This window comes from Pseudopipra pipra, chromosome 25 (genome assembly GCF_036250125.1).
Source record: "Pseudopipra pipra isolate bDixPip1 chromosome 25, bDixPip1.hap1, whole genome shotgun sequence".
Classification (NCBI taxonomy): Eukaryota; Metazoa; Chordata; class Aves; order Passeriformes; family Pipridae; genus Pseudopipra; species Pseudopipra pipra.
In genome coordinates, this window is record NC_087573.1 from 2,897,350 (window position 1) to 2,969,195 (window position 71,846).

At 47.2% G+C, this 71,846-nt stretch overlaps 1 long non-coding RNA gene across 1 annotated transcript; it reads right to left on the bottom strand.

Moving 5' to 3' along the window:
- Positions 1 to 25,152: 25,152 nt before the first annotated feature.
- On the bottom strand, positions 25,153 to 46,305 carry LOC135402579 (uncharacterized). Its single transcript, XR_010425169.1, has 5 exons — positions 45,776 to 46,305; positions 43,005 to 43,098; positions 25,884 to 25,981; positions 25,369 to 25,459; positions 25,153 to 25,284 (listed from the first exon to the last, which is right to left on the bottom strand). It is a non-coding gene; the product is annotated as an uncharacterized LOC135402579 (long non-coding RNA).
- Positions 46,306 to 71,846: the final 25,541 nt, after the last annotated feature.

The following is a 71,846-nucleotide window of genomic DNA, read 5'->3' on the forward strand; positions in this document are numbered from 1 at the left end:
TTACATTATCCTGCTATTCGGAGATCTAGCTTGCAATGCTGTTCAAATCCTTTAATCCATAAATAGGATTCCAGCCAGAGCTGGGCTGCCTTCCAAAACTGTAATCTCCAGTATATGAATTATTACAAAAAGATTAGGGTGTTTCAAGTAATAACATTTCAAATAAATCAGCTTTCATGAAGGAACAACAAACTAATATCGGAAATAACAATATAAAGACATTTATATAGCCACTTGCTGGAATAACTTCACTAACCAGAGGGATTCTTTTCTCATTTGCATCTATTTTTTTTCCCTCTTGAGGAACAGACCTTTGCCTTTGTCCCCTCACTGCAGAGCAGTCAAGGTGCTGCTGTCTCACAGCTCAGCCCTTGGAGCCACCAGCTCTGTTTTTTGGGGGTGGAGAGGTGTGTTGGTGCTCCTGCTCTCTCCAAGCCTTCAGCTTTCCATAATGCCACCATGGGCATGGTCAGATAATCCTGAAGGCCAGAAACGTTCCCTCAACTCCATTTTAATGATGATGAGCTGGGAGTTTAATTATTATTCCGAGTGCATTTGCAAAAGCCCTCCCCTTCCCCACACCCCCCCGTGCAGGGAGGGCTTAATAATTCTGCCTTCTTGATTATTTCCTGCTTCTTTTGGCAATAGTTACACCACAAATTTGTTGTGCTTTGCTTCCCTACGTTGGCACAGAAAGGAACCAAGTGCACAGAGCTCAGAGTAGGGAGAGGAGGAGAAATGAGGAGGCACAAGGGGAGGGCAGGAAAGGAGAGGTGGAAAGGAGCAGAGCTAAAAGGCCACTGTCCCTCGAGCTCCTGGGGACTGGGAAGAGGCTCAGGGGCAGCCAGGAAAGGCCAAGTGTCCTTTGGTCTGAAGGCAGAGGCCTGGGGACAAAGGGCTGGATGAGCTCAGCACCATCCCTGGGATGCTCCAGGTTGCTTAGTGACAGACCTGGAGCCCGAGGTGCCCGTGGATTTATGGAATTCCTCCCCTTCTTCCGAGCTCTGGGAATAAATGACACATCTCAGTTCCTTATTTATCCTTTTGTGACGCTTAATGGGCAGTTGTAGAGCAGAGTTTTGAGCCTTACACAGGGCAGGGCAGGCTGGTTTCCTAATTTACACATCAACAAACAGTGGAACATGGACTCTGCTCTTCTTATTTAGCTTTTTAAAGAAAACTTATCCAAAAAAACCCCACTGCAAAACTAGGCATCCTAAATATAAACCAAACCTGGGGCCAATTAGGAGCCTCTGGTTTGAATTCAGACCTCATCACAGCATTGAAAAGGTGAAAAAGCTCCTGCCAGGTGCAGTCCCAGCCTGCAGGGATCTGTCCTGGGACCACCAAACACCCAGACAAACAGCCCCAAAATGTCATCTTGGCATCCTGTTTCCATCAATTGTTCTTATTCTTATAAACTCAATCCCCCCCAAGACTTTCAAAATCCAATCCCACCTAAAACTCCTGAAATTAGATCTTTAATAAAAGATACCCAGTGTATTATCAGAAACAGCTCTCTTGACATTTTATATTAAAAAAAAAATAAAAAAATTTGATGGTCCCCATAATTTTTGGTGAGTTTCTTCAGACATTCAGCTGTGATTTACAAGGAACATTTTGCCCCTTATCTGATAAATTACACCAGGACACAATGGGGAGTGAATAGGAGGTGAATTGGTGCATCTGATTTTCAAAGGCTTTATGACAAGGAAAATTAGGGACAGAATTTTTATTTTTTTTAAAAAAAGCTATTGATGCAGGGGAAACATCCAACCACACCTGTGATTTTCAAAGCAGCACTCCTATGATATCACAGCTCTAAACTCTCCTGGTGCTCAACTTCCCCCTCCCCGAGTGGCAACACCATCATTAAAAACTACAATCTTAGCAAGTATATCTCAGTTACTCCAGATTGAAATGCTCTCAGTTGAAGCCTAAAAAACCAACAAAAAAACCACAATGCTGCTTCTCCTTTTCACCTTCTAATGGCCAGTAACACAAACAAGTCATAATCACATGAAATATGGCTTTTTTTTTTGCCAGGCTATAATTTTTTTTCCTGCTCTGCATTAAGGTGAAGAGCAACACCTTGGTTAGAGACTGGCAGCACACACAGACAACATTCTTTTTCCCCTGGAATTCATCTTCCAACCATTTCAAATGGAGCTGAAACTTTGACATGCACACTGTCAATGCAGAGAAGAATTATTATTATTCCCAGAAAATTTAAATAAATCAGGTCAAACTTTACAAGCAGCTTTCCCACCCAGTGTGCAGAAAGCTCCCAGTTCCTTCTCTCCCCTGCTCTGCTGCTCCTCAACACCTTCCACGTTAAACAAGCACAAAACTGCCCCAGGAGCATTTCAGGGAGAAAAGAGGAATTCCAGCTCTCGGGAAGTCAATGAAAAAAACCGACCAAAACTCCACCAAAACACAGAAATAAAGAAACACAAGCATTTAGAGGTACAAGAGGTCGAGCTTCCAGCACACACCATTTACTGGCAACCAGCCACCTCAATCCTATTTGCTCCCTGAGCCAGCAGCAGCCAGAGCCCTTTATTCAGACAAGTCACATCTCAACTTCCCAGGTTATCCAAAAGATCAGATTTAACCAACTCACAGCAATGATTTCTTGCACTTTTTTTTTTTTTCCTCTCATGCAATGAACTCCTGTGCCCACCCCGTGGCTCACACCATAAACCTTTGGGGTTTTTTTCTCTAGACTCTTATTTCTCGTACCTTTTTTGTTGAACGGACCTCCAGCAAACCTCTAGTTCTGCTTTCAGAAACATCCTCTCAGGCAGAGCTCCCACACCTCCTCTGACCTTCCAAGCAGGGTCTTTGCCATCCCCCAGGGACCTGCTGGGCCTCCTGGGGGATTTGGTAATTCTTCTCAGCTGGGCTTTGCCCTACTGGGGACAACAGCAATGGGGCAATGGCCAACACAGCTGAGGAGCTGTAATTATGTCCTTAAGAGCTGTTGGAACTAGATGGTCTTTAAGGACCTTCCAACCCATCCTCATCATTCTTTGGCTTATCAACTCTTTCTTTGCAAAGTTTAGGGCATTCCCTGCTTTGTGTTGTTACTGGGATCTGGGATTCCACAGATAACACACAGTGTGCCCTGTCCAAAGCATTCTGCCACCCCCCTGTGCACAGAAACCAGCCAGAGCCCTTAATGAACATGAATAAAGTTGTTTCCCTGGATTCACTGGCATTTTTAATGCCTGTCATTAGGTCCTGATTGAACAAGATTAAATAAAAACCACCTTGCTCGCTCTCTCCTCACTCCTCGCAGCCTGTTTCCACCTGACTTGGGCTGCTCAAGGAGTCAATGAGGCTTTTGTGCATATATTACACTCAGATATGGCATTCAGATAAAATAATAACAACATCTGACAAAGTTTATTGTATTAAATAGGAGGTTGAGAATTCTTTTAACCTGCCGTGCGTGCGGGAGTTTGGCTGCACAGAAACAACAGAAAATAGCACAGATCACTGTGGAATAATTTGCTATTCATTTAGCTGTCAGGTGCACTTTTGAACAGAAGTTCTAGCACAATTCAGCTCTAATAAATAGATGCTTAAAATACACTTTGTTCTATGTAACAGTCTCCTTGCATTAAACTTAAAAACTCAATCAATAACCCAGAAAAATTCAACCCAACAGTGGCTGTTTTCCTGTTATTGGACCTTTTTGTCCCATAACCTGGACAAGCAGATTAAGTGCAAAGCATGTGCAGTGTAATAATTCCCTGCTCTGAATATTGCATTGCTGGGATCCATTAGCATTTCAGACAGGCTGTAATTAGGCACGATGGAACCATGTGGATTTTGGAGTTCAGGCTCATATCCAAAAATCCCAGGGTGAATTTTTTAACTAGTTCCAGAATTTTGGTGTTAAATGGCAACGGGACTTGCACAAAGTCTGTTCTCCCCACAGGTGAGCCCAGCTCTGCTCCCAGCCCTGGGACAGCCGTGCTGGGAGGAGCATCCCAAAATCCTCAGCAGATGGTGTGTCCCGGGGAGAAGAGCTGGAGGTGAAAGACAGGGCTGTGCTTGAACCTGCAGAATAATTAAGGGACAGGCTACAGCCTAAAAACCACCCATGGAATTGCTGCCAGGTCATTATTAAATCCCTGCCAGGGATCAGTGCCCAACCTGGTTCTCAGTCCGAGGAAAAGGTGGTTGCAAAACTTTCAGACACAGTTCCAGGAAAGTTTGGGGGTTTCTGAAACATTTTCTTTCCAAACATTAAAACTTGGGTTTGAGCTGAGTGCTGAAAGCTGGGAAGGACTGGAAGAGCACCTGGGATCTGCTTGGACACAGAGCCCTCCCTCCCCAAGAATTCCTCTGACCCCAAGGAAAAGCAGCCCCGTGCCCACCACTCCAACTCTTGGCAGCCACGTGGCTGTTTTGAAATCTCTTTCAGCTTTTTGCTGCTGGGATTAAGATCTTGATTGCTTTTTGAGCCCTTTTTTTTCCCTCCCTCTCCCTCTCTGATCTAATCTCTCACTGAATGTTGGTGCTGCAGCTCAGCACCAGCCACTGGGATTTATGTCTCTGTACCCACATGAGACATCAAGGTGAGATCAGCTCTTCTGTGAATTTTTCATGGCAAATTGTAGCCTTGCTCAAGCTGGCAGGGCTGTTTTCTTCTCCTAATGACTGGGGAAGCAGCACAGAGTCTAGAGAGAGAGATAAAAGTACTTCATGATGATTTGGTTGTCCACTTTTTTGACAGGGACAATATTCCAAGGACACAGCTTTCAAAATATTGTCCTGCTTGCCACTGAGCCTCCTGACTGATGTGTCATACATTACCCAGTGTTGCAAAACCCCAGCCAAGTGGATGAGCTGAAGTTATCATTAGAGAATTTCTGGTGACCCCAAGTCAGCATTGAAAATGTCTCCCTTTGTATCATCTAAATCCTCTTTTTATATTCTTCCAGGTTTTGCAGTGCAGATCAATCACTAAGACACGTCATAGCTCTGCTGTGCCCCTCTTGGGCCCTGTTTTCAGGTAACACCAGGGCAAGGTGAAGTGCCAGTGAGCCCATGATCTATGGCTCTGCTCTCAATCCACCCCCAGGAGCTGCTTGCCGTGGTGTGCTTTGAATCTGAGGACTGAAAACACCACCCCAAACTTCATATTTTAGTGCTGCCTGATAACCTTGTAGGAGGATGTGGTGTTTTTAGGGATATACTCTGAATGCCCTGGAGGAAATCAATGGGCAGCCCCAAAACGAGCTTGGAAGGTCCAGACAGATGAGAAATCACAGAAGGGTTTGGGTTGGAAGGGACCTTAAAAATCCTGTTGTTCCAACCCCTTTCCATGGGCAGGGATGCCACCCACTAGACCAGGCTGTTCAACCCCCCATCCAACCTGTCCTTGAGCACTTCCAGGGATGGGGCATCCATGGATTCTCTGTGCAATCTGTGCCAGGGCCTCATCAACCACATTCCTTCTTAATATCTAAATCTCTCCTCCTTAATTTCAAAACCATTTCCTCTTGTCCTATCACTGTTTGCCATGTAAAAAGTCACTCTCTATCTTTTTTATAAGCCCCCTTCAAGTACTGAAAGGCTAAAGCAGAGATGAACTATCTCCTGTAACAATAAACCCAGCTCAGCAGCCCTTCTTGCTTCACATGACTTCTGGCTGGGGTGGTGGAGAAAAACCCCCTGAACTTTGATGTCAAGCTTGCAAAAAAAAACCAAACAAACTGTGTTCATGTTTATCCTTCCCCTGCCTTGATGGCACCTCGTTAGTGCTGGGTGTGCTGGAATTGATCTCCCCCTGAAATCACAGAATCCCAGACTGGTTTGGGTTGGGAGGGACCTTAAAGCTCACCCAGTGCCACCCCCTGCCATGGCCAGGGACACCTTCCACCAGCCCAGGTTGCTCCAAGCCCCATCCAACCTGGCCTTGGGCACTTCCAGGAGATTTGGTGCATCTGATCCAGCTTATGAGTTGCTTTGGGCCAGTGTGGGGATAAAGGTCAGTGATCCCTTTTATTTTAACAGGTGAGCCTGAGCCTTTCCAATTTCCTAGCAACCTCAAACCTGACTGCAGCAGCCTGTCACCCTCCAACCTGCTCCCTGAACACTCACTGTTTTTTTCAGCTGTTATCTCACGAACATCTGAAGTCCTTTTTGCCACTTTCATACATTTTTTTTTCAGTAACTTTTTTTTTTTTTTTTACATTACTTAGTCTTTTTTAACACAGAGTTCCTTTTCTTTGATCCTCACAATTTTTTCCTCCCAGTTCCTCTGATAATTTTTTAAAAGGAACCACGGTAACTTTGAAAGGCCTTTCCCCACGTCCAGGCTCCTCAGCGTGGCTGAGATTCCTTCCAAACCTTTAAGAATTGTAAATGTGACCTTGCTCAGAAAATGCAGAAAGTGTCACCTCTTATAACATATAAGACAGAAAAAGACTGTAATTTATAGGGCTAAGTACAAAGGGCTGTTTTTCTTTGAGCTAATTAACTGGAAGAAGAGGATAACTAATTAACTGGAGAGACACCGAAGGAAATATGAGGTTGTAGCAAAACCCTGTGACTTTAGATGCTTCTTTTCATCTTTTGGATGGATTGTTGAGGACCAAGCTGAGCCAGGGGCTGGTGTGTGGCCCTTCCCTCTCCTCTGCTCCTCCTTGGCCTGATATTTTGGTTCCCAAACCCCCCAGACTGGAGTGCTGCCCTCACCCTCCCCAGGGAACCGTGTGTGAAACCCACTGAGTCAGCCAAGTCCCATCCCAAGGGAGAGTTGTGCTTCCCAGGATGAGATTGTAGTTAATTCCTGTTCACACCCCCAAAGAAATCCAGTGATTCCTTGATCCCTCCAAAACTCAAGCTGCTGTCCCTGCAGGATTTCATGGCTGCAGGCTCTGGGGCATCACCTCTGGTGACACTAATTTGGGAAGTTTCTGAAGGGAAACTGAGGAATCTCCAGTGGGGCAGTGCCTTCCCCTCCTTCCCTCCCTCCCTGGAAATCCATTAAAAGGCACGTTTAGGGGAATAGGCTTCAAAAATAAGTAACCAGTGTGCATGCACTTGATAAGACCCACAAAATTAATCACAATAAATGACACTGTTTAATGGAGAAAATGGTACCTGCCATGGCTGTTACCCAGAAAGGAAGCAGTTCAATTAAAAGCTACCAGGCTACTTTAGGAATTTTCTAGGCAGATACAGTTTCTTGCTGGATTCTTCAATCTGGCCAGAGCTGATAAAAGGGCAGCAGAAAAATCTGTGCAGGAAAAGCCCCTTGTCCTAAAGAAGGAATGCTTTTCTGTGCTGCTGACAGCAGGTATTTGCTTGGTGTTACTACAGCCTAATCCAGCACTCCCTTGTCTCCTAACCCTGTTTTGGGGTGAATCTGAGGAGTCCCAAAGTGGGTCTACCAGGCTTTTCCTAGAAAAATTCCCAATATCACCAAACCCTGTGAACTCCAGTGTCTTTTCAGTGCCATTTAAGTCCCTGTCTCTCAGAACCCTGGTGTGACCCAGGTCCCTCCAAGAGGATTTCGCTTCCCAATTCCAAGCTCAGCTCAACTCCAATTGGAATTTCTCCCTCTCAGTACACAGCAAATGACTCTTCCAATAATGTTGTGCTGTCCAGCACACACACTGCACGTCAGGTGCCATAAAAGTAAGGCAAAACAATATGCAGCACAAACCTCTCTCATTATTTTACTCTCGCCGCTGCAATTATTTTTTTCCTGTATCACGGGCGAGGAGTTCCATAAATTACAGAGTTATCACCCAGCTGATCTGCTTCTGAGTGTGCTCTGGACCTGCTTCCAGCACCAAACTGTCAGACAGCAGCCTGCTGGAATTTAATGTCTGCAGACACATCCTGAGATGCCTGGGAGCAAAGCTGAGGCAGAAAGGTTGCTTGTTTAGGGACTTGCTCTGTAGTTCCTCCGAGGATGCAGCTCCATGAATATCTTTACCCTGACTGGGAGGGGACTTAATTTCATTAAATTCAATAAATTGCACGATTCCATTTGCTGTTGAAGCATTTCTTTCAAGGGAGCCCCAGCCCAAGCTGTCCCTGGGGCAGCAAGGACTGCAGTGATACCCCAGGACTGGTGTTTTTTGGTGATGTCTCTCTGTGAGATGTCCCAGGGAAATCCCTGGGGAGGGATAGAACACACGAACCTGGGCTGAGAGATGATGTTCCCATTTCTTGTCTAGAAGGGAAAGCAGCCTGGAATCTCCCCAGGGAGGAGCAAAAGGGAGTTTTTCCTGGTCTCTCCCACCTCCAGGGAGGCCGGACAGCGCCGTGCTCTGATCTCTCAGCTGCCCTCCTGCAGCAACAACGACCTCCTTTCATCTCCTCTGACATTTTCCTTTCCATTAGGATCCAGGGCTAGAAACAATTTGTCCAGGTGCTTTGCCTTTTCCTTTTTTTTTATTCCCACAGCAAAGTGAATCATGAAAAAATCTCTGAAATTAGAGCAGGGAAAAGACCTTTTAGGCCGTTCCAGTCTCCCCTCAGGGTAAGTGCCGACAGGATTTCCACAGTATGTTTTCTAGTGCTTTAATCAGTTCAATTTTCATACTGTGGGTCACAGAGGATTAGACAAGAGGAAGGTCTAGGGAAGCAGCTCTTCTTTTGTTTTTCTCAGCAAAATTCTGTTCTGGGCTAAACCAGCGGGAAACCAAGAGTATTTTGCTGAATGCTGGATAATTCAGAGTTCATGAGCCAGGGAGATAACAAAGAGGTGTCCTGAATCTGAAACACTTGTTTGAGGCTGATATTATGGCTACTACTAACAGGGAGTGATCATTACCCGTGTTTCCTTCAAGGTTTGATGTGACTGTCATCACATGGTCCCCCTGCTATGCTGGCAGCTGTCCCTGTCCCAGAAAAGTCATTAAAATCACTCCAAGATGGACTGCAGGTAACTTTGCAAAAGATAACTAAAGGATTTAGAGCTTAATTCCCTCTGTCTGTCAAAAGCATGGAATACCTGTCACTGGTGAGCACAGGATCCATCCCCTGGACGTGCTCTGTGTTGACATTCTTACCAGGACTGGGTCAAAAATCCCACTGGGTCAAAAATCCCCAAAAATCCCACTGATGAGTGGGAGCAGGTTTGGGGCCAGGCTGGAGCACATCCCCAGCAGCACCAGCAGCTCCAGGGCTTTTCAAAGCTGCCCAGGATGCTCAGCCCTGGAGCCATATGAGTTATATCAGGTTGTAAAAACACTCTTTATAAGCTCAGCCTAATCTGTGTATTAAAGAAAACGTGTTATTGGAAATGCCTGGTTAAGGAAAAGGAAAGAAGGATGGACACACCAGGGAAAAAAGGGCTGGATGGAGAGCTCATGAAGACCTTGAGGCTTCATCTCCTGAGTTCAATAAACCTCTGTTTGACTCCTAAACTCCAGGACTGGGTGTATATTGGTAGCAGGGGCTGTGGAGCTGCACAAGGCAGAGGAGGACCAGTCCCACCCCCCAAAATGCTGCGAGAGGTGAAGGTGGCAGAGGGGACGAGCTGGGCACAGGCAGGGACCTGGATCAGCAAGGATGGGCTTGGATCTGACAACTATCAACACACACTAACAAGGGTTTATGAGTCCAGATGATAAACAATAATGAGAACAGCTGCATCCCCAATGAATCCTTCTTTGGAGAGAGAATATAGGAGATTTCAGCTTATTCAAGTAACATTAGCTTGGGGCAGGGATAGATTGTTCTGCATTTTGACCTGATTTTGTAATTATCACTCCTTCATAGAAAGATGTGTTGTTTAAATATCCTCTAATTTGCTTTCAGAGATCATAAACCCTCTTTGTTATCTGCTGAGATGTATCACAGGCAGATAATGCCTGACTTTTGCCTTCCTTGCTTGGAAAAGTGCATTTCATTCGGTGAAATAATGGAGGCATTTGTTCACCTTTAATACTATTTTCTGTGCTTCATTCCCTCTTACCTAATAAAGCAGCCTCCTTTGGAGGTCCACTCCTGTGATTACTCCTGACATGGATCCTGTAAACAGCTGAGGGCACTGATGGGGGAGAGATTCATCAAAAACCTGGGGCAAAACTGCTGCCAGAGGATCACCCAGGAACGGCTGCTCCCAGGTTTCATCTGTTCCATTTCATTTAAAGATTTTTTTTTTCCCCAAATTACTTGTAATTAAGGGTGTTTTGCCATGACAGAATGAGGGTGTCTTAGGCCAGCCCCAGGATGGGTGACAGCCAGGAGCTCTCTCTGATCAGAAGCAAAACCATTCCCCATCCCAGCAAAACCAGCTCAAGTGCTTAAAACCCAGGGATCACTCAAATTCTCCACATTTACACCAGAACCCTCCATCTGTGGGTTTGTTACACACACAGCCACAGTTCTTCCCATGAAAAAAGGGCTTCCTTGCATCACTCTGAGCAGATTTGAGCTCTGGTTTTATGCCTGCACAGCACTTTTTTTTTTTTCCTGGATATTTGCAAGGCTTTTAAAAATATGAAATAGTTACTGCTCGTGCTTTCTCGAATGTATCAATTATTTTTAATTTCTCAAAACTGCTACTGTGGCATACAAATAGAGCAGAAATGAGAAGGGCTTTTTTTTTTCCCCTCAAGAGGAGGGTTTAAGCATCCCCAGACAAATTCAGAGGGGGAGGAGAACTGCAACAGTAGCTCATTCCCTACATATTTTTATCTGCTTTTAAGGCAGTTGCTGTTTATATATTCTATTATATGGCTAATTATTCATTCTCTCTCAGGCACTGTGATTTGCATTGTGTATTTTATTATTATTTGTATTGTAGGGTGTTTGTTTAATCATTCTACAGACACCCAGCAAGAGCCAGATTTGTCATCTTCACAGAGTTATGGAATGGTTTGGGTTGGAAGGGACCTGAAAGTTCATCTCATTCCACCCCCTGCCATGGGCAGGGACACCTTCCACCAGCCCAGGTGGCTCCAACCTGGCCTTGGACACTCCCAGGGATGGGGCAGCCCCAGCTTCTCTGGGCAACCTGTGCCAGGGCCTCCCCACCCTCCCAGGGAACAATTCCTTCCCAATATCCCACCTAAAGTTCCTCTCTTTCAGTTCCAGCCTTGCCAAGCTCTGGGCAGCCATGGCTTTGGACTTGGAGCTGCTCCAAAGGGAATTTTCACATGCAAACTTTTACTTTTGGTAAAGCCAAGTTAAGGGAGGAGGGGAGGGAAAGAGGATTAAGGTCCCTCACATTTAATGGTGGAATAATCAGGTTTCCCAGAGAAGCTGTGGCTGCCCCATCCCTGGAAGTGTCCAAGGCCAGGTTGGAGCAACCTGGGCTGGTGGAAGATGTCCCTGCCTGTGGCAGGGGGTGGAATGAGTTTAACTTTCAGGTCTCTTCCAACCCAAACTATTCCATGATTCCTGTGCCCATGGGAGCCAGGACTCTCCCTGTCTGCAACCTTTTTATTTTTTTCCCATCACACAGACCCACAGACACAACCTCTGAGCTGCAGGGATGGGCAGGGGGAAGGGGAAATCACCCTGTGGGGGATTTTAAGACAGATAATTCCCTAAAGAAACAATTCCCAGCACTCCTGGCTGAGTGACCCAGCGCCACAGCTCAGCACAGGGATAATATGTGACGTCCAGACACAGGGCTGGCATTTCCCATAACTGCCCAGAAATATGGGACACTTTCCCTCATTTTACTGCATGGAATTGATATGAGGCCAGGAGCTGCTGGCAGATTAAATTTTACAACCCGTGACACACCAAGGCCTTGACTCAAAAATTACTTGCACTCCACTCTAATTAATTCACGTTCTACCCGTTCAGACGTTGGGGATATTTGCTGTTTCTTCTGAGGGGAAAAATTTGGAAGCCCAAAGCAGGACTTAAACCCAACCAGGAATGTGGGAAGGTGAGAAGGAGCAAGGAAAGGAGAAACCAGTGCTTGACATGGAGAGAATAATCAGGGCAACACAGCCTGCACCCCAGGCTGTCACCTCTGCTCTCGGAGGGGAAGCCCAGGAACAATTTTAACACAGCAAAGCAATTACTGAGAGAGAATAAAATCTGTTCATGATGAAGGGGCTTTTGGTGCTTGCAGAGCGTTCCTCAGGAGTGAGCAGAGAGGGCTGAGCAAAGATCAATCACGCCAGAACACCCATATGCTCCAAGGCTCCCCAGACAGGCACCCCCTGGAATTCCGAACGGATGCGCGGGAATGCTGACTCAGCAGAACACGGTTTTTCCACACACACAAAATCATTCCAAAAGCAACCCAGGGCTTTGCCAGGTTCCCTCCCCGGGAATCCTGTCAGACTTATGTTTTAAACCCCACCACAGCCCACGTTGGGAATAATTCCCAGCACAGCTGGGCTCCTCCTGGAGCGAAAACACAGGATGGATGGAGCTGGCTTTCCTCTAAAGGACATTTTTTTTTTTTTAAGAAAAAGAAGCTATAATTATGCCAGGAGAACATTCATTTGCTTGTTAAAAATTTGAAGGGGAAACTTTAATGATGGTAGGAAGAAAAATCAGATCTTCTTGTTAAAGTACATTCCAAGAGAACTCGTGTGCTGGGCAGCACATTAAGCATCAAAGACTCATCAGTGATTCATAGAGGACTTTTTTTCTTGGTGACATGAATTATTTTCATGGGAAAAGATATGAAGATGTCTTAGACGAAGAAAAGGAGGGAAGATATTTTCATTCCCTGTCCTTGGGAAATAAATAGTGTATAAATAAACCTTAAGCTTTAAAGGCCGTTAGAGAAAACGACCCACAACGTTATATTTATTTTTCGTTATGTTAACACAGCAAAATGGGTTCTAATCCCTCAAATTCGACTTGGAATTGCAAATGGCTTGTTCTGTTTGCAACTAAGCTATGGGAAAATGAATATATAGTGCAGGTTGGTTTATATTTTTCCTTGCTAACTCCTTGCTTAGGGGATGGAGCACATTTCTCCTGGGTTGGGTGGGATCTGCTGCCAGCACCCGGGTGCTGCCCTTGGGTGCTGCTAATCACTTCTGGAATTATAGGTACTAATCACCTATTGATACGAGTTCAGCTCAAATCAACAGTGCTGGAAGAATAATATTATTGCTGCTAATAATCCTCTTTCTGAGGAAGGATCTCGAAATGTTAATTAGGCATGACAGTCATAAATTAAGCCCTGCCTTCACACCAGCATTGGAGCATTTTGCTTAAGGTTGGATCACAAACAGGAACACTGAGGCAAGGAGAGCTAATCTGCTTTCATTTACACAGCCCTAATTCCAGAATAATTCCTTTGCAGTTGCTAATATGCTTTGGAAGAGCACCCAGCGAGCACACACCGGATTTGGAAACTGTTAAACCCGATTTGAAGGTAGGTGAACACAAGCAAAATGCATTTTCATGGGATTTGCCACGTAAGGAAGGCACAGATCTGCCTGTGGATGCTGGGGTTCAAGTCTTGCCTTTTCCTTTCCCCCACCAGCTCTTCCCAGGGGCTTCTCCCAGTCCATTGTTGTCACCTCCCACCTTGTCTCTCAGCTGGGATGCTCCTGAGCTGCTCTGCTCTCAGAGGTGGGTACTAACAATTACTATAATGCAAATAATAACTCTGGGATGTTAATGAAGGACACAATTAAAGTCAGCCAAGCATTTATTCCTGGAAACAGGCTCATAAATCCCATCACTCAGCTCAGATGAGCAAAGGACCATCCAGGCCATACCCTGGGTCCAGCTCTGCCCTGGTGGGTGCTCAGGATGGCAGGAGGAGCCCTCCCAACACCAAATATCCACATTTAATTCAGGAACTGACATTTAGAGGAAAATATAGCAGGAACATGACAGGCAAGTGTCAAATACAAAGGCATTTAAGGTTATCATATGTCAGAGGTGCCATTAATTGTGGTTGTGCCGCTCTCAGTCAATCACCAAATGCCCCCCTCTCCCTTTCTCCACCATCCATCACCCGAGCTCTCCAGCTGTATATCCATCACCTCACACTCCTTGGGAGTGTCCATCACGCTGCTATCTGAGGGCTGAACCAGGTGGGAGGTGTGAACTCCTGACTGTCTCCTCCCCTCCTCCTTTTTTAGGCAGGGGTTCCTCACAGGGCGATTCCTCTCTCCCGTCTCTTCTCCCCTTCCCCAGCCCGGCCCTCCTCCCACCCAGGAGTTATTAGATGACATAACATTCGCTTTGCTGAAACATATTATTCGAGCAGAGCGGCTTAAAATTGAAATGCTCACACGGTCGTGACCCCTGGCTGCAGTTAAAAATAAATCCCTTTATCCATGCAGCATCCTCAGGTCTGCATTTTCCACCAAAAGTCCTTTAAAAGACTCCGGACTCGGAGCCGGAACAAGATCAAATGTGACTTTTTAAAAATAGGATGCCTGGTCCTCTCCCTTTTTCCTCCTTGGGTCGACAATGGGAGATAAATTTGCTCCACGGGAACCTTTTGTGGGCCGTGCTGCTGAGGCAATTTGCAGTTTGCTGTGGAAAAGGCATCTCACGCTACATTTATCACCCCCCGCCGCTGGCTACAATTCAGCCCACTCGGAGCCACTGAGCAGAGGTGCCAGGCAGAGCCCCTGCATTATTATTCCACATAATAATGGGTGTTCAGGGAAGCAGGAGACAAATATAGAGTATATTCCAGAAAAGGCTCAGCTGGGGAATGGAGGTAAAAGAGCCAGGGGGTGGGCTGCAGGGCGGGAAGGCAGACAGGAGGAAGGTTAGTGATAAAAAAGAAATGAATAAATGTGCTCATCAGACAAGGTCTTTCCCTTGCAGGGTTGGAGAGATGCTGCTGCCTCAGCTCGTGACACTGGATATCACTGTCTTACAGCCAGTGCTGGAGCTGCCAACAGGGACAGGAGCATCCTCGGGTGTGGAATCATGGGCTGTAGGCAGAGGTGTTCCCTGTGTTCTTCCCAGGGGACCAGGGATATCCATTTGGCCAATTCCAACCCTGAAGTATTCCCTGTACTCTTCCTTTAAGGCAATTCCCATCTCCTGCAGGGGAGAAGAGGTGACGTTGCTCAGCCAGGTGTCCCCTGAGTGGCTTAAAATAAGGACTGGAAGAGGAGACAACAAAACTCCTTGGGCACATCAGAGCTCAAGGCACTGAGAAGTTCATTCCCAGCCCACAGGCACATGATGAGTCACTAAGGAATCCAAAATTCTGTGTTTGAACCCTCGAGATTTGCCTTTCATCTGTCATGTACACGTGGATCCACTTCCTCTCCCATAGAACTAAAAGCCAGCTAATGGATGGAGGCAGCAGAAAAAGCTATGTGGAATATTATAAGCAGATTTAGATGATCAGAAGACAGTTCTGTACTTTTATATGGTTATTTTTTAAGGTTCCAAATCAAAAGAGAGATAACTTTTTTACTAAATAGAGCTTACAGGCAGATCTGCCTTTATCTTGCCATCCTACACTCCCAACCCAGAGCTTTGTTGAAAAATCTTTGGCGAGTATTTTGGGTAGCAAATGTCTGCTCAGGAGACGTTCTGAGCATGTCAATTGTAGGAATTTTTCTCACATGCCTTAAAAAAAAAAACCAAAAAAAAAATGACATCCCTCTCATGTTTCAGAATCTCACATCTGCGAGGGGGTTTATTTTTTGAATGCAAGAATGAGACAGAACCTCCTGTGTGAAGATGTGGGGTTTGATCCTTGGATTGCTTCCTCTTTTGGTCCTTCTCAGTGTCCCTGCCTGACACTTGTCATTCCCATTCCTCTCCATCCCCCCCCTTCTCCCCACCACTGGCAGCTTTTACAGTCGTGTCAATACTAATTTTCCTTTTCCAGAGTAAGTTGGTTAATCAGACCTTTGAAAAGCAAACTTTCAGCTGGATATTTGTATGCAGCCCCTCGACAGAAATGCAGATTTAAGGAGACAGCCATATGCAGGCATGAAGGGAGCAGATGTTGTACAATCAAGGGTAATTTAAAAGAGAGAGGGAAGGTGATAGAAGGACAACATGAATCCAAAGTCAAGATTTTTTTTTTTGTTGTCGCTGATGCAAACACAAAAATGATGTTTTACTTTGCACCTTCAAGTCCCCTGGTGAAAACACTGCTTTGCCTTCTGGGTCACTGCCACCAAATGCCACCTCTGTCTTTCCAGATGTTGTCATTTCAGAGCTGTGCTCTTGTTTCTTGCACTGAGCAGACAATTCATCCTGCACGTTTTTTTCATCTTCCAGCCCTTTTGGAGGGTGGAGAATTGGCTGCTTTTGAGCCCTGAAGTCTCCCAGCAAATGAGAAGCGAAGGGATCACGTCCCCACGTGCAGCAGAGGGAGCAAACAGGAGCCACCCGTGCTGTCACCTTTCACCCAGCCCATTTAACTGCTCTGTTTGTTTTCTCCTCCCTCTAGAAAGTCTGAGCACCATCAGTCGTGTCCTGTGAAAGAGAGGATCCCACGGGGGTGCTGAAGTGCTCCAGGACTCTCTGCATGGAGCAGCCTCCTGCAACAGCACCCACTAAACCCTGCTCTCCTCCAGTGCTGGATGTGGTTAAACCCCAAACATCCCTGCCCCCGTGTCAGGGCACAGGAAAATCATGGAATCACTGTTTGGGTGGGAAGGGACCTTAAAGATCATCTCATTCCAACCCCCTGCCATGGGCAGGGATTCACTCTCCAGAGCAGGTTGCTCAAAAAGTCAGAACTCACTGGGAATTGTTGTGTTTTAGTTGCCCTGGACAGAAAAACAGATAGGACTGGTTCCTGTGGAACCTCTTGGTCAGCAGGGCAGGATGAGGTGAGGGGCAGAGCTTTGGGTTGGCTCCACACCCAAAAAGTCAAGGCAGCAGGCAGGACTTTCTCTCTCCTCTGCTTTTAGAGTTGTCAGCCTTTCACGCCCGCAGAGATCGAATTTTGCCTTCGCTCCGCGTAGAAAAGGAGCGAGAAAGGAAAATAAAAAGTAATTTTTTTGTAATTCAGTGCCACACTAATCAATTGTGACAGGACCTGGAGAATATTTTCACGGTGCCAATTACTTAAAGGGCAAAGATGCCACAGTGCCATTAAAGTAACAGCGCCGGCAGCTCTCAAGGACGGCGTGGAACAAGGTACTAAACGTTGTTCAAGTCGTTCAATGAAATAAAGTGTTGGGTCATTAACCTTACCAATGTCAACGTGTTGTCACTATCAAATTCAACTAAATGAGTGTCCAAGGCAATAGTTAGGAGAGCACTTCCCACTGTGGAATGCATTAATACAGTCCTGGCTGCTAATAAAGGGAAACTGTGTGAGGAACTCTGAGAAGAGCTTCAAATGTGGGTTAAAGGGAGAGGGTGGGACAGGCAGGAACCCAGAGGGGTGGGTGGGTGCCCACAAACAGATTTATGCACTCACAGGCACGTTTACAAGCCGTGAAATGGCTAAATAGAAAATTTATGAGAGCAAACTCCAGAGCTGTAAAGACGCATTAGGGGAGCAAATGTTTGCAAACTTCCTTCGGAACAGGGTTTTGTGTCTGCCCATAAATATCTCTGACAAGCTGCTTGTGAAACTTCTCAGGAAGAGTCACTTTTTTTTTGTCTTTTTTCAAGCTCTCTTAAAGATAAAAGTGCATCTGCAGTGCTAAGGGGGGAGCAGGAGGATGACTCCAACATCCCCGGGAGGTGGATGCTCCGAGAGCTGGGACAGCACAGGGCAAAGAAATCCATTCAGGGGTCACTGCAGCTCCAGAACCTCTTGCAGGGACACGTGGGAAGAGGCAAAAAAACACTGCTGAGGAAAATGAATATTGTTCCAAAGAAAAACATTGGCACTAAGGAAAAAAAAATAGAAGATGGAACCACTTGGCCACTGCAAGGTTTCAATGTGAACTGGATTTTCAGGTAAAAGGAGAGAAAAAGGGAATTTTGCTTCCTGATCAGTCATGGGAGCAGGGATAGCGGTGTGAGTATAACAGAATCACAGGATGGTTTGGGTTAGGAGATACCTTAAAGATCATCTTGTTCCACCCCCTGCCATGGGCAGGGACACCTCCCACTATCCCAGGTTGCTCCAAGGCCCATCCAACCTGACCTTGAACACTTCCAGGGATTTAGCCAGTGTTTACCACAGCAGATGTCCTTCAATACTTGTAATCCTATTTCAATTTTCTAATGAAATGGAAGACAGAAAATGCAAAGATTTAAGATATGCAGAGGTGGAAAAAACCCACCAGGATACCGGGCACCACTGCCATTATTTCTGGGCCAATCTCTATTTCATAATTAATAACTTAAATGGAGTAATTTAAAATTGTTAATTCTTTTCACAGAGTCTGCACGAGCTCAGGTGATGTCAGACACGCTGTCACCAGGAAGGTTAAATACTCTTGGTAGTTGCTAATTACCTAATCACCATTACTATCTCATATTAATTCTACCCGAAGAACAGATTTCATTATGACTAACCCGAGTTATTAAAGGAGGAGCTGTAAAGAAACCCCCTGTTGTTTGCACTCATTTAAAGGAGAGAAAAAAAGCCCCTAATCTGGGCATTTCTGCCCATCATCAGAGAAATCCTGAAGAGCAGTGAGAGGATTTACAGGAGCAGGGAGTGACAGGACAAGGGGGAGTGGATTCAAAGTGAAGGAGAGCAGGGTGAGGTGGGATATTGGGAAGGAATTGTTCCCTGGGAGGGTGGGGAGGCCCTGGCACAGGTTGCCCAGAGAAGCTGTGGCTGCCCCATCTCTGGAAGTGTCCAAGGTCAGGTTGGACAGGGCTTGGAGCAACCTGGGCTATGGAAGGTGTCCCTGCCCAGGGTAGGGGGTGGAATTACATCATCTTTAAAGGTCCCTTCCAGCCCAAACCATTCCATGGTTCTGTGACCCCATTCCTGGTGGAGTGTGGGATCTCTGCCCCAGAATCCACTCAGGGCACACACACAAACACCTTCTGTGCCCTCCCAGCACAAACACAGAGGGGTTTAGCCTTGATTGGGTGTCACTTCAGTCTTCTAAATGCATATTTTATTGATTAGTTTGAGAATACCCTTGAAGATAATCCCTTGAATCCCTGGCCAGTGTGGGAAGGGGACTGAGTGCATCTCGTTTGCCTCATTAGGCTCCTGTTCTTCCCTGCCCATGGAGAATTCCCACTGTTCCAACTGCCTCTTAATTATCCCCCTGACAAATCAGAGCTGGCAGCTAAAATCCACAGTGCTGACTTTGCTCTGCTCTCTACGTGGCCAAATCAGACACTGGCCCCAACTTTGGTGGCCTCAGAGTTGCAGAAATAGGATCATAAAGGTTGGAAAAGACCTTTAAGGAGATCATCAAGTCCAACTGCCAGCCCAGCACCACGTTCACCACTAAACCATGTCCCCAAGTGCCACCTCCACACATTTTTTGGACCCTTCCAGGGCTGGTGACCCCCCCCTCTGCCCTGGGCAGCCCATTCCAATGCTTGACAACCCTTTCCAGGAAGAATTTTTTCCTAATGGAGCAACTTGAGACCAAAAATGATGAGCCTTGAAGGGGGGGAGAGACAATTGCTCTCCAAGACAGAGCCACTGTTTCACCACCTGCAAGCACCCAAAGAAGTCTTGTGATGGGCAGGTTCTTGGTGCCAGCAGGTTTGTGTCTCACTGCACATATCTGGGGTGGAAATCAGCTCCAGGCAGTGAGTTTGGAGTGTCCCCTTCCTCTCACCCCGTGCTGAGGAGTGGCAGATGTGTCACAGACACACAACTCCAGATTTTCATCTATCACAGAGCTGGCAGGGAGATTTTTATGGCTGTTTTTAGTGCTGTGCTATTAATCTTTACATTTGATTCAAACTGTGTATTAGGGGATGGCAGCTACACAGTTGCAACCTTTTGAAATGCTAATTGTCAAACCAAAGTTTAGAAAGACTCTTTCAAAGCAAAGTTGCCATTATTTGGAGGCTGTGCTCTAAATGCAAGAGCTCAATTATCTGGAGTGTCAAACTTCTGACACCTTTGCTGATCCATAAAAACAAGGAAGATTAAAGAGTTTTCTGGAGTAGAATCTCATTTTTATGCTCAAGGTTATTTGCTGAATTATACATTGTGGCCAATCCAAAGCCAGTTTAATGATCAGGAATATCTATTTGTAAATACATCTATATATTTGTGGTTACCTACAACACCTCAATGGAGGGGTAGCATGAAGTTTGTAGGAACATTTCCATTGTTTTCATGGATTTTTCTGAGCCAAAATCTTGTTTTTTAAGACGAAGGAACAGGAGCATTGGTGACTCTTTCAGATTTTTGACTGTCTTTTTAGAGAAAGCAAATGATTTCCTTTATTGTTGCCTTGATTTTCTCTGCTCTTAGTGCCTGGAAGAGTTTCTTAGAGGGGTAGACACTGAAAGTTATGTAAAAGATGAAAGATAAAGCACGAAAATGCACTTTGGGGAGGAATTTGCATTTGCAGCTTAACATTCTGAGAAGCTGTGCCTGCTGTATCTCCCCAGAGCAGAGGAAGATATCATCACTTCCAGAGGGGAAGGAGTTTTCCTGGTCCTGCACTAGGAATTGCTGCTCTTTGTGCACAACCAGCTCCAGCCACAGCTCTCCTCAGCTTTCAGTGCTTCCTCTGGACAAGTGATGCCACGGCAGTTTGAACAGAAATACTTGTCAGGGAATGAGAAGAGGAAAAGGGATACCTAAAAAAATTAAAAAAATGCAGCCCAGGGCCTGAGTGCTGCTTAAATCCCACTTGTATCGAGTGGGTGATATCAAATATTAACTGACAGCATCCTCATCTCTTAGTAAAACTTACTCATGAGTAACCTCACTGCTTCTGGTGCCATCAGCTCTGAGATGCTGATGAGAGACTCAGCCTGGTGCTGAGCTGCACCTCAGTGCTGGCAGACTCTTTGCAGACTTTTGACTCTCACCCCAGAATTGCAGCTGAGTGGCAGCCAGGTGAGTCATAACTTCATTTTACTTATTTCAAACAGGAGCACAGTGTGTTGTCCTGAGGCAAAGGAACAGGGCAGGCAAGAGCTGGAGCGTTTGCAAGGTGAAAAACTACATTTTGGTCACGTTCAGGGAGCCACGTTGCACTCCAGAGCATCTAAAAATTCAGAAGCAATTAAAAGTCATGAGCCACATCAGTGATCACTTTGCTCATGCTTCAGTTCCCCCAGAATTTATGGCTTGTATTTTTACTGGGTGGTGCAAAGGGCATAATTTTTCAGAATGGGCTGTTTCATTTTTTTTTGTGTCCCTTTAGTGATGAGAGAGTTCCACTTGTGGCCGTGACCCCTTCTGAACACGGGGCCTTCTGCCCTTCCCCTGGCAGGGTTTTCTCTGGCTGGCAGAGCCCCTTCCCCTGTCACCCTCAGAGCATCACAGAGCACTGAGAACAGGGAGAGTCCTTCAGTGTGCCAGACCACAGACCTGGGGACTGGGGCAGCTCTCTGAGAGCACCTGGGGGAGCCAGTGGGGGTGTAACCACGGTTGGTACCTGTGGGAGTCAGACAACAGACCCTGAGGAAGAACCACCGAATAAAACTGACTTTCAGGAAATTGCTGAAGGAGGTGAACCCCCCAAAAAAGCTCATCTGCCATCCCAAAAATCAGCACTGCCCAGGCACCACTTCCACTGAAGTACCACCTACATGTCCTGGTGCTCCATCAATGTCAGCAGAAGCTCAGTGGGTTAAGAGCAGAGTAGTTAAGCACCAAGATTATTAATTAAGGGGTTAATGTGCCTGGCTGAACTTTTGTCTCCATTACTAAGAGGGTTGGAGGTGCCAGGACTGATGATTAAATGATTAAATGGACATGCTGGGGTGCAGTCAGAGGACTCCCTCCCAGCTGGGTTATCCCTGTTCCAAGAGACCTTCTCCCTCTCCCAGGGCAGTAACATGGGACTCGGCTCTGCAGCCAAACCCGACACAAATCCAGCCCTTGCACATGAAACAGAAAAGTTCAAACACAAACCCAACTTTGTTGCTTCTCAGTAGCTCTCCAGCTGAATAAAGACCCAGCTACATCTTTATTGCCCTTTATCATCAATAGCTCTTCCCTTAATGGTGTCTTTAAGGCGGTTTTATCCCACTTGAAAAACGACCGAAGGTGTTTCTCTCTCCAGCTCTTTTCTGAATCCCTGCTCTGAAGCTCCCAAACAAGGCCAAATGTCAGAATCAGCTTTCAGCTCTAACTAACTCTGTGCTGCAGCCTGTTCCCTTTGCTTCCCCCGTTCCTGACACCCCGACATCCACACCGGGGAGCCCCAGGGGGGAGCTGGGGGCGATTTCATCCCACGGGGAGGAAAAAGCTGCCTTTGCACATCCCAGCCAGCCCTGCTCAAAGTCACCTCCGCTGAAGCGAGGAGGAAGGAGAGCCAGGTGCAAGGTGCACTCGGAATTTAAAGCTCCTCAGGTTTCAAAAGGAATCATAATAATTTCATGGGGAGCTCGGGAGCTCCGAGCACAGCACGATTTCCAAGGAAAGCTCAAAGTTTTCGGCAGGCTGCACGGAGGATTAGCAGACTGTCTCCCTCTCTGTTTTAAAATGCATAAACAGAGCTGAGAGGTAACACTGAACAGCTTCGAGATTGCCAAGTAATGCTATAAATCAGTTCTGTGCAAGTTAAGGACTTGAGCCCCTGGCATATATAATTTTATATATTAAAAAAAATAAAATAAAATACGCTAATGCTCTTCTGGAGCCAAGGCAGCAGAAGGACGTCAAATGAGGATGTACAGGAGGGCTTGGAGTGCCAAGCTGAACTCATCTAAAACAAATCACCTGCTCCAAAGACCCAATCAAGGCTCAGGATGCCCCTTGGAAGCTTCCAGATCCAATCCAGGCTCCGAATGCCCCTTGGAAGCCCCACTGAGATGCTCCTCGTGCAGGGAAAGGTGATCCAAACCCAGCAGGGGCAGAGCAAGAGAAGGCTGAGGTCTCCTTGTGGTTTGGAGTCTTTCCAGGTTGGATACCTCTAACAAGGAGCATTAGTTTCAAATTAAAGCAGGGCCTGGACTGAACCACTCCCACCCTCTGGGCTCGACCCCCACGATGGAGCTGCACTTCCAGCTCTTGGCACCCGTCACCTCCACGAGTTCAGGCCAGGATACAGCTGCAGCCTGCAGTTCCTGCTGTGTTCCAGCACATTTAACACCTCCTAAACGTGGATAAATGCAAACCCAGGTGCTCTGCTGCACTTTGCAGGCAAAGTGCTCTCTCGTGTTTCTTTTTTAAACCGCGGTAAATAAACTGTGTCCGAAAGAAAAGCGATCTGTGCGAGACCACTCTGGATGTCCACGTGTTCCCATAGCCCTGGTAATGCATTCCCTGGCATCTAACCTGCCCAGGAGCAGGGATAAACTGCAGCTGTGTCTCTTGGATGAGATTATTTGGGATGCTGTGATAACGTGACCTTTGGCTGGTGAAAGAACATCTAAAAAAAAAAAAAACAACTCAATTTGGGGGGGGAAAATGAGCCATTTGAGCACAGTTTGAGATCTTTGTTCCAAACCATCATCTCTCTGCTGGCAATCCCAATGTGAAACATGACTGGGCAGCTGAGCAACTGCTGCTGTCCAGAGCTACAAAACTCAGTGTCACTCTTTTGTAACTTAAAGCTCATTGCCTGGGGATGCACAGCAGGTGCTCAGGGAAAATCCAGGAGTGAAACTTTCTTTTCCAGCTCTGGGCTCTGGTCACCATGAAAACCCAAGGCAGGACCACAGGACGTGGCTCTGACCTCCTGGCCCAGCACCAGCTTCGTGAGAGGGCACTGGCAAACTTCAAATCCCAGAATGGTTGGGGCTGGAAGGGGCCTTAAAGATCATCCAGTCCCACCTCCTGCCATGGGCAGGGACACCTTCCACTAGCCCAGGTTGCTCCAAGCCCCATCCAGCCTGGCTTTGGACACTTCCAGGGATGGGGCAGCCACAGCTTCTCTGGGCAACCTGTGCCAGGGCCTCCCCAGCCTCACAGGGAACAATTCCTTCCTAATATCCAATTTAAACCTACTCTCTGGCACTTTGAATCCATTCCCCTTGTCCTGTCACTGCAGGCTCTTGCAAACACTCTCTCTCCATTTTTCAGGTACTGAAAGGCCACCATTAAGTCATCCCAAAGCTTCTCCTCTCCAGGCTGAACAATCCCAGTTCTCCAGCCTTTCCTCCCAGCAGAGCTGCTCCAGCCCTCGGCCCCTCTTGGTGCCTCCTCTGGACCTGCTCCAGCAGCTCCATGTCCTTGCTGTGCTGCTGGACCCCAAAGCTGGAGCCAGCTCTGCAGGGAGGTCTCACCTGAAGGGGCAGAGGGGCAGAATCCCCCCCTGCCCTCTGTGGGATCAGCCCAGGGGGTTTCTGGGCTGTGTCACCTCCAGCCTGTCCCCCACCAGCCCCCCAAGTCCTTCTCCCAGCAAACACCACTGGAGAGCCCGGGGGGCTGGCTCAGGAATCCCACACACATCCCTGCCCTGGCCTCGGGGAGTTCTCTGACACCTCAGCACCTCCTCTGCAAAGTGCTCTTCAAGAGCCTCACACTTAATACAGCAATAGATGAAAAGCTATAACAAAAGTGATAATAAAACAGCCCATGGAAAAATCAGGGGACAAAGGAACAAAACATTTTGAAATGAAGCTCGTGGCAGAAAGGAGCCTAAGGAGCTGTTCTGACGCTTTAAGATCTAATCCATCACCTTTTCTGCTTGCTGGCCTCTTAAATTTTTCATTCATTTATTTATTTATTTAATATTTTTTTTACGGGGCAGTTTCATAAAAATAGATTTGGCGCCTTGACGTCGCTTTAAGTGCCGTGGGGAAAAGCAGATAAAAGGCAATAATACAACTAATGGAAATAAACTCCACAGCATTAGCTGGTCAGGAGCACAGAAGAAACCACCAACTGGCTGGTAAACGATGTAATCTTTTTTATTTTTTAGCTGGTTTGTTGGTTTTTTTGGTTTTTTTTCTTTTTTAATCTCTGGTGTATTGCATCAATGCATAAAACTCAGAGGTGAGGACACAGGTTTCCAGGGAAGAGATAAAGTCAAAATGAGTCATTTCAGAACAGCAAGATGATAGCAAAGATGTATGCAGCAACCCTCCTGATTTACTTCTCCTGCTAAAGGAAGTGCCAGGTGCTGCTCCTGTTTCGATTGGTATCTGGAGCTCTGGAGAGATTGTGCCCATCACAAGACACCCAGACCCAGAGAACAAAATCAACTCCTTCAATAAGGAGGAAAAACCAAAAGGGAAAATCCCACTTTGGATTTATTGGGTCACATTTCTGGATTTATAGGGGTCATTTTTATCGACTCTGGTGCATTTTCACCCACGAGCTCGAGAGGGGATTTTCTCTCTGTGCTTTGCAGCAGCAGCAAGAACCTGTTCAGCAGAGGGAGAGCAGAGAGGTTAATCTGAGGGAGCCCAAAAGGAAGAGAAAAGAGGAAGCCTGGGGGGTTCAGCCACCTGAGGTCACTTCATGAGGCAGAGATATGTGTTCCCTGTCCCTTCCCCTTAGCACAGCCATCCTTTTCCTGCCTCTGTTGGCAAACACACACTGGGAAATAAAATATACATTAATTATCGATAGTTCAAACAGAGTTACTGTTAATTAGCAGATGTGTAGAGCTTTGGCTATCAAAGTGCTTTCTAATATGAAATGATTAAACCTTGCAGTGCTTTCCTTGTGATGAAGGAGCAGGTTGTTACCCTGCAGAGGGGCTGAGGCAGATGAAAGGTGGGATTTCCACACTCCTGACTTTCACTGGGAAACAAACCCCCCTAATGCTGTGCTGTAACAGGGCTGAGGGCTGGCATGACCTCATCATCTGTGTGTCTGTCCATCTGCCTGTCCTCCCTTCTGTCCTCTCCTCCCAGCAGTGATTCCAACATCCAACCAGGAAAGGAATTCAGAGAGTGGGAGGAAAGGAAAATCATCCCCTCTCTCAGTGATAGATTTGATATCAAACTCCTCAACTCACTCTGTTCCAGCAGGGCTGTCAGCAGTGGACAGGGAACTCAACCAAGGAAAAGCAGGGAAATGCCTTCTTTTGCCTCACATCTCACAATGAACAATAACCTGACAGGAGAAACAAGCCCTGATTAAGACAGGATTTTTTTTTGGGACAGGCCAGTAATGAAGTATGAAGGGAATCGAAGACTTGCTGCTCACAGTTATTAGCACAACTCCAGATGCCTTGAAATTGTTTTTTTCAACCACAATAGGTAATTTTTTGAATGATGTGCCTAACAGGGACAAATCCTGCAAGCCAGAGGAAGCCTTCTATTAAATTAACAAGTATATTTTCAATTCCTTCAAAACAGAACACACTTTAATCTGATCTTCAAAGCCAGAACAGAAATGTTAAATGTCTTTCAGAAATGATCCCTGCAGAGGGGATCTTGGCAAAGGAGATCTGACACGAGCATGTGTTGCAGCTCAGCACCTCTGCCACGAGCTGGAGAGCAGGTTCTGACATTCCCTTGTGTCCTCAACTACTCCAACAAGCTGCAAAGACTAAACCCAGCCCTGGGCAGAGGTACAAGCAGGAGGCTGGCGCAGCAGAGATGTCCCAGAGAACTTAAAGGAGCTCATCCCTGAGCACGTGCCTTCCCCAGGGGTGCTCAGATTTAGGCACAGCTGCCCCTCCTTTCCCTGCAAGCTCTGTCCTGAAGGTCCTACTTGCTCTTTTCTTGCAGTCTGGCAGAACAGCTTTGAGTTGATGCCCAGCTCCCACCACACCAAGTCCTTTTGCCCTGCATTGCTGACCCCGGGCTGGGTGAAGCCACGGGCAGGGCACCTCTGTCTTCACACGGTGCCACCACACTCCTGCACACCAGGGACATGCTCAGCCTGGGCTCTGCCTGCTCAGTCTGGCAGCTGCTGACACGGGCAGCCCTCATGGCCAAGAGTATCATGGATTTTTTGCCAGGACAGGTCCCAGATGACAAGTGGGGTTCTCACTGTGTCCCCCATCCCCCAGGGATGTCACCAGGAACATGGCTGGTATTTTGGCATGAGGACTAACCTGGACAGGAGGGTGTTTCTTTGGCCTGTTGAATCCACCCTATAATTTCCCCTATAAGATATTTGTTATTTGCCCCCTCACAGAGCTGTCCCCCCTCCCAGGTAAATGATGCTGCTGGAGTGGAAACGAGCTCAACCAGCACCAAGTTCTTCACAGGGGAGTGGTGAAAATGGTTGGGTATTTTTCCCAGTGTAGGATAGTTTGCAGCAAAGGGGCCTGGGGCTGTCTGAGGGACCATCTGCCTGCCTCAGGCCACGGGCTGGGCTGCTGGAGGGCACCCGGGGACACGCACACGTGTAGGACACGTGCACAGGGAGCAGAGACACAGCACAGGGAGCCAAGGAAAGTGAGGCCCAGGGGTTCATCCTGCCAAAGTCCATCAGTGGGACCTCCTCTGCAGGTGGGACAGGCTCCACAGGGCCAGCTCAGAGCCCCACTGGCATCACTGAGCCCTGTTGTGCCTCGTGTGGCATCACGTCACAGTCAGTCAGCACAAGTAATTATTCAAGGGTGCCCCAGGCTATAACAATGGATTTAAATACAGAACAGCAAGCAGGGTTAGAGTCTGTGCAACTTAGTTTGTCACTTCCTTCAGCTCTTCTCTTTAAAAATGGGTCTCTGAGCTCACAGGGGTTCCCAGGCTGCCTGTGCAGGAGGTGACGCTTGGCTACACTCAGATTGAGGTCACCAAAGGCTTCCCTTCCCCAGCCAGACCCTTTGGGAGTCCAAAGGGCAATCTCACCATGCTGGGAGGGATGGGAAATCCCTTCCCAAGTTGCTGTGGGGTTATATCCAGCAGCATTCCCAGCCCCAGCATGCACAGAGCACACTGTGGCACTGCTGGAGCCCACAACACACAGGGATCCCCAGCTCCAGACCTGCTGGACTCGAGCTCAGCAGAGCCAAACCCAGCTCTTTGCTCTCTCCTTCCCTCCCAAAAGCTGCCTGTGGGACAGAGGATGAGAAAGCCTTGGAGGCACTAAAAGCTCTGCATTGCTTCCCTGCCCTGGTGGCAGCTCCCCCTGCCCAGCCCATCCTCACCCAGAGGGAGGGCAGGCAGAGCTCTGGGCTGCACGATTGCATAAAACTGTTTGAAATGGAAGAATTCCATAAGAAATCACTTCCTGATTGCCAGGATGATCGTGTCACTCTGCATCTAATTCCTTGGCTTTGCAAGAGGCTGGCCTGGAGTCCCTTTCCAGGAAAAACAGCAACAGCACCACAGAACCCTCCCCAGTGACTGAACTTGTCCCTCCTCCCTCATGTCCCCCCCTCCTCTGTGGTCCCCTGACTACAACTTCAGTCATTAGCTATCCCATTAGTCCTGGATTCAATCTGCAGCAATGCTTATTTAGGCCTGCAGGCAATTCCCTCACCTTTTAAATGCTACTGGGGAGTGCTTAGAATTCTTCTTTTTTTATTATTTTTTTTTAAATAAAACCAATTTCGGTTAATTTAATTATAGCTGGAATTTAATGTTTAAAAGCCATCAGCTTAATAAGTACCAGGGATCTGTATCATTGTTATCAGCATCTTTGAAAACTGCTGAACAATGTCTGTGCCACTTAGAGGATGCAGAGATGGAGTTGGGAGATAACTCTGTGCAGCTCCCTCTCCTCCCGCTCCCAGAGGCACTTCCAGCCTCTCCAGTTCCCATTTTTCCATCTCTCAGGCTGGTTCCTACATCCCAGAGGCAGCTCTGCCCTGTGGAGCACAGACATTTGCTCCCACCTGCTCCCACGTGCCTGTTCAACGCTCAGACCAACATCACAGCTCTAAAGGTCAGCCAAAGTCAGTGACATTTTCATTTATTTCCAGTCAAAGGTGTCTTGGACTATCATGTCTGAGCTTAGTCTTGCAGCTGGGAGCAAAGGGAGGGTGTTCCCAGTGAGGAAACTCTGTGTGCCCACAGCAGTTGGCACCAGGCTGTGCCAAAATCCCTCCAAATCCTTTTCCTGACTCCCAGACTCGTGTGGGATGTGTTGTCCTTCACATTTGTGGGTCAGTGCCACCTCTCTGACCCAGTGGCTCAGGGCACCCAGTTCTCCCATCCCTGCTTGCCTTGCTGAGCCATTTTTCCTTGGGAGAAGCAGGGTTGATCCTCATGAGCACTGAAGTTGGGAATGCACAACTCCTGAGTGGCCAAAGCTGTTTGGGAACAGCCAATTCCAGTGGATAAACAGCTCTTCCCAGCCCTCTGCACTTGGAAAAGGGCTGGGGAATCAAGGAGGCCAGAACTAGGATAATTCTAGTGGAAAACCAACTCTTCCCAGCCTCCCAGCCCTTCCAGGGACAGGTTTGAGCTTTGCTAAAGCTGAATTCCCTCCCCCTGAACACACACACACACAAATCCTCCCACTCCCTGCTTGGAGGGTTTTCCTCCTGCTTTGCCAAGGTGTAAATCACTGCACAAGGTGCAAGGCAGAGCCCAGCTCAGCTCTGGAGTCTGGGAAGAGCCCCAGTGCACAAATGGCTCTGCTGAGAATAACAAATTATCATCTTATCTCCACTGATGCTGCATTTTATTGCTTCTTAATATTTTTCCTGGGCTGTCCATGGCCTTTTATCATCTCTCCTGCACTTGATCACAGCTTTATGGCCTGCTGTTCCCTCCCCAGTTTTTTTTACCCCCTGTCTTATTGGTCTCTATTTCTCTCTTCCACACAAAGGCTTTTTGCAGCCACCTCATCCAGCCTGGCTGCAGATATTCCTCAAGGTTCAGTTGTTTTCTGCATTGTTATTTGCAATTTATCTGATTCCAAAACCTGACATTATTCTTGGCTGTGATATACAGTTGCCTGGCTATTGCTAACCGTGTGCAAGCACATTATTCTGCATTGACAAATTTTATTTATTTATTTAGCTGCCTCCCAGGTTTGGAGCAGCATTCACTGAATTACGGATTTTGATGCCTGCAAATCATAACCCCATCACACAGATAAGACAGAATTCATTACTGCAAGCCCTGCCATCACATGGAAGAATTTAGGTCAAACTGCTTTGTCCTTGGACAGCATCCCTGGAGCTCCAATTCAGTGCCTCTCCCCTTAGCACACGTTCTGTCTGGCCCCAGAGGGAGCAGTGACATCACTGATTTTAACTGGAAACCTCGAGACCCAGAGCTTGGTTCAGCAGGAGCAAAACTTTGGGCTGCACTGGACGTGAAAGCAGAGCAAGTTCAGCCACAAGCACATCCCCTGGAGGTGATATCAGAGCTCCCATCCCCTGGAGGTGATATCAGAGCTCCCATCCCCTGGAGGTGATATCAGAGCTCCCATCCCCTGATGTGCAGGCAGGAGAGCAGCCCAGAGGTGGGCAGAGAATCCAGGTCACAGATACTGTCACTGAGGACACGCTGGCACAACGTTATCAGAGCACAGAAAGGCTGCAGCTTCACTTCCCTGGGCCTTCATTCCCTGCCAGCAAGATCCTGGACTCACAAAAGGATTCAAAAGAGTATTTGAGGGTTTGGAGTGATTCTGCCTCACTTCTGGCACTTAAATGGGATTCCAAGTTCAAACCCAGTGGCTGATAGCAGTCATCAGAAAGGCACCTCTGGAAGCTCTTTGGCTGCAGATGGGCTGAATTCCCTTCTGGAATTGTTCCCCTATTTCTCTTATGGAAAACTCTGCTCCCAGCTCAGCTGCCTCTGACAAAGCAGGAAAATCCCATGGCAGGATGCCTGAGGGGGACCCACCCCAGAGCTTCATATCCTGTGAGTTCCCATGAGAGGAACAGTCTCGAGGTAACACACACTCAGCCCTGAGCTGCTCCCAGGGGTCTGGGACCACGGGCCACCCTCTTAACCCATCCCCTCCAACATCCTTCCCACAGGACACAAACCACAACCTTCTCCTGCCACCTGTGTCCCAGGGGATGTCACTTGCTCTGTGCCAGCACAACGAGGTGGGACATGTCCCTCATGTCCCTGTCCACCAGAGCTCCTTTTCCCTAATCACACTGACTCGATGGATAGCTGAAGAGAACTCCAAGGATTCCTTTTTATGCAGAGCTCTCAGATCCAAATCAGCAACAACAGAGACAGAAGAGACACAGAGGAATATCCATAAGTTACCTCCTGAGAGGTGGCAAAGCAACATCCCTGCCCTTGGTCCTCTCCAGCTGAGGGAAGGTTGGACAAATCCAGCTCCCATTGATCGAGGGGATGATGGGTTTGTGGGATTATTGACAAAGTGCTCTGTAATCACCCTGCTGTGACAAGAAAGGCAACCAGACGGGTCTGAGGAATGGGGAGCAGAGCAGGGGTTTGTCACATATTAAACACCCAATCCCCAGGGCTGCACATCCCATTAGAGGCAACAGGGATGAGCAGCAGGGGCTGTGGCCACGCTCCTCACAAGGGTGGGCAGGGGGTTTGCTCTGCTTTTGGCTCCAGGAGCTCACAGAGGGGAGAAATGTTCTTTCCTTAAGAGCTTTCCCTTGGTGGGTCTGGTCTGAGAGAGCACTGGCACCCAGCTAGAGGGAGATTTTGTTCCCACTATCATAGAATGGTTCGGGTTGGAAGGGATCTTAAACCTCATCTCATCCCATCCCCTGCCATGGGCAGGGACACCTTCCACCAGCCCAGGTTGCTCCAGCCTGGCCTTGGACACTTCCAGGGATGGGGCAGCCACAGCTTCTCTGGGCAACCTGTGCCAGGGCCTCCCCACCCTCCCAGGGAACAATTTCTTCCCAATCTCCCACCTAACCCTGCCCTCTGGCAGTGGGAAGCCATTCCCCCTTGGCCTGCCACTCCACACTCTTCTAAATAGTCTCTCTATGTTGGGACACAGTGGACACAGGCAGGTGAAATCCCTGCACATTTGGAGGTGACCAGGAGCTCTATCAGCCTGTCTCTGAGCCCTAAATCTGGGTAGAATCATTAATTTAGGTTAATTTGCCAACACAACCTCCAGAGCAGAACACTCGCAGAGTAAACCTGTGTTTCCCATAGAATACTGTGTCAATTTATTCACAATAACCTGCTCAGATGCAGAAACCACCTAAATTATGGAGAGGCAGCAGATCACTGATCACTTATGTCTCTGAAAACAGCAAACAGCTGCCATCAGTTCTGCACCACTGGCAAAGGGTGAAGTGTTTGCTCCCTCATCCTGCACTCCCCAGAGCCCTTCCCAAAGCCCAGCTCCCCATATCCTGGAGACAGTCCATTCATGTGCAATCTTAATTTCACAGGGACTAACAAAAAAGCCATCAAATGGTAATAACTTCAACTTCCAGCTTGTGTTATATTTGAACCGGTGACCTTGAGGAGAAAGACATTATCGAACCCCTGGGCTACTTAGTCAGGTATTAAGAACAGATTTGTCTCCTGGTGTCCAGAGCTGTGGTGTGGAGGTACTGCTAAACAGCCAGGGAATTCTGTCCTGGAGAACCTGCATTGCAGAGATGAAGTAGCTCCCTTAACACGGATGTAAAAGTCTTTTTTTTACTTAGAATTCAACCAACAGCACAAATTTAGATGATCACCAAGTACTATGGAGCATGAGGCAAGGCAAATAAATCCTAATGCAGCTGCTTAGTAAAGGAAGTGGTGAGAGAATTTGGTGGTAGTGCTGCAGTCTCCTCGGGCTATGTCACATATTTTACTCGTTATGACCTTCAAAAGGGAAATTAGAAGACTAAAGGCTCTATTTGCAAGAGTGACTTCAAGCAGGGTCATGCTCTTTCTGCATCTTGTCCCATTCTGGATTCACTAGGATGGGTCCAGGGTACACTAGGAAGCTGTTAGTGGGTTACATCAGAAAATGTAAGAAAATTCAGCAGAGGGAAAGGATGTAATTAATTTATACCAGCTAAAAACCTGGCTTAAAAATTAAGGAGTATGATTAGCAATTAGAAACCCTCTCTATCTTTCTGTAGGCATTATAATAAGAGATGATTTTCATTTCTCACAAAGATGAGTTGGCTCTGAAACCACAAGGTAAGACCATTCTGCAACCCACGTACAACCCACACACAGATTTTTTGGTGAGAGATGAGAAACAACATAAGAGCAAAAAAAAATAAGCTCAAATTAACTTATATATAACTAACCCTAACTTCTTACATAACCACTTATAAGACACACTATTTTGGGGGAGTTTTGGTGGTTTTTTTTTTTAACACAGAGAACCTGAGAAAGAACTGGAATGTCTTTCCTAAAGGACAGTATGGATTTTTTTATGTGGTAACACAAAACTGTGGGGCATCCAGACCTCCAGAGGCAATCCATCACTGCTGGAACAGGCAAGGCTCAGGGTGAGACTGATGGGCAGGAAGCCCTGATGGGCTCAGGCTGGATATGGATGCTTGGATCAGGATGGGAATAGGGCACTTAAAGCTGCCTGAGGGAAATGGGATCAGCCTGAGGACAGGATGGAGCGACACAGGGACATCAGAAGGCTGAAAACCACCGATGACTCCCAGGAACTCCCCGACCATTTTATGTACTCTGGTTTAGAGATGCAAGAGCCTCGTCACAAATTTGCATTTCCTGTGACAGCCTGCTCACAGAAAATGTACTTAAAGCAAAGCCAAGCCAGCAAACACAGTCACTTCCCTCGGTTATGAACGATTTCACTTTACTGCCTCACGTGCAGCAACCCAGAGCAGAGCGAGTCCTGCCTGAGAAGGGGAAGAACAGTCATCTGAGAGTCTCAGAAGGAAGCTAATTGGTGTCTAACCTAAATCATAAAAAGACCTGTAATTATACCGCTCAGAGTTAACACGGAGGGCTCCTAAAAAAGCCCATTTTTTAAGTTAATTTACGCCATTACGAGACCTGTCGCTTCCCAGCGATGAAAGCGGGGCCGCTCCGTCGCAGCTCCGCGTTCCCCCGTTTGCTCGTGCCAGCTGCACCCAGCACAAAAGCAGTTTTCAATTTGTTTTTATTGCTCCTCTCTAAAAGCATTCCATTACGGGGATATGAAGTTTCAAAGCACCGCCGGCAGTTTATTTGCTTGTTTTGCCGGAATGGAATAAACAGGGATTTTTGCAGGAGCTGCTGTGACAACTCCACGGTGTCTGGAAGGGTCAGTCCCTGTTTGCTCGGTGCAGCCCATTTTTAATTCCCTAAAGGGGTTGAAACTCGGACACAAAGCATGTTGGACACTAATTTTGGTGTTACCACGTTGCACAGAGGGGGTTTTTAGGACATGGGATGAGATTTTTAGGGAAAATTGAGAGAAAGTCCAGCACAGAGCTGAGGAGCAAAATGTTCTGAGCAAAATGAAGTTTTGCTGTGCTGTTTAAAAGAAAAAAATATTTTCATGAAAGTGTTGGAAAAAAGTTTCACTTGAACTGAAGGTTTGAATTTGTCGAAACCAGGTCAGAAGCACAAGGTCCTTGTGCAAGAGGCATCCTGGTGTCAGGACAAGGGGGAATGGCTTCCCACTGCCAGAGGGTGAGGTTAGGTGGGATACTGGGAAGGAATTGTTCCCTGGGAGGGTGGGGAGGCCCTGGCACAGGTTGCCCAGAGAAGCTGTGGCTGCCCCTGGATCCCTGGAAGTGTCCAAGGTGGGGTTGGACGGGGCTTGGAGCAACCTGGAAATAGGGGAAAGTGTCCCTGCCCGTGGCAGGGGGTGGAACAGGATGAGCTTTAAGGCCCCTTCCAACCCAAACCATTCCATGATTCCATGACCCTTGGATTAGATTCATCTCTGCTGCCATTATCTGTCTGAGCAGTTGGTGTGGAACAGCCCCCAGGAGCTCAACCCCCTCAGCTCAGTCCTGGGATGTCCCAGAGGAGGGACAGGGGCACCGTGGCACCCACTGCCACCAGCCCTGCCGAGCTCCTAAACCAGCCTGGCCCAGAGGGAAGCCTCACTGACTTAGAGGGGTGAATTTTAATCCTTCAGCTTGAGAAGTGCTGAACAAAGTGCTCAGATAATGAGATAATTGTCTTTATGTTGTTACTCCACAAAGTAGCCCCTTTCTGACCTGGCTGTGACTCGTGGTCTTGCTCCCAAGGTAAGGGAGGTTTGGTGCAGCTTGCAAAGTAAACCCACATTTTTTAACCAGTTCTTTTATAACCTTAAATAAACCAGCAAACTTGGATAGAAGTTGCAAAATTGTATTCTTAACCCAATTTACAAGATGTCATTGGAATACCTAACCTGGTCAGGCACAATATATCCAACTATTAAACTTAGAGCCAAAGAAAATATATGAAAGAATTCTTTTTTAAAGCCCAGACTGGGGTTATTTTACCAAGTTACCACGTGAAGTACAGAATCAGAGCTCACACACTGTCCTGACCAAATTAGAAAGTTATACTAAGAGTAATTGCTACCCAATAAAAAAAATAAAAAAAAAAATATACAGCCAGGTCCTCCTTTCCAAGTCTTTAAATTCCTTCATAAACTAATCATTTCCCAGTGGTGTTGGACTCCACAATTTGATATTTTATTGCTTTTAGGGTCAGAAATTCACTCACTATATTACGGACTCAAGGCAAAAAAAAAAAACCCTGGAAGAAAAGATTTGTGTCTTTTTTGGACAGTAAAGCCAACAAATCTCTTGCACTGCTTGCTCAGAAAATACAATTAAGTAGACTGTAGTGGACTCTCTTGAAAGAAGATTGTCTGGATTGAGATGTGAATAGCCTAAAAGCCAAACGTGTAAAAATCAATCCTTCCCAGTCCTTTGGGATACGACTGTTTGGGAAAAAGTTTGCTCTGATTTTCCTGTCTGTGTGTGTGTGTGTGTATAATTCTTAGAGCAATCAATATAAGTCCCTGAAATGAGGAATTGCAGCGATCAAAGCCTGAAAGGTCTGGCAGATGAGGAGGGTTTGCACAGGATTTCTGGGCTGGCTGTCGGGTCTAATCCTTGGAGTGCTCAGCCTGACAAACAGGGCCTGGGACACACATTCCTTAAGCTGGGCTCAACCTGCCTCCTTGCCTGTGGGATATTGGGAAGGAATTGTTCCCTGGGAGGGTGGGGAGGCCCTGGCACAGGTTGCCCAGAGAAGCTGGGGCTGCCCCTGGATCCCTGGAAGTGTCCAAGGTGGGGTTGGACGGGGCTTGGAGCAATCTGGAAATAGGGGAAAGTGTCCCTGCCCGTGGCAGGGGGTGGAACAGGATGAGCTTTAAGGCCCCTTCCAACCCAAACCATTCCATGATTCCATGACCCTTGGATTAGATTCATCTCTGCTGCCATTATCTGGCTGAGCAGTTGGTGTGGAACAGCCCCCCAGGAGCTCAACCCCCTCAGCTCAGTCCTGGGATGTCCCAGAGGAGGGACAGGGGCACCGTGGCACCCACTGCCACCAGCCCTGCCGAGCTCCTAAACCAGCCTGGCCCAGAGGGAAGCCTCACTGACTTCTCAGAGGGGTGGATTTCAATCCTTCAGCTTGAGAAGTGCTGAACAAAGTCCCTCCAGCAGTGGGGGACCTTCAGGACCCAGGGGGGTTTGGGTGCCCCTCACTCAGAGCCACGGCCACCCCCGAGGGTGGTTTGGGTGGGGGCAGCCTGGGAGCACCCCCAGTTTTGGCTGCTGGCAGGGAACACCAGGGAAGCACCACTGAAACCATCCACAGACACTGAGGGGTGGGCAAGGTGTTTATAGATAGAGGATATAGAACCATGGGATCCCAGAATGGTTTGGGTTGGAGGCACCTCGTTCCACCCTCCACACCTTCCACTGTCCCAGGTTGCTCCAAGCCCTGTCCAACCTGGCCTTGGACACTTCCAGGGATGGGGCAGCCACAGCTTCTCTGGGCAACCTGTGCCAGGGCCTCCCCACCCTCACAATAAGGAGGTTCTTCCTAATACCTAATAATTTAAACCTGCCTTCCTTATATATATATAAAATCAGAAAGAAAATAAATAGATCTATGGATTCTGGAAGCACCCACCAGGACACAGCGAGGACAAGGCTCCACAGGTGACATCCCAACCCCAACAGGCCTCCTGATGTCAGTGCCACCCTGACTGCACTCCTACAATCTCATTTCTCTGTCCTACTTGCCCCCTCAGCACCAGGATCCAACCTCCAGCCACTGCCAGCATGCAAACAATAAATAAGGGTAATGATGATGAATGGCAGGAGCCCTGTCCTCAGGCTCTCACCTTCAGCAGTGGCAGACCCTGTAATCTCTCTATTATGAGCTTGGACCTTTCATATCCAGGCTGCACTTAAGGCTGTGCTGCTGCAGTCAGACCACATTTTATGAATCATCAGTTAAATATATGTAAAAATCAATTACATTATATCAGTGTGCCCTGCATCTTAACTGATGCCATCTTTCATCTTCCTAATGATCCAGAAGATCTGGAAATAATTAAAAATCACTCTTGAGGGTCCAGCCTTGTCTTTCTTTCTTTTTTTTTTTTTTCCCTTTATAAAAGAGGAATCTCATCTTCCACTAAGATATGACATTCTGAGCTGAGGCAGCAGTGGTTTAATGATGGGATTATTGCCAGGGGAAACGGAGTCAGCACCTCAGCAGGACAGTCTGCATTGATTCATCTACTCACTCCACTGAATTCCCAGGACCAGGGGCTTCCCTGGAAGCAGGGAGGGCATTTTGGAAAATGCAAACCAGTGTGCATGAATGGGAATTGTTGGGCTGGTTGGAAGGAAGTTGTTTCACGTACAAAGAACGAGGGAGACAATCACGTTTCACAGGGTTGTTTGTTCCCAGGTTCTTCTCTGGTCTCTCAGCAATAAGATAAAAATCAGAACAGCTCATCTGGGGCTTGCCCTGGCATTCCAAGCAGGCACAGCTCTGCCATGAGGACAAGCACACGAGGTGCCAGGACACCTGCACAGGCAGAGGAACAGGAGGACCCTCCTGGAGCCCCCAAAGCCACCTGTGAAAGCATCACATAACAAAGCCTGAGCTGGGTAAAGGAGACAAGGGTGGGCCAGCCTGTGACATGTGCACGTGGATGTCCCCCCTTCCCTTCCCTGCATGGCTAAAGTTTAAATCAGGCTTCTTTTCATTTCACTACCAATAACACCACCTTCTCAAGAGAAGCAGTGACTGAAGACAGTGTTTTTCACACTTCTGTGTGACCCAAGAGCTGCCTGCAGGAGTGGACAGGTCTGTGCAGGAGGAGCTGTCCAGGACCTCCTTTGATCATCCTCCTAAACACCAGTGGGCTCCAGTCACCCAGACCCCAGCAGCAGCTCTTCCCACTCAGGCACACAGAGACCATCATTTCCATGAGCAAATTCCAGCTCCTCTTGCTACCAAATCAGGCCAAGGAGCTCAGCATTTCCTGTTAGTGCTGCAGGAAATTCAGCCCTTTTTTTTTGCATAATTCACATTAAATCTGACTGGAAACCAGGAGAACAGCAACACACCTGTAACAGGCTGCAAATCTAGGGCCAAATTCCCTTTTATGCCAGATAAACCTCATCTTCTCCCATATTTTTAGTGAGATTTCACTGATCCAAAACCAAAATTCATGTTAAACTCAGACCCTGGAAGCATTTCCTGAGTTTCTGGGTTGCACCAGGGTGCTGTCACCAGCCAGCCAGCACCAAACCCAAAAGACAGAACAGAATGGCTTCTTTCCCTATTGCTGAGATAATAAATACAGTCATGAAGAAGAGAGGACACATACAAATGGCTGGTAGCAAAGAGCTGCTCTTTAATGCCAGCCAATAATGTCACGCTCCTCAGTCTTCCTAAATTTAACTGATTAGCAATGACCAAGCTCTGCTCTCTCTTGATGCATCACTTAACCCCCTAATCAGAAAATCCATCCCGTTCTTGGGCTTTAGATTGATGATGTCACATGAAAGTTGCTTTTTTTTTCCAGCAGACAGAGCCATCACAGTCAGAGTGAGCCAGCCCTGAGCATCCCTGCCACGTGGCCCTGAGGAGTGGGATTGATAGGAGTGATATCACCCATTCTACTGGGGAGCCAACTGCACAGCACTATATTTAGGACACATTAAGATGTCACAAATGGCTTTTTATTTATTTATTTTATTTTTTTTTTGCAAAGAATAATTTCATTCATCATCTTAATGCCAGAACTTACTGCATCTTTTTTTTTTTTTTTTTCCAATTTAAATAAAAGCAATGAAAAAATTCATTGATTTTTCTCTCCTGGAAGAAACTTTTTTTTTTTAATTGGCAACTGCAAGTCTGATGTTGCTCTGTCCTCCTCCCCATGCTGTCACTTGGCCATCCCAGGGTGTCCCACACTGTGTTTCATGGAGCCTCTTTGATGTTTATACCTGGATCTGATATTTTTGACACTTTTATTTTGCTGTTTTCCACATTTCACTTGCTAAATGCTGCTGCTGCACCACTTTCCCTCCCTTCCTACACCCTAAGAGTGTTTTTTACCACATGCCTCTCTTTCCTTCCACTGATTCACACTTTTCCTGCCCAAAGATGTGAATTAACTCAATTCTTTAACTCCTCTGTCTTCCCAAAGTGATGTTTCAATTGGGAGCTGCTGGAACCCTCCTTAAATTTGCTTTTCATTTCCCAGCAGGTTATTAAGGGACTGTTTGTGGAGCCTATGAAATATCCATCCCTGGGGGCTTTTAAGTGTTGATTAGACAAAGATTTGTCAGAAGTGTTTATTGGGATTTGCTCCTTGTTGGGAGGAGGAGAAGGAGCTTTTTCTGCAGCTGGATGAACATCCCACTCCTCCTCCCAGCAGGAGCCCAGCCAGGCTAAGAGGTGAATATTAGGAGGGAGAAATGTTATTATTCTTACAATCTTTATCCATAAATCTCTGTGATTTATAGGTTGATGCTGCTCTGACCTCCCAGGAATGTTGTGCTGCCAGACATGATTCAGGTTCATCCCCACATTTGTACCCAGAGTTTGTCAACAGCTTGAGTTTCTCTCCAGAGCTGTTGCAGGGATGTAGTTTAGTGATATGTACATTTATATTTTTGTTTCTTTTATCTTTTAATGTGCTCTCTGATAAGAGAAAATCCAAAGAAATATTTTTTTATTTTATTTTATATTCTTTTTAAAGCCTCTGGGTTATAGAGCCTGACTTCAAATCAGTCCTGACCTTTTGTTCAACAGCTAAAGATGTAAAAACACATAAAAATGTCTATTTAGATATTGGTGGGGGGAAAAGAAGTTCATTGATTTTCTAAGTTTGGGAAGCTCCCAGGGTTTTTGAGAGGCATTTGTTCCTGCAGAAGGAGACAGCACTGAGGGTGGGGAAGGGCATTCTCCATTTCCAGAGAAAATATATATATAAAATTCACTCTCCAAATGGATGAGATGCTGCTGGATACAGCACATGGGCTCCTCCTAGAATTTCACTAGGAGGAGGAATTTCAGCAGGATACAGAAGATTTGTTGAAGTAAATGTTCCTTGTCCCACCCAGAAAAAGGCTTTTGGTGGATGTTTGTGTTTTTAACCCTTTGTTGTAGGGGAGAAAGCGTCTTAAGAACAGATTTGGTGATGATTCACATGAATGTTGCTGCCAGGAAGAGCCAGATCCTTCAATGTTTGCCAAGAGACTGCACAAAAGTGGAGGAGAAAATTAGTACTTAATTCCAAACAACTTTTGATTGAGTTTGGATATTGTGGCTCTGTTGTTACCCAGTTTTTACTTGCTGTTCTAAAGCAATATCTGTGTGACAGCAGCTCCTGGGCAGGGACCCTCCTGCCCCAGGTCCTGTGTTCATAAGAGGAAGGGAAGAAATAGGTGAAAATGTATTAAAGACCAGATAACAGGATGGGCTGGGTCAGGGCAGAGAAGAAATCCCCTCCTGTGGAATGGGAACTGAAGCACGGAGAGATAAGGCAAAGAAACTTTCCCTTCACCACCCTGGCAAAATCTGAAGCTCATTTTTGGGAGCAAACCTGCTTTAGGGGCTCTGCTGCTGCCCCACCAGCATTAGCAAAGCCTTCCAGGGGTGAACAATTAGCAGCCAGCTTTGGACAGACAGAAATCACCCAGGGCTTTGACAGTTTGTGTCAGGGCAGGAATTTCTCATTGTCTGTTTGTGTCCCTGGGTGTTCTCAGTTCAGCTGGTTTGCCAACACCAGGACAACTTATTGAAAGTGCAGCAAGTAAATCTAGATTTGAATGTGTCAAAGGCAATCTCTGAAGCAGAAGAGCTCTCAGGAGCAAGCTGTGTGGTGGGCAAGGGCATCCTCAGAGGAGCTTCCAAATGCCACCCTGATGCCTTCAGGAAGTCCTGGAGCTTTGGAGAATGGATAAGTTGTGGCTGCCCCATCCCTGGAAGTGTCCAAGGCCAGGTTGGATGGGACTTGGAGCAACCTGGGCCAGTGGAAGGTGTCCCTGCCCATGGCAGGGGGTGGAACAAGATGAGCTTTAAGGTCCCTCCAACCCAAACCATTCTGTGATACATCTCCAGTTTCTGCAGGAGGAGAGGTTTTGAAGAGCCAGAAACTTCCACTTCAGGCCAAAGAGGAACCAGCTCAGTGTTTCCTTGAGTTTGGTGGCTACAGAACAATTGCACTGCTGGGAATGCAGGCTGGGAAGCTCAGAGCAGGCAGGGAGAGCGAGAGGCAGGTTCAGCATCAACTCAAGCAGCAAGGAGCTGCATCTCCAGAGCTGCAAAGCTCTCAGGGCTCTGCAGATGAAAGCACCACCTCAGCAGAATTGGTTTAAAAGCATTAACTAAAAGCTCAGATAAGAACAGCGTCAGTTTAGCACGGATTTGGAACTTGAATCGAATCCAAACCTTGCATTTGATCCCCATCACTCTAATGCACTTCAGATTTAGGCCAGGCAGGGTGTTTTGGGATGCAGGTGTTTAATGGATGGTGGCTGAGACAGGGATACCTCAGAGGGAACACACATTCCATTGGAAACATCTGTCTGTGCTGCAGATGGGAGATCTGCAGGGGAAGATGAGGAAACCTTAAAGGAATGAAAACACAGAGCACAGAAAAACAGGGAAAGAAACAGCCTGAGAAAAATCTCTTCCTAAAGCAGGACAAATGATCAAATATTATCATATCCACCTAGAAGAAATCTATCCTATCCAAGGCATCCCAAAGAAATGCTCTGCAGGGAGGCAGGGGGAGCTTTGGCAAGGTCAGTGCAATGAAAGGAGGCCTTTTTTTAGGGTGGGTGGACTGGGGCTCCTGCAGGACTTTGAAGCAGGAGGCAGGATCTATATTCAGCAAAAGACCTCCTGCATTTCCAAATTGCCTGACCCTGGCTCACCTCTGGATTGAACTCCTCCATCTCCCCATCTGAAGTGATGCCCTGAACTGGCATTAATGGGGGGAAATCCCAGGGGAGTGACCTGAACTGCATTACAAAGGTGGGAGGATAAGAACCTCTTTGAGGAAGAAGATTAATTAAATATGATGGCTACAGCAGTTCCCAGCCTGGGAAATTTTACATTCCATGGGAACACGCTGCAAAATATTCTCAGAGGTTTTATCTTTCCGTGCAGAAATGGGATTTATCAGGAGCATTGCTCCTTCTGGAAGTATCTCTGGGTGGGTTTGGTGAGTAGTCAGACAGTTCACGGGCTGGATCAGACCTCACCTGCTGCACTTTAATACACAATTTAATTTGGTAGGAACCTTAGGCCAGTTCTTTGTCTTTTCTCCAGCTGGGCTGAGCTCAGGTTGGTGTCTCCAATGCAGCATTCCCTGCTTTTTCCATGTGTTCAGAGCTCCATCATTTAGCTCAGTCATTTGTGGAGCTCTGAGACCTGGCTGCTGTGAGGGCTGGCTACAAGTGCAGATATTTTATCTCAAATAAGCATCTCAAAAAACCCCACACAACCCTTGTTGGAAGTGTTTCCTGATGGCAGGAATTCCTTCCCTGGTGCTCAGGGTTGTACAAAGGTGATTTATTAGACAACTCAGTGCTTAACTCCCAAAAACCAGTGGAGGTAAAGGGGAGAGTTTCACTCACAGGGGGTCAATTCTCAGCTCAAGGGGCCCAAATTTCACCTGGATTTTCAACAAAAACTTCCAAAGTACTTTACTCATAAGACTTGAACACCCTCAGCTACTAGTCAGGCATCAGAGGTAATAGAATCCAATTTGTCCATTCTTGGAAGAGTAAAACCAACTAATTTATTTTCAGGTGATTTCAGTTACCCAAATGTATTTTCTTCAGCAAGATAAGGAAAGACAACCAGACCTGAGAAAGCAGTTGCTTGAAATCATCCAGTGTTACTTCTAACTCGGATTGAAAACACTCTTCCTTTCTCTAAACTTCTAGAAATAATAAGGCACTGAAATTATAGAAAAGCATGAGTGATAGGTTTGCTAACAAACTAAAGAATAAGTGAATTTTGCCTCAGACATTGCTGGAAAACCTGCATTTCCTAGATGAGCTCTATTTAAAAAAAAAAAAAAAATCAAATCAATACATATTAGATTAGCTGCATTTCAATTTTGACTCAGTATTTCAGACTTGGCTAGTTTTAGGCAGATTAAACTCAGAGTATTGGATCCCTCCCGAGTTTAGGGGTCATGGAGTTGACCCACTGAACAGACCATGGATTAGGAAATCAAAATGGCCAGAACACATCAGAGTTTCAAGGAGAAACTGCAGTTGTAACACCAGTTCAGAGCACACTCTGCTCATTTTCTGCTTCTGAAAGCCTCAATTTATTTCCCCTGGAGCAGAAGGAAGAGTCGCCTTCAAGCAGGGAACACTCTGGTGAAGCTGAACAGCTTCCAGGTTTGTGAAGGCAGCCAGGAGGAGTTAGCTGGAGTCATTTTAGAAACAATAGGCATTTGAAGTGTTCCACATTACAGCAAGCAAAATGAATTTTCAGCTTTGTAGGCAAAGCTTAAAATCCTCAGCCAAGAACTCGAGTGCTGCATTCGGGATATTTCGAGGGACTCGGGTTTCTGTCACCAGGTAAAGCTGAAAAAAGCTGGAACTTCTCCTGCTGGATTCAAGGCTTTAGGAAAAAGCTTCTTTCCCCCTCTGCACCCACAAACCCACCTGGGCTGGGCTTTTCCACTGAGGCCCTGGCACAGGTTGCCCAGAGAAGCTGTGGCTGCCCCATCCCTGAAGTGTCCAAGGCCAGGTTGGATAAACTTGGAGCAACCTGGGCTAGTGGAAGGTGTCCCTGCCCATGGCAGGGGGTGGAACTGGGTGAGCTTTAAAGTCCCTTCCCACCCAAACTATTTTATGATTCCTGGTCAAGAGGCTTCACCTGGATCAGGACCTGCTCCACCCTCCAACCCACCAGAACCCCAGACAAAGTGCTGCTGTCCATGAACAGCCACTGGGTTGGGGTTTTTTTTTTAGCCTTAGTTAAAATGGAACAAACATGAGGCTTTATAGAAAGTGGCAGGTTCTTAATTATTGTTATAATTTATTTAGTGTTTCCTGACAGGAGCTCCAACCTCTTCTGCAGAAGGTGCTGAGCACACAAGCCATTTGAAAGGACAGGCACTGCCTCTAAGTGCTTTTCTGGGGGAACTTGGACAACAGTGAGCTCAGCAAATTAGTTGCTAAAAGGAACTAATCAAATTGTCTTTCTTTCCAAGTTTCTTTTTTCAGACTCTCCAAGACTTGATTTTCTCAGGTACATCTACTCTCATACACTCTGGTATTTTGTTTTTAAACCAGTGGTTCAGTCATTCAGGGCTCTCCACAAACAAAAACTGAATTATCCTGCTAATTTATGATGTTATTCTTGCCCCACAGATGGGTTTAACTACTGCTGGTATGAATAAATTCCCTGACAACATTTAAAATGAATTTTCCTTCTAAATATCTACATGCAATTTTGGAAACGAAATGCTGGTCTCACAGGTTTGATTACGTGATGGGCTGAGCCATAACCTCTGAACCTCATCTCAGCCTGGATGATATTTCATTAATAAGTAGATTCTTTCTGAGGCCAAAATACTCTTAAATTATTGCATCCACCCTCCTATACCATTAGGTGCAGGCTTTTCATCCTCTCTCACCATTTCTTTAGACCTAAAGACAATTAGATGAGGTCGTGGACAGCAACTCATTTCATGTATGATCTTCACCAGGACATTTCTGTTGCTCATGTTTCAGCTTTCTAATGTACAAAATAGTCCTTCCTCTCCCAGGAAGGTGCACTGAAACCTCTAAACAAAAACCAGTTTAAAAAAATTCTGCTCCTCCAACCCTCCTGTCACAGCCCTGCTTTGCCACTCGCTGCTCCTAAAAAAGCAAACTCGCATCCCCTGACGCTCAGAACAAAATCAGGCCAAGGTTTTATTCTCCAGTGGGCATGCTGTAATTAATAAATTACTCAGTGGAAGGAAATCCAGGGAGGGAAGTGGCATTCTGGCATCTCTTTGTGCCAGGCTGACCCAGGGAAGGAGCCCTGCCCGGGCTCGCCGGCTGTCGCTGCCAGCAGGGCAATGCCCACTGCAGCTCTGCTCACACAGCAGAGCACAAACCACCCAAAAAACTCCCTCCACGGCACTCAAATGCTTTACTTCAATTGCTCCTCTTTAAAACAACAACAGCAACAACAAAAAGGCAAGAAAGAGAGAGGCAGAAGCAGCATTTCACAGCACACCCCGGCATGTGAAGGGTTACTGCTCCCTTTTGGAGGTATTTTCACAGAAAGGAGTTTGGGTCACCACAAGTCAAAGGCTGCCTCGGCCTCCCCATGTAAATCTATTTAAATGAAATGTAGCCAATAAGATTCACAGGAGATAAAGTCCATCAGCTCTGAGTGGCTGCTTTGGAGTCTGGATTGAAAATTGTTTTTGTGTGACAGGGAAGGTGCTTAAGAGAGTGAAAATGAAAAAAAAGAATCATTCAGTGAGTTAGAAAATTACTCCAACTTCTAGACCATGTCAAACTAAATATAAAACAAACAAACTATGGCAAAGGAATGAATAATTTAAAGCAGCAGTTCTTATATCACATCAGAAAAGACATTTGTGGAGCTTTGTACTCACTTTTTCGGTCCATGGGCTTGTGCTGGAGCCACTCTCCTCCCACTCAGAGCCTCCTGCAGGCACAACAGCTCCCAAATCTGTTGTCTCCTGGTGGTTTGTGTCATGGAAAGCAGCAGCTCCAGGCTGCAGGGTTGGAGCAGCACTGCCAGGAGCCACTCAGAGCTGACTCTGAGCCACACCTAAACTTTTCACCTGTATTTTATCCTTTCCATGCACTTTGTGTCCTATTTTTATCCTTATTACAGGAGCACAGTCAGCACCCAGAGGTGTTCCAGAGGGCCTGGGGCTTCCCAAACCCAAAACATCCCTGCATCTCCTGCTGGAATTCCTACAGGCACCCAGAGAGCCCCACCAGGGCAGAATGCCCCTGGCCAGCACCTCTCCCTGCCCTCATCCCTCCTGCTAAAAGAGGAGCTGGGCCTTAGGGTTGGGGTATTTAAGAGCCTGCTGATGGTCATTAGAGACAGCTGATGGTCATTAGAGGCAGTTGATGACATCAGAGACCGTTGATGGTCATTAGAGGCAGTTGATGGTCATTAGAGGCAGTTGATGGTCATCAGAGCCAGCTGATGGTCATTAGACAGTTGATGACATCAGAGCCTGCTGATGGTCACCTGAGCTCAGCAGCAGTGAAGTTCAGGGGCTCCAGATGGCAACAGTGATGTCCTGCTGGGAGGATCCCATCCTTGTCCCCAGCTCTGTGCACATCTTTGCTTCCAGGGGGGTGATGCAAGTGAGAATATTGGCCCTGAGCAAAAAACCCCCGGTGATTAATGAGGGACAACCAGCTCACCCCCAGCATTTCAGGGTGGCTGAAGGGCCCATGATCCATCCATGGTCACCCTGACTGCCACTGCTCTGTGGAGTGTGACTGTGCTCTGCTCACTCCCATCCCAGCTGGTGAGGGTGCCAAAAATATCTGCCCTGCAGGAGATCTCATGGGGCTCATGAGGTGGATCAGAGGGACACAGGAGCTTGGCACAGAGGACAGGACATGCCCCAGGCTTTGTGTTTTCAGAGCCTGAATCCCACAGGGTCCCCTCTTACAATTTAAATCATCTCCTATGTGGAATTTGGAGCCTGGGCCACATCACCCAAAAAGCCTGGATGTTTGTAGCTTTTACTCATCACTGGACTGGGTTAACTGAGCTGCTGACCCAGCTATGAAATGCTCCACATCCATCATTTACCAGCCCTCACAGGCCACCTCACAGCATGGGAAATGCTGAGGAAAAGGAATATCTAAGATAAACAGCTAGAAATAAATTATCAGTAAAAAACAAAACCCCATATAGAAGAAATGGAGCAAAGAGATAGAGAGTAAACACAGAGAAGGTTAATTTTTATTTCATTATAGAAAGGAATATGAAAAAATAGCCAGAACTGGGACATATCTAAAGAAAGGAAAGCAAAACATGAAGCTTGGTGGATTCAACAGAAAGATCCCTCTTTGCTCGAGCAGCTTTGAGCCAGACATGGAGATAAAGAAACCAGAACCTGAGCTGGGATAAAAACAGGCACCAGATGCCAGATTTCTTCTGGTAGCTGCCAGGGTGATGGGTCACTGGTGATGGATTGCAGAGGAGGAGCCAAGAGTGATGACAGAGGTCTCCTGGCCCAGGGCCAGCAGCTCTCAAGAATTTGGCTGGGTTTAAACTCAGCCAACATTCGTGCAGTGACTGGGGGAACTCGTCTGTGCCAGGCTGTTTATCAGGACAAAAAAAACCCAAACCCTGAATGGAAAGAACACAATCTCTATTACATGCTTGTGTGTAGCATTAATAACCTGTCAGGGAAGACGACAACATCCCTGATTAGGAAAAATGGAAAGGGGGAAGGTCTTGGGGTGGATTTATTCAGCTCTGCTCATCCAGGCTTCCCATGGTTTGCTCAACGTTCAGCCAAGATGAAGCAAACTTCCCCTAACAGGTGGTGCCTGTGAATTAAAATGGGAGAGTGTGGGAGAACTGGCTGGAGATTCGTGTCCTTAACAGATAGATGCTGGAAACAATATTAATGCACATAAATATTGATTGAGCAGACAGAGAAATCAATCTGCAGATTCCTCCCCAACTGGAACAGGAGCTGTGTAGGCACAGTGAGGTGGGGGGATGTGGTCCAAAAAAAAAAGGGTGTAGACCAGGCAGGAGTTGGAAAAAACATGGAAGAAAGAGTGGAAGGCATTGCTCAAAGCTGAGATGTTGCTGTGAGATGTGTGGAGTGGAGACAAACATAAAACCCCAAGCAAACAGCTAAAATTAAATGTACACCTCTAACACACTCTTCATTAGCACGAAGCCATAAGAGCATCAGTTTCTGTCAACAGAACATTAAAACAAACTGAGCTCTGTTCTTATATTTATGTTCTGAAGGAAAACAAAGCTGTCTCAAAAGCTTTTAACTTCTCAAGTAAAACAGCTACCAATTCCTGACCAGCTAATATAAATAATTCTAGCTCTGAATTTCCCCACAGAAAAAAACACCCTCCTCTTTTAAGCATTTCATTTTGCAAATAGATTGTTTACTTCAATAAAAACTAGGGAGGAAGTAAAGAGTAAAGATTAGAATAGACATTTAAATTAAGCTATAACTATTTGGCATCCAATCTGTCCATAATAATAAGATGAGAATCTGCAGCTTCAGGAACTGTAGCATATACAGGAGCTGAGATTATGAGCCCTCCTGCTTCAGGTTATGAAATGATGGAGGTCAGGAAGCAATTTTCTTGCATATATTGCTGACAGGCTGGAGACATTGCAGGAATTTTTGCATATTTTTTGAAACATCAGTTATAAGTCACTGTCAAGAAGAAGAGCCCAGACAAGGCAGGTATTACTTTTTATATAAATGAATTTCAAAAGAAGAGCCGGCTCCTCCAGCTCTCACTGTGACAAAAGTCCTACCACAGGACCAAAACCAGCAGATCACTGCAGGGACTGGATGCTCCCAGATCTGCTTTTCCAGCTGGGAAAAGGCACAGGAACACCTCCAGGTTTGTAAGTTCAAGGCTGCACGTGCTGGGGATTGACATCACTTGGATGTTTCTGGGACGTGAAGCCTTAAAAACCAGCCAAGCCACGGCTCCCCACGGGCTGTGGTGAAGCCAAACCATAAAACCAAGGGGACAGGGTGTCAATGAGGAGCAGGGAAGTGCAGCCCAGCCTGCCCACAGCAAACAGCCCCGTGGAGGCCCTGCCTGGCCTCTCCAGAGGCTCCAGCCTCGGGAAGGGGCATCACCACATCCCTGCATCCCAACCCCTCAGCCCCACCACTGCAGTCAGTGGCACTCACCCCTCCCAAAACCAGCTTGTCTTGCTGTGGTGGGAATTAGAGAATCACAGGATTTCCTGAGCTGGAAGGGATCATCCAGGGGTCATCCAAGGATCATCCAAGTCCAAATCCTGGCCTTGGTCAGTCCAAGTCTTGCCCTGAGGTTTTCCACCCGTGGCTGTGACCCCTCAGTGGTTCTTCTGGGTTTGGGTGGTGCCATGGGCAGTGCCAGGGAAGGCTGAGCATGACCTAAAACCAGCTGGAAGGGAAAATTCTGGGGTTAATACCCAGGAGAGTGATTGTTTCTTTTTGAACAAATAAACTGTTGTATCGCCGGAGTGGAAAAGAGATTCTACCCTGTACCAGTATTGCCTGTTCTTCTACTCATTTTACACCAGCACTTCCAGTGATGATCTGGGATGTTCCAAAAGTCCTGTGAGTGTTTGCCCCATGGAAAAACCCTGACCCAGCCAGCACTGGGAGCATCCAGGGCCATGAGGAGCAAGGAGAGGCACCCCAGAGTCTCACCCTTAGCAGTGAAAGCATGAAATTAAACTGTACCACCACGATGTGTGTGTGTGTGTGGGGGGGGAAATATGTCTTTGCAAGAGGAGGAATAATGGTTTATAAAAATAAATCTCTCTTCAAAGTGAAGTGAGTCATTCACAGCAGCCTCTTCAACATGACAAACAGCTCGTGGAGCAAAACAAAGAGTAGATCTTTCGCTCTCATTACCAAGACTGAATGTACTCCCTGAGCACTGAGAGGCACTTATGATTTATGCTGGTAAAAATCAATTGTGTTTTATTGATTACCAAGATTAAGGGGGGTAAAAAAAAAAAAAAAAGTTTGGTTAAACCCAGAGAACTGTTTTATCTTCAGGCCTGAAGTTAAACTGGAATGCTGGCAGCTTCCAAATTGATTGGAGAAAGGTGGGCATGTCCTTCATATGCAGAGCTGAATATCTCATATGGTGATAGCAAAGGAGTGAACTTGGGGTTTGCATGGCTAAATTTAGGTCAAGGAAATCACAAAGTCAAAGCCAAGGTCATTTGTGACACAGGATGGCAGAGATTCACCCAGCTGTGCAGAGGGAGGGGAAAAAAAAAGAGATTTTTGGCAGTTTTGGTTCGCATTTATGGTATTTAAGCACTTAGGAGCCTGATTCGTAATTGGTGCCAGATGCTCTCAATACACATAGGAAAAGACAGCCTTTGTTCCCATAAATTAATATTCTATAAAAAGCCAGGCTGTGGAAGTGAGAAGGAGGGTTTCCCTGGGTGACAAAGGTCACTGGGGATCACGTCAGGACCGTGCAGAGGAGGTGGGATGGAGCCCCTGGGCCCTGCCCTGGGTGGGGTGGGCAGGCAGCAACCCCTCACCCCTGAGGCCATGGGGACACGGGGACTGTCCCCTTGGCCACCCAGGTGCCACCAGTTGTGCCCCGGGTGCGTTTTGCTCCGAGGATTTGCTGCTCGTCGCTTGTTAACGCGGGAAGTTTGGTGTGGTACAAAAGGCCCGGCAGTGATCAGCCCCTGCTATCTAAATTAAATCTCCCCGCTGTAAAACTCCGGGTTTCTCGCACAATTTCTGCTCCTGAAAGAGGCTCCTGATGTGGAGTCCCACGAACGGGAGGAACTGCAAGGTCACAGCATTCAGTGAGTGAAAAAAAGGAAAAAAAAGAACCAGCAAAACAGGAGATTAAGTCTTAATTTCAGGGCAAAGTTCCATTTCTTTGAGATTAATCTGGGCTGTATGTATGCAATACCCTGGCTCAGTAATTAAAGGCAGAATGATTTATACAGCTGCAAGTCGTGGAGGGGATGTTGTTCCTGGGCTGGGTACAGTTGGCTCCAGCAGACCCGACTAAATTGGAACCCTTTGTCCCAGGGAGATGCTTTTTTGGCTCATCCCAGTTTCCTGGCCAGATTGCAGCTCAGGGAATCTCCCTGCACATCTCACTTCCAGCTGACACATCCATGGGGCTGGGGACAAACCCTGGCATGGCTGTGGGCTGCCAAGGAGGGCTGTGTCCTATTTTAGGGGCAGCTACAGCTGTAGGTGGCTGTGACCTCCCAGAGAGGTTGTTCTATGGATAGGGAGCAGTAAATTCACACTAAATACACTTCAGCCTCTGCAAGGCAAGGCAAGTAGAACTCCCTGCCTGTGCCACCTCTGGAACAGTTCCCCCTTTCTATCATGACACTTTTGTCCTTGGATGCTCCTCTGGACCTATCCAGTGATGGGAGTTTGGGGAGGAAGGGCTGGGGCCCAACCCAGCAACCCCCACGTCCTTCTGTCCTGGGATACCCTGTGAGCTGTTGGGCTCAGGAGCCAGGGCATCCATGGCTGGAGAGAGAGGAGTCACATCTGGGGATCAAATGGAAGGAGCCAGTGGGACATCCCAAAGCAAATCTCTGCTCAGTTCAGTCCCTGCTGGTCTTCATGGCCACGAGAGGTTGTGGCTGCCCAATCCCTGGAAGTGTCCAAGGGACACCTGGGACAGGGCTTGGAGCAACCTGGTCTTGTGGAAGGTGATCATGGCAGGGGGATGGAATGAGATGAACTTTAAGGCTCCTTCCAACCCAAACCATCCTCTGATTCTCTGGTTCTGTGATTTATGGGGTTGTGTGTAACATTTTCTTTCTCTGTTTTTCATGGAGCTGAGCATGGTGTCACGGTGAGGAATATTGCTTGTGAAAGGGACTGTGGCAGCAACAGCACTCCTGGGCTGGGTGAGGGATCCTGGTAGGAACAGCTGTCACATCCCACCCTGGAGGAGGCTGCTGGATCCGTGTGTGCACGAGCAGCTGCTGCCTCACACCCTGTTGCCTTTCAGTGATGGGTGAAGAACTCCCTGGTGGGCACTCCGAGGGGCACAGGGGGGACTTCACGACAAGGCACTTTAGAGAAACTACTAAATATTGCATGTGTACAAGGACTGGTAAAATTGAAATAAATTGCAAAGAACAGTTTCGTGTTCGTGCATTTTCCAGGCTCGGAAACATATTTGCATAACATATTGGACATTTTTCACGTTACATTTTGCATGTGAAGTGTTTCTTGGTGCAGAGTTTGATATCATGGACATACCAGCTGTGAAAGGAGCTGCTGTTAGTGTTGGTACTTATGTGAGGCTCCCTGAAAAATCAAGATGAACTGAGCCACCCAGCAGTGGGGAAATTATGCAGTGGAAAAATGAATCATTCCCTTAGAGCCAAAATAATAATACATCACTTATTTAATCAAAATGTGCCATCTACTGAACCAGGTACATCAACTAATGAACCCAGTGGATCCCCCAAGGAGAGAAATGAATCCCCTGCTGGAAATGCTTGCACTGGCCCAAGGTGTTCAGCTCTTTGGCTTGGGATGGGAATTACAACCTCTTTTATAGCAAAGCTGAAAGTTTAGGAAGCTTTTAAATATGCTGATTGCATATTTAGGTGCGAGGAGGAACACACAGAGGCACGGTGATGGAATTAAGGAAGATTGTAAGGTCATAAGGAAACCTCAAAATATTAAAACATATTTCCCCTGGGTGCATGTTATTCCAAGGGGTAACCTCCATTTCCTTTACAAGCACTTTTGAATGTGATTGGAAAGTTAATACTGAGGACATCAGCCTGATTCCAGGGAAGCTGTGGCTGCCCCATCCCTGGAAGTGTCCAAGGCCAGGTTGGACAGGGCTTGGAGCAACCTGAGATGGTGGAAGGTGTCCCTGCCCATGGCAGGGGGTGGCACTGGATGGATTTTAAGATCCTTTCCAACCCAAACCATCTGTGATTCTGTGATTCTGCTTCTCCCATCAGCTGTTGACCTCAGAAATACTGAATTTCAGTCCCAGCCACTTTTTTTGAAACATCACTATTTTAAATAAAATTTCCTTTCGATGTTTTTCACAACCTGATCAAACAACTGTACAGTCTGAACATCTGTTTTAACTTAAATGAAGGAACCTGATATTAAATGTCCCCCACACAGGTTTTAGTTGTAAAAAAACTACCTTCTAAATATGTCTGGCTTGGGAGCAGGAGCTCTGCACACAGGTAGATAATGTACTGAGATATTTTTCCATCTCCCTTTCATTTACTTAGCTGCTCCACATCTCAGCCTTCAAGTTGATTAACATCACCCACTGAAGTTAATTAAAGTATATAGGATGTAATAAGACTAATATGTTTGAGTTCTATCAATCACAGAATCTGGTGAGTCAATATTTGAAATTAATATATCACAGAGGGGAAAATCCTCAACATGGAGCTGAAATTAAAGGAGGAGAGGGGGATTGCACAGCCCAGGGTGCTCTGGGGAGCACATTTGGGTGCTAACAGGAGTGCAGTGCTGCATATGTCCTGTTCCCACACTCTGAGCTACGTGGCCCGTGCTTAGAATCACTCAAAAACCACCTGGTGTGTTTTTTAGGGTATCAAGGACTAGTCAGAAAGCTGCAAACAGGCCTGTAACTCTGACAGCCAAGGAAATCTGGGAGATTTAAGCCTTTGAAATTCCTTGCCAGGTGATATTTCCCAAGGAACCTCTCCCTCAGCTGGCATCTCCCCACGTGCCAGAGCTTGTCTGGCAGTTCCCAAGGCAGAGAAGGGCCTGGCAAACAGTGTCCTGGGCTTCCCATCGTGGTGCTCAGTGGTCCTGAATTAAACCCAGGGTTTCTCCTCCTCTGTTCAGGTTCATCCTGGATCAATTGATCATGAAATCCTGGAAGAAAGCAGAGCAAGGAGACTGCAGAGAAAGAACCAACCCTGGGCAAACCCAGGGCTGGTTTTGGTGCTCCACACATGTCCTCTGTGCTTGGGATGGTTTCAAACAGGGTGAGAAGGTGGGAGCTGAGCTGAAAGCCCAGCCTGGGTCAGGGAGGCTTCTTGAACATCCTCAGGTGTCCTCCCAGTTTAACCCAGTTCTTGGTTCTCACCCACTGGTGCCGGCACTGGTGGGGAGGACACCTCCAAAACCTGAAATGATTGGGAAGGAGATCAGCTTGGAATAAAAACCAGCCAGCATCCCCCCAGCTTTGCCCAGGGATCCCCCAGCACACGTGTGGCAGCTCTGCAAGGTCCTCCTGCCTCTGCCTGCAGAGCTGCCAGAGCCTGACCCCAACCCCTGGGCCCTTCCAGCCCCCCAGCCCTGTCCAACTGCTGCTTTCCAGGCATCCCAGGAGAGAAGGGGGAAAGGGAAAAGTCCTGAGGAGCCACCAGGACAATGCCAGACCTCTGAAAGGAAAATACCAACCCCAAACACCAAGTGCCTGCTGCCCTTAGTGCTTGGCTCCCAACGAGCTGCCAGGACAGGCTGGGGCAGGGAAAGGGGAACAGGAGCCCTTGGAAAACTGTGGCCACCTCAGCTCCTGCCCCCACTGCAGATTCCTTTCAAAGGGCTGATGAATTTTGCCTTTTGAAGGCACAGCAACAAGATTTTTTTTCTGGCTGGCAAAAGAAGCATCAACAGGAGGGGAAGGAGGGAGGGAAGGTCAGCCCTGGGAGAGCTGAGACCTCGGGACAGGACTTTGGGAGTGCAGTGCCAAGGTGGGACTGTCTGGAGCAAACCTGCACCCACTGCCTGTGTAACGTGGTGTCTCAGTTGCAGATCTCTTCCTGCATAAAATATTTAAATAGAATTTTATCAGCCATTCAAATCATTAGCTACAAAGCTCCAGACTCACCGTACGGCGAGGCCACGGTGCATTAATATTTATCAAGCTTGATTTGTTTAAGGAAATACATGGAGCTTTTTGGGCGTAGGCAATTTCTATAGAATCAAACTGTGAAAGACATTAATCACTGTCAATGATGTGTGTAGGGTACACAGAGCCTATGGAAATGAAAGGATGGATAAATACACGTTGTATGGTGTGCAAAGACTGGAGAGCCCTGTGGGTTGGGAATTGGCAGTGGCAGGTGGTTGTGTTCAGAAACCTGCTCTGAAAGAGAATCATAAAATCACAGGCTGGTTTGGGTTAGAAGGGAACTTAAACTTCATCCAGTGCCACCCCCTGCCATGGGCAGGGACACCTTCCACTAGCCCAGGTTGCTCCAAGCCCTGTCCAACCTGGCCTTGGACACTTCCAGGATGGGGCAGCCACAGCTTCTCTGGGCAACCTGTGCCAGGGCCTCCCCACCCTCACGGGGAGGAATTTGTTCCTAATATCCAATATCCAAACTGGGCATGGGGTGCAGGCCCAGAGGAGGATAAATGAAGGGATGATGTCCATTTGCAAACATTTCTGGCAGGGGATAAATGAAGCTGCAGTGTCCATCTGCAAACAGACGAACTGAACATCCTGTGATTAGTTTTGCTTCCACTCCAGCATCTGGAACAGAGGGGGATTCGAGGGGCTTTGTGCTGTAATAACCATCATCTGCTCAGGTGCCTGCCCAGCCTGCAGAGCAGAAATGTCCATAATCCAAAGGACCCATCAACACCATGGAAACACCTGAAGATATTCCCAGTGCCTTGCCAGGAAGAAAAGCAACAGGACTTGATTGCATCGGGGTTTAAATCCATTCTGAAGCAATGAGCTCCCTTGCAGCTGGCAATGAGTCTGTGTCCATTGTTTTCCTTTGGCAGGAATGATCAGAGGACACGAGGACAGGCTGTGACCCCTGTGACAGCCACTGCCCCAAGTGCTACTGGTGGGTGTGGTCCAGCCTCTGAGCTCTGGTGCCTTTCCAAGGGAGTTTTTTGGGAGCAGACTGCCTGCAGTGCAGCCCTTTGAGTGCTCCTGCAATTGCAAATAACACTCTGTCCATGTGGATGACCACTGAAATATGATATTTGTTGTTTCCATAGCAATTCTGTAAGAGGTTAAGGGGAAATTAGAGACACTTTCATTCCTCCCTCAGCATCTTTTTATTGTGGTTTAAATGAGAATGTGCTATTAAGAAATCGAAGGGTTTCAAGATGTGTATGGTCATGGGGGGAACTAAGCTTTAAAGAGAAAAAAAAGTGTTAATAAAGCACTTTTAGAATTTAATCTGAGAGTTTATTTTCTCCTTTGCTGCCTTTCCTCCCCTGGGGATAGATTTCTTTCGTGCCCTGCTAAGGATTTAGTATGAAACCTTTTATTTTTTTGGAACCAGCACGAGACAGTCAGAAGTGAGAAGAGTTTAGCAATTCAGAGGTCAGGGAAATGATGGCTGCTGACCTCTTTGTTCTGAGCCAGTGGCTTAGAGAGAGTAAAAACAGATGAGGGACCTCCATCCTCTGCACCCAGCCTGCCTGGAAGGTCCAGATAAATTCAGATAAAAATAATTTGCACTCTCTGTTCCACTTCTAACCCTTCCCAAGGCCACGGAATGAAATGGAAATGCAAACCCCAAGTAAGGTGAGAAAGGCTCTTTCTGCACATGTCAGGGCTGAGCCCAGGAAGAAGTTCTGGAGATCTTATCAAAATCCATCTGGTGTGATGGGCAGGCTCAGGCCAGGCCCTGAGAAACAACCAAGCCCTTGGTTCAGGGTCTGAGCCCTGCAAACCCTGAGTCTGCTGCAGCATCAGCTGAGCACAGGGAGGTTTCTCCTGGTCTAAAACATGTAAAAAGCTGATTTTCCCTCACTCTTGGCCAGCTGAGGTCGGGCAGGGAGTCACAGTAATGAGCAGGCAGGGAGATGATCCCCTCTGGTGCCAGAGTGGGGAACAGGAGCTCGCCCGTCACCACTGCCCCGTGTGCCCCTGGCACAGCCCTGCCTGCCCTGCACTGCAGGGATGCTCTGCCAGCCCTGGGCCAGCCCTTGGCTGGCTGTGACATTATTTTCTGTGTTTTAAGGAGATGTGAGCTGCTGTCAGGCTGAAGCATGGTCCTGCCAGTGAGGAACCTTATTTTATGGCTTCGGGGCACTTCGCTTCTGCTCCCCGACGCCGTGTCTGTAAATCAGGGCCTGACTAAAACTGCTACTGGTTTTATGCCATAACTCATAAATTACCAGATCCTGTAGTTTAGATCTCTTCCTCCATTCCTCTTCGAAGTTTTATAGCGGTGGATTAATTAATTAAATTAAATAGAGGTTACTCTGGCTTTCTGGGAGTCGTGAGTGCTCTGCAACTTTGGAAGTGAGACTTGGTGTGAAAGCAAATGAAAAATTACTCTAACACTCCATGTTTGTTTTGTTCTGCTGACATGTTTACACCATTTTTGGATAATGTTGCTATAAAGAAAGGAGCTGGACAGGACCATGGAGCAGCTTCTGCAGCCCTCAAGCCCAGCTGCTCCTCGCCTGCAGCCAAGCTTGGAACTGGGTGCAACATCTGGAAGCTTGGGAGAGAGAAACATGGAACAGGCTTAATCTGGAATCAACAGCGCTGCTATGGGGTGTCAGAGGTTTGAAGAAAACAGAGCAGACTTGGACTTTGTAGGAAAAAAACACAGACATGAGGTTCTGCAAAGTGAAACTAAATCGTTGTGTATTGACCTTGGCTTTAAAGATGACCAGATCCAATTAACAATCATTAATGTGGCTGAAGGCAGCCAGGAGTGACCTTCTCAAGGACCACGTGAACTGTGAGATGTGTGATCATAAAATGCAGGAATGCCAGGATGTGGAGGGCAGGAATTCAGTAAACCACGGCCTGAAACTGTGACAGAGCAAAGGTGCCCGGGAGACCTTGGAAACCCATTTCTGAGCAGCAGATAAGCCCTGAGCACGTTTCAAGGGTTTAAAATGACTCTCATTAACTCCTTAAACGGGGAAGAGTTTCTGGAGTTTCAATAATGCGCCCAGAGGAGCAGTAAGAAGTAAGATTTAAGAAAACTTGAATCAAATCTGACTTTCATTTCAAGTTGCATATGATCAGGGAGGCAGGAGGGCTTTGTGGTTCAGGGACGAGGAGGGCGGTAAAGAAATCTAAAGCACCCTGGAAATCCCAATTTAAAAGCAGTGCTGTCTTAGGGAGGATAAAATCCATCTGGCTCCCACTGAGAGTTGGACTTGGCAAGGACCTGATGCTCGTGAGATGAAGGGTAAGGGTTGGGCTTGCTGAGCACTCAATCTACAATCATGGAATCCTGGAGTTATTAAGGGTGGAAAAGACCTCTGAGATCATCAAGTCCAACCATCAACCATCAACCCAGCACTGCCATGTTCACCACTAAATCAGGTCCTGGATGAGCCTGGATGGAGCTGGTGGGAACTTGGCTCGGTGGGAATTTGGAGTGCCCCTGCAGGTCTGTGGGTGGGGAGCAGTGCAGGGCAGGGATGACCAAAAGGGAACCCCCCAAACTCTTGAAATCGAGCCAGGGCAGCTCGATTTAAACCTTCTCTTAAATACCAGCTTCAGTTCCAGTGAGTGAAAGCTTCTCTCCAACACAACCAGCTGAAACCCTGCAGCCCGTGCTAGACAGGGGAAGGCTAATTGATCCTAATGATCCCTTAAGAGGTGGAAATCCGAGAGTGGGTAACTACCAATCTGCTTCCTAATGGAGAGGTGTGGATGCCATTAAAACACCCTTTGTGCCGGCACTTTCCCCTCTGTCTGAGTGGCTGCGCTTTACTAATCGCTGCTGTAAATAAAAACCCTGGGGGATCGTTTCCAGGGCCATGGAAAGGTGCTTAGGGAAAATGAGCGCTCTGCTACCTACACCGCACTTCTTAGGGTTTTTGTTTTTTTTTTGAAGAGGAGGTTTATACAGAACTATCTTCCCTTTCTAAAATTTCAAGCAAAAGCCATATCCCTCCAGCTGTTGAGTTAAGCAGAGTGTTATTCAAATTATGTAGGGGGAAAAAATGTCATAACATAATGAGAATCAAATGCTGGCTCCGGGCGCCTTCATATTCGAGGACTCTAAAAAAACAACAATAGCAACAAAACACTTCAATCTTTTATCTGCCAGTGGAAAATGGTCATTTAAATAAACATTAACTAAGCTGGGGAACTTTGATGTTGCAGTAGCAATTTGTTTCTGACAGACAAGATAGTTAAAGCCTTATTCTTTTAATAGGTGGCATTTTTAGAGACAGATTAGCTAAATTAAAGCCCATCACTGCTCCTTTCTCTTTGCTGCTTCCCTCTGGCCACTCGCTGCTGGCTGGGGTTTTGCTGGGTGCTGGAATTGAGACCCCACAGGGCCAGGGAAGGGCAGGGGAAGGGGCTTGTTGCTGACAGAGACTGAGGCAACCAGTCAAGGCATCCAATTATCCATTTGTCTGGGGTTGGTGTGTAGAGAATCAATCTTCCAGACCTGGTTTGGTTTGTTCTTGAGAAGTGCAACGTGGAGAAATTGGTCCAGTGGAAGGTGTCCCTGCCCATGGTATTTAGGATGGTATTTAGGGTTCCTTCCAACACAAGCCATTATATAGTGCCATGATTCCATGAAAATGGTGGGTTGTCTGCTTTTTGTCCCGTATTTCCCAGCCCTTTCCCTTGCTTGGCCACAGAAGCCCTTCCCAAAGGATGGCACTGCAGGAGTCACCACTGAGCTGGCACCGAGGACACAGCTCAGCCTGTCCCACACCCAGGAGGTTTCTTGTGCCACCACATCATCCCTGAGCTGTGCCAGAGCCCAGAAGATGCCACAGGGGACTTCAAGTGTACACCTGAAACCCAACCCCCGAGTGCCTCACGTCCCACCTCCACTGGACATTCCAAGGGGGTCCAAAGGCGGGACTTGGTGTGTGATGGTGGTGTGGGAGGAGGACACACACACATGTGCACACACACCACGAGGCTCCTGCTTTCCTGCCTCTGGAATCAAGAATGGCAAGTGAAGGTGGGCACCAAAAGCGCAGGGAAGGCATCTGACAGTGGGGCTGAATCCTTGGAAACAAAGAACAGTCAAGATCCATAAGCAGCCACCCGAGGAAGGAAAGAAATTTTTTAATATCATTAATTTGAGCCGCAGCAGCTACTTGAAGTCTAAGCACAGGCAGGGAAGCCACTGAGTCAGCTCTGCACAGAATCAAAAGGGAACCTCAGCACAAACATCTTCCTCAAATATCACAGGGAAAGGCTTTCCAAGGCATTTGGAGGGTTTGAGCAAACTGCTCCGAGGGTACTGAGGGCTGAGTCTGACTAACAAGCCCCAGAACAGAACCTCCAGCCACGACACACACACGCAGCTATCTCCGAAATCAAGGCCTGAATTTGAGGGAATACATGAGAGGGAAAGAACAAAAGGATCCTTTGATGTTCCCAACCACGGGATGTTTAGCGAAAAATGCAAATGTTCTCTCATGCCAGAGAACACTTATCAATATTAAGGCATACACGGAGGAGAAGAAAGAAGGCAGAACAAAATACAACACTTAACAAGAGGGTAATTTAGCCTGTTGGCAAGTGCTTTAAGCCTAGTTCATGAAAAATTACTTGCACAATTGTTTTGCAGGGTTTCTGGGCTTTTATGCATAAATCATGATATTGATTCAACGTGAGGATCATTCTTGCTCAGGTGTACGACTGCATGTGGGCCCAGCGAAAGCAAGGAAGGATTTAAAGGGTGGAAATTGGAGAGGGGGAAAAAAACCATCCCCCCTGTTGCTCCTACAAGCTCAGCTACAATTGTCAAACAGCTGGAACGCGTGCAGATTGTTAATTAAAACACGGTGGTGTCCACCTTCTGCAGCCTCTCAGGAGAACATCCAGGCAGCAGAGAACTGCCAAGCTGGAGTTTTTTTATCCCCCCGTGAGACTGCACTTCCTTTTCTTATAGAAAAAAAATACAGAGTGAACTGGAAGCCCAAGGATGGCCAAGAGAACGAGGAATAAAATCAATGGGATGCTACAAGTACAACAAATGTTGCAGTCAGGGCAGGGAAAGGAGGGAGGGAGGTGTCAGGGGTAACCGAGGAGGGCTTGTTCGTGGTGTTCATGTTTGCTTTTCCTGGTGTTCATATTTTCCAGCCACGTTTCTGTTGCTTAAAATAGAGGGAAGGGCTCCTGCAGCATGGCCATATGCACGGGGGAGGGTCAGCAGGATGCTGTGCCAGGCAGGAGGACTGGGAAAAAGGCAAAGCCCTGGAAATGAAAATAGACACAAAGAATCCCTATCGCTTGCACAGACATGCACTGATTTAATTGCTTTCCAGCCTCCTTCATCCCTCAGTCTTTTCGGCTCAGGCACGTTGTATTCAGCATTCTGAAAGGTTCAGCCTGGGAAATTCTTCCCTATCCTTTTCTCCACCCACATGGAGGTGGGAAACAAAGGCCTAAGGAAGCTCGAGATGAACAACCTGAACGTGGTTATACCTTCAGTGTTTCACAGAGCCTTTGCTTGCACCACAGAGAGATGCTGCTGCCACAGCACTAATCACCCTTGCCAACCAAGGCTCTGATTTCTAACTCACATTTCCCTCACCTTGCTGTTATCACTGCTCTAATTCCCTCAAAACAACAATCCCGAGGGCAGGAATGTGGTTGGACAGGGCTTGGAGCAACCTGGGGTAGTGGAGGGTCTCCCTGCCCATGGCAGGGGGTGGAACAAGATGATCTTTAAGGTCCTTTCCAATTCAAACCATGCCATGATTCCACTATTTTCCCACATCTGCCCCCAGCACGGCACCAGGGCTGTGTCCTGTCTGAGCTGCCACCAGCAATCCCACACCAATTCCCTGCCTGGCAGATGTGGGAAGTTATTCCCCTGTCTAGTTGGTCCCATTCCAGCCTATTTTTTCCCATCCTCTCCCCTTTCACCAGCCATAACCGAGGAAATTTCTACAAGTCAACTAAAGCCACAGCAGTGAAAGTGTCCAAATCTTCAGCCCCAGCCTGGGTTCCTTCTCTCCAAACCCAACTTCTGCTGCTCCCAGCTGTAGATCACTCCCAGCTCATGTACTAAAATCTTAATAAATATTAATTAAAGGTTCAGGTTATCCTAATTTCATTTGATCCATTTTGCTTCTTTCCAATCTAAATACAAAGAAGTGGAGCAGAGTAAGGGAATTATTTGTATTATTATTACAGTAAAAATAGTTATCTGTGCCAATGTCTTAACTCAAATGGATGCTTTTCTTCTGGTTCCAAGGTTAGAATGAAATTAAGTTTTGTTTGAATACTCAGCCCCATTTATTCCCCCTCTGCAGTGGTGAAGAACTGAAGCTGTAGCAGTGTTGCTGCAGGGCCTGATGGGGCAGGAGAGGATGTGATATGATAAAACCATACCTATGCTTGGTTTTAATTAATAAGAAATAATACCTTGATAAGTCAGGTGTGAGTTTAGTCTCGCTGTTTTGAGGATTATGCAGAGAAACAGTGGTTCATCTCTGATGGTTCTCAATTCCAAAGAGGGGAAACACCTACAGCCCCCCAGTTCTTCCCCAGCCAACATCAACTGTTCACTCAGTTCAGTCCCTGCTGCTTTGGTCAGTCCCATATTAAACTAGTCAAGGTTGGCAGAACTTTTGCTGTTTCCCCTGGAATTGGGCTTTACTGTGAGAATTTTGCCCTTTATATTCCTATTTTTTCTCATTCCTGTGGTATTACCCCACTACACAAAGTTTTGTCTCCCGGCAAAGTGCTCCTTCCCTCCTGATCTTTGCTCTGCCTGGAGATGGATGATGGAGAGCAGGACATCTTCACCCACTGGCACCTCAGGATCAGCCTTAATCTGCACTAATCAAACAGTGACAGCCCCTCTGAAAAGAGAAGTAATTACACAGTATAGATTGTATGTATCTCTCAGGAGATGAGGACTTGGATTTGATTATCTAAATACTCCTTAATGCTTTATGATGGAGTTAAGGATGAATATTGCTTTGAAAACAAGTCAGCCAGAACTTCCCCTTAGAAAGAAAGGCCTGAAACATGAGAAAAACAACCAAAGTCAGCAAGAAGAAATTGTCAGCCTAAGGTTTCTGTTCAGTTCTCCGAGATGCAATCAGAGAAACTAATTTAAGGGAGCTGGAAGTGAACTAATATCCCACCGAGGTAAAAGCAGGTTGAACTGGCCAAAAATCAGTTTCTCAGGTGGCAGAAAAATAAACAAGCAAACACAAATCCCACAATAATAAATCCCAAAGAAGCTGTGGCTGCCCCATCCCTGGGAGTGTCCAAGGCCAGGTTGAACAGGGCTTGGAGCAACCTGGGGTGGTGGAAGGTGTCCCTGCCTGTGGCAGGGGGTGGAATGGGATGATCTCTAAGGTCCCTTCCAACTCAAACCATTCCATGACTCCATTATTTTCCCAAAGCATTTAGCTTTGTTTTCCTTCTTGATATTACCCAAGAAAAGGGAGAAACAGGAAATTTTAGGGACATCTTTGGTGCCATCTCAGCTGGTACCCACAGGGAGAGTCAAACACCCCACGGCTGGGTCTGACTGTCCATTGCCTCCGGTCAAGCACATGCCAACTTCCAGGATATTCTGGGGAAATTAAAGCCTGGGCTGAGGATTTTCTGGCCTGCAGGTGGGTGGGTGGGAGGTCTCTTTAGGAGCCCCTCTCCACTGGCCTTTCCTTTGAAGCAGATCCCTGCCAGGCTGAGCACAGCCTGTCACCTCCCACCCCCCTGAGCAGCATCACCCACCTCTTCTCCTGCCACAAGTGGATTTTTCATGCATTTATTTGATCCCAGTTCCAGAGGATGCAGAAGAGGCTCACAGTGCCAAGATCCTGCTGCTGAGCAGCCCCTGGCATGGGCAGGCTCTTTCTGACTGGAGGTCACTGCTGACAACACTCCCTCCTCTCTATTCCACCTCTGCAGGCAGCTGGAAAGAAAGAGGCCCAGTTGGGTCCTGTTTAAATATTGATCATGGCATATTTTTGCTAAAACCAAAGCCTATCAATTCCACAGCCTCAATGCTTTGCTGCCTGTTCCCCTGGAGGTGGGAGAAGGCTCCTTGAGTTCTGATGTCAGTAAAGAGCAGCACAGGAGGAGTCCCTGATGTTCAAACCACAGCTCCAGAGAGAACATCTTTCCCTGGCAGGAGCCTCTGGACGTTCTGTGTTTCTTAATGTTGCTCCATCAGCTGTGCTGATGAGCCTTTAATATAAAGGCTTTGGAAATGAGATAACTGCAGCTCCTGCAGCTTTCTCCAGAGCTGTTCCTGATGGGATTGCAGGGCAAAGAGCCATTTTTGAGCCACACAGGGAGAGCCAACATCAGTGCTGGCGCCGGGGGTCTCCCAGTCCCTGTGTCTCTCATGCAGTTCTCGCTCCAACACGCTCCTTAAACACATAATTAACTCCAAGAGGGTGAATTTTGTCTTCAGCATCATTAGGGAGGTTTGGTTGCTCTGAAGCTGAGCAGTGCTGGAGGGTTGGGGTTGTCAGGGACCCCTGGGTGGCACAGCAGCCCCAGTGCCAGCACCACCCCGATGGAAAGCACAGGAGGGAGGGCAGAAAATAAAAGCAAACCCCACAGGGTTCATAGACACGTATCTACATTCCTTTCTGCATTAACCACTGGCAACAAATTAAAAAAAAAAACACCCTCAGTTCTGCGAATCATGACCTGGTATAATCTGAAAACACAACACTTTTTGATATCCAGGATAAATCAGGCAGCAGCCTCCTGGGACTGGCCACCTCCCTCTCAGGTGGAGTGGGCTGTTGAGCCATCAGGAGTGTCAAACACACAGTGTTTCAGGGGAAAAAAAGCCACCCCCCAGACATCCCTCTGTTGTATTTGACAACTTGCACAGCACTCTGCAAGGGGGAGAGAAAATCCCCCCTGGCCCATGCAGTGTTTGGGCTGCTGTGAAGCAGGAGGCTTGTTTAATCTGATTATTGAAGGGACAAATCTCTCCTGCACATCTGTAACTGCAGAGGTTCTCCAGGGAAAAGCCAAATTTAATCCTGCCCTCCACAGTCCTGGATGTGGGAGAGAGACCCACGGACACAGCTCGGGAGGACGGGGCTGAGCTTCCCTCAGACCTGACTCTGGTTCACTGCTCTGACAGCAAAGCCCTTCCATTCTCCATTTCCCATTTCCCCATCTGCAAAGTGGGAATAAAAGCACCTCCTCCTCTGGGAAATCCTGGGGATGTACCTCGGGAAGGGCTACACACCCCCTGGGTAAATGATACTGAGAGGTGAAAGTACTTTTTGGGTATTTAAAGAGTTCTTCCTCCAAGCTGTCAGTGATTCCTTGGTGTCTGTATTTGTGAGGCAGCATTTCCATGCTCCATTTGCAGGAGAAACTAAATTGCAAGGACAATCACAGACATTTCTGTTCCCAATCCTAGAACAGGATATTAGTTTTTGAAGGGAGGAATAGAGCCAAGGCTTCTCCTTTTTCATCAAATCCTATTTGTTTTGTTTTTCTTCCTAAAACGACATAGGGTTATATAATAGAAGGGAAACCTGTGATAATTTTTGAGCAATTGTTGCAGAATTTATTGATGCAGAATTTTCTATTTCACCAGCTGCTGCTTTTTTGAGGACAGCAAAAGTTTTCCCTTTGTTTTGTTTTATTTTGAAGAGTTCACTGAAGTTGATGAACTCAGATCATTGCCAACCCGTGGTAATTCTCTTTAAAACAAAAATGACATCACCAGCCATGATCACATCCATCTTTCATCCTGCTGCCTGTCTTGCAGAGATAAAGCAATGGCTCAAAACTGGAATATTGCCTCATTCCTGCTCTGGGGTCTGACAAGGGCCTTATTTTCTAAAGGGAAATGTTCTGAAGAGCTGCTGTGCTGGGCCAGAATGTGAAAATATGGGTTCCTGTGGGATCCCTCTTGCAGGAAAGGCTGGACCAGGTGATGGCTCAGGTCTCTTCCACCCTGACCCTCCATCAGCCACCAGTTTGTCCTCTTGCAGCTCCAACTCCCCAAACCCCAAAGTGATATGGGAGGACAGGACTCCCTGTTATCTCACTGTGAACATCCAGCTTCTGATTCATGGAACCACAGGATGGGTTGGGTGGGAAGGGACCTTAAAGCCCATCTCATTCCACCCCCTGCCATGGGCAGGGACACCTCCCACTAGCCCAGCTGGCTCCAACCTGGCCTTGGACACTTCCAGAGATCCAGGGGCAGCCACAGCTTCTCTGGGCAACCTGTGCCAGGGCCTCCCCACCCTCCCAGGGAACAATTCCTTTCTAACATCTAATCTAAACCTTCCCCCCTTCAGCTTAAAGCCATTCCCCATCGTGCTGTCACAAGGTAGATTTGGGGACTTGTTCACCCAGAAATTGCAGCCAAACTGTCTGATTAATGACCACTATTGACTTATTCTTCACGAATTTGCCCTATTCCTGTCCAAACTCCTCCGTACCCAGTGTTCTCTGTGAGACTTCAGGGGCAGCCAATCCTGCTCTGCACAAGTAATTATGGACTGTGTGACAAATGACCCCTTCTTACTTGTTTTATATCTGCTGTGTGAGAATTTCCCTGGGTGCTCTCTTGTTCTTGCAATGAAAGAAATATAAAAATGAGCACAGTTCCTGCTGTTCTTCCAGTGCTGGGCTGTTCCTATTATAGGGAGTGGGACTGAGGAGATATTTACTGCTCTGTCTTGCAAACTCTGCAAGGCTTCCTGCTTTCATGAAATATATGCAGCCACACTTGTGATTATACTCCAATATGTTTCTAACATGTCTCAAAGCTGTGGATGGTGTCAGAACAGGCTGATTTTTAACATATCTCGAGCATTTTCCCCCCCTCCTTCATTAAAGTAGAATAATTGTCACAGCATAATGCAATTTAATGTCAAACTGGAGCCCACCAGCCCATCTCCCCTAGCAAGGTAATTCCATTTGAAACCTGTGGTCTGTGTTCTGTTGGTTTTTCCAACACGTGCAAGGCGGTTTCAGGAGTTATTTAAATGTGGTTGTTGGTTTTTTTTTTCCAGAAGCATTTTGGGAACAGGGACTTTGCCAGAGGGAGTTGGGCACGAGGCAGCAGCTGAGCACTGGTGGGATCAGAGAGGGCACAGCCTTTCCCTCCTCCAGGAGCTGCTGAGCTCCTGGCACTGCATCCTTGGGATGAAACCTGTTAAAGGGTGATTTTAGCTCTCTGTAAATGGTGCCTTGCAAGGAGCCTGATTTGAGAGCTGAGGGAATCAGAGCAAAAGCAGCCCAGACAGCCCACTCAGAAATGAATTTTTCCATAATTAGGCCACGAAGTGGAAAGTCCTCTTAACACTGCATTACTGAGCACCTGAAAGGAGAGAATAAAACATTTCTCAAGGGTCCCCCAAACCTGGAAAAGCAAATCACTGAGGCCAGGGAAAATGAGATTAAATGGAACTTCTAAGATGCAGTGTGTCTACTGACCTCCCTCATACCAAGTGCTTCCTTCATGTTCCTGTTCTTAGAAAAAGGGGGGGGAAAAAATACATCCAGGAGAATGCATGCTGTTCAGCAGATAGCTGGAGGCTGGGTTGGATTTGAATTTTGATCAAAGTTTCTCTCATTTGACATGCTTTCCTGTGTCTGCATTCCCAATCTGCCTTTTCTTGCTTAAAATAATGCTTCCCATATAAGAAATCCGAGCTGCCATACATAATAAGGAAACCTGGGCTCATCAAAGCCTGGTTTCTGCTGCCTGGTGGTCCTTCTCCAGCATCCCAGGCTGCTGGAAAAGGAGCAGCAAGAGTCCTCTGAATGTCCCCATGCTGCTCAGTGGGCAAGCTGGTGCTGCTCCCACATCACCTCCACCTTTCTACACTCTCAACCTCTCCATGAGCATGAAAAAAAACCCCAATTTACAGCAAATTGCACAATTTCCTCAGTTATTGCCTTCCCTTGAGTTGGAATAATGTCACTGGCAGAGAAACCCCCTGGGGAGGACCCTCTGCAATTCCCATCCACAGGGATCAACATTCCTGCCCTGTCAAACCTTCCAGGTGTTTGTTTGCTTTGGGGAAAGGCACAGGATGGCCCAGGTTGTTGGGGTAATTGTTTTATGGAGCCCCTTCCTCGTGGCCTGTGCCCTCACACATCCTGACACAGCAGCTGGGTGCCTTGGTACCCCCCAGGACACAGACCCCAAACCCAAGGAGCAAAATCCCACAAGCAGTGGGGAGAACCTCTGGATTTCAATCCCCAGCAGACACTCAGTGCTGGTGTTTACCAGCCCCACACTTGCTCAGGCCATCAGCCACTCTCTGGCTCTTCCAAGGATTAAATCATCTCCCTTTCTGCCCCTCATCCTTTGCAGTCATGTTACCCAAGACCAGGGGAAATACTAACAAAGGAGAAACATCCAGTGCTGAAGAATTAAGTGGAGGATTCACCCAACTGGGGCTTTTTGTTGTTGCTTTTCCTGGCATGTGCATCATCCCACTTTGGCACATCTTTGACTCCAGTCCCTCAGGTTGAGGTGGAGGGAGGAGGAACATGTGGTTCCCATTCCCAGGAGCCACCAAGTGCAAGGGCAAGGGTGCTGCTGCCTCTTCTCCTCATCCCTGGGGACGTTCTCACCTCCCATCCCTGCTGCAGAGGACGAGGATGAAGCTGCCCCAGCACAGACTCTTGTGTGTTGAGTCCCTTCCCTGGATGTCACACCCAGATGGGTGAGAGGGGCCAGGGAATCTTGGGGTGGACTGAAAAGCCATTCCAGGGGAGCAGGATCAGTCTGGATTAGTGCACCTGCAGCCAGGAGGTCTGGTGGGATGAAGACCTGCACACTCAGGTGTGTCTGTGTCTGATTCATGAAATATTTGTTTCCCCCTCAGGTTCCTCACGTGTCGTTGCAGAGAAGAACTGTGGGACCCAAAGCAAAAAAAACCACGGGATATTTCCCCCTCCAGACACTGCAAGCCACTGCAGTATTTTAAAATATGGATTATCTCCAGCTTCTGCTCCTCTTGATGGTTCCACCTCGTTTGTCTTGCTACTCTAATTTCCTTAAATGTGTGTTTTCTTTACAGGCCACTAACTACAGAAAACTTGAAGCAATCAGCCGAAGTTTATGCATCGACATATCACTTTGTTAGCTGTGAATTAATTTCCAAGGGGGTGGTGAACTTTAATGAACTTGGAAATGGAATCATGCTGTTGTGTTCAGGGCCAGGCAGGAGATGAACAGAGGGCTGTCCATGGGAAGGGCTCCTGGAACCACTCAAAAATGAAAATGCAGCTCGAGTGAGCATCCTTATTTCCTCAGGGTGTGCTCCCTCCTTCTGGAATCTTGGCTGTGGATCTGTTTAGTACGAAATGTTTCTGAGTTTTCTGAATTTCAACCAGTTTTCAGCTCCTTGAGATGACCATCTCAGGGCCATGAGAGGCCTTGGAGGACTTGGAACAGGGAGCAGCAGTGGCAAAGCCACCTGAGGAATTCCTCCTGCCACAGCCTCTCCCAAACCCTGGCTCCCCTTTCCCAGGTCCCATTTGAGGACAGGTTTTAATTGTGAACATTCTGGGTCATGTTGATGATCTCTGAGGTCTTTTCCAAGGTCGATTATTTCATGATATTATGATGAAAACCCTGTTGTGCCACCCCTCTGGAAACCTCCACTGGGCACCAAGGGCTTCCTGGGCACGGGGGTACATTTTTCCTCATTTTTAAAATTTTTTCTTGAGATGGGAGTGACATCACAAATGCAGCTTTTCACTTTGGAAACTCAGAGTGTTGCCAGAGAAATCACAGAGGGGGAGTCACCAGGTTGTTCACTTATCCTCTGGGATAACAAAGCTCCTGCTCCACCTTGGATTAAGTGAAGAGCAAATGTGCCTGTGGGTGTCCCCAGTCACAGGCAGGAATTACAGGAGCTCTTCAACCAGCTCAGGAAAAGGAAATCTAAAGGGCTAAATAATAATAATAATAATAATAATAATAATAATAATAATAATAATCCTTATTCTTGCAGCCTCTCCTCGGGTCCCAGAGCTGCACACTCCCAGGTAATTGGTGCCCAGGGGCCAGGGAAGTGCTGTTATTCCCATTTCCCAGGTGAGCAGTGAAGTGTGTGACAGTAACCAGAACCCCTTCACAAAACCAAGAGCAGAGAGCAGGACTGTGGTGCCCCATGGCCTTGCCCAGTCCCTTGTGCTGCAGCTTTTCTCCAAAGATCTCGAGAGTGCCAGTAGTTTTTTCCCCACTGAATGTGCTGGAAATGGGATCTTTGCAGAATGCACTGTTAAAAATGTAAAATACTGCCCAAGGCACAGCTCGGTGCCTCTCAGTGATGAGCAAGGCACTGGGTCTCCACCAGACCCCTCTAACCAAGGAGTTATTGAAAAGGCATCCTAAAAATTGGGTGTTGGTTGAAGGAATTTGGCTCTCACAGCCCCCTGCTCTCCTTCCACTGCTCTGACAGATTTTTCTTTAGAACGACTTGGTCTCTTCAGGGCTTTGTTTATGGGGAGAGGTCAGGGTACTACACTGCACTCCGAATTATCTCTTGCCTGAGTCCCCTGTCCCCACAGTAATCACGCCTTCAGCACCTTTTTGACACTCCCAAACCCAGCTGAGACTTCTCGGGACTTTTAATTAATGAGATAACAAAAAGGGAAAACACCCGAAGAGTTGAACCCCAGAGTCGGAGACTTTATCTGCTCTTTGCAGCTGCATTTTTTTTTCCCTCCCCTTTTTTTACCTTTTTTTTTTTTATTTTTTTTTTGGTGGAGCAGCATCCCAGGCCCGTCAATACCGTTTCTCATTAAATTAAATAGCTTATTGACTGGTGGGAGACGTCGCCACGAGGCCGATCGGATCCGAGCGCGGCGCCTTCCCAGCGCAGAACAATCACAGGTCACTGCACAGTAAATCAGCTGGTAATGGAGTTTGAACTCTGGGAATCAGCTCTGTGTACCCTTTTTATTTGTTTTTAATTTGTATCAATGGTAATTCTGTCGGTTCCAATTTATGTGACGGGCGGCGGGGCCTGGAAGCGGCGGAAGGACCATTTTTCTTCTCGTTAACCGTTGAGTTCACGGCGCCCTGGCAGCCCAGGGCTCCCCAGCTCACCAGTGCTCAGGTGTCTTGGCACCACAAGAACCCTACACTGGCCTCTTTCCCTTTCTTTTCCCCTTTCTTTTCCATCAGGAAGGGTGGTCAGGACATGGTGGAGTCCCCACGCCTGGAGGTGTCCAAGGAAGGACTGGACGTGGCACTCTGGGCAGGGTGACAAGGTGGGCACAGGGCAGACTTGATGATCCTGGAGGCCTTTTCCAACTGTAATGATTCCATGATCTGTTCCTCCCTGGAAGTGTGCTCTGCTCCACAGCAGGATCCCACCAGGATGCCACATCACAGGAACTGCAGCACCAGGAACAGCTCCAGCTCTGCCTGAAGATGCTCCTTGCCTGCTATATTCCCCTAGTTTCCAACTGTTTAGGGGCTTCCACCTGGCTTTGAGAACCAGCAATGACTCTTTGAATTCCTCTCCCCCCTTTCTGAGCCTGTTTTAACGTCTGTGACACCTGGTGGCACAGGGAACCACAAACTTAATTATGAATCATCTGAAAAAAATTACCTCCTTCTGTCGCTTTCAACTTATTGCTGGATAATTTTGGCAGGTGTCTCCTAATATTTGCTACGTGGCAATTAAGGAATAATCATTCCTGACACACTTTTTTAAAATCCTCATCCATCACCTCTGCTCCAAGGTGAGGGTTCTGGTCCAGCAGCCTTCTCCAGAGCGACCCGCCCAGTCCACATGACATCCCTGTTGCCACCCTATTTGTCTTTCCCAGCTCTGTGGTGCCATTTTGCTGCTGGAAGACCTGAGCTGCTGGGATCATGCCAAGGATTTATAAAGCCATGGAAGCTTTCTTCTGTTTGTTCCGTTTTCCATTTCCTCCTCAATAATTCACAGGTTTCTGTTGCCTTTTGCCCTTTGCTGAGGCTTCAGCTTATGACTTCAGAGAACTCTCCAGGAACACTTCACAGGCCATTTTTGGAGCAAGTGCTCCAATCAGTGCCTGTGCTGCTCGTTGCTTGCCCATGATTAGGGCTCCGTTTCCCAAGTGCAT